The sequence below is a fragment of the Anser brachyrhynchus genome (assembly GCF_964034855.1).
Source record: "Anser brachyrhynchus genome assembly, chromosome: 2".
Classification (NCBI taxonomy): Eukaryota; Metazoa; Chordata; class Aves; order Anseriformes; family Anatidae; genus Anser; species Anser brachyrhynchus.
Genome location: NC_137695.1, coordinates 137,436,039 through 137,507,600, shown reverse-complemented (window position 1 = coordinate 137,507,600; position 71,562 = coordinate 137,436,039). Strand labels below are relative to the sequence as shown.

Sequence of the window (71,562 nt, the reverse complement as noted above, 5' to 3'; positions counted from 1 at the left end):
CTGGAGCACTGAAGACATGAGTGATTTTTGTAACATAATATTTATACCAGCACCAGCCATCATATATCTTGTTTCTGCCACATTCTGGAGAAAGCACTTCACTAGATATTTACTGTTTATACATTTTTATTGATATTATGTATGTTTGGGAAGTCCAGAAGCTTTTATGAACTATACACAGCCCTTGAAATTAAAAAAAAAGAGTTTTTCCAACTGCCCTAAAATAACTTTTTGATGCTATCCTGGGAGTTGCAAGATTCATATCCATTGTTTTTGCATAACTGTAGACAGAAAAATTGTATTCCTAAACTGAGCACCTCAAACAGGCATGCCCAGATCTGGCTGATGAGCCAGAACCCAGTGCCCTGTATCTATTACGGGTCTCTGTTGTAGACTGATGTAATTTGGGGCAGGGGGATAAGAATGGAAACTCCATGTTTATAATGGAAAGAAGGAAACTTCCTGTGACAAGGTTTAGCATAGGCTCAGGGTTGAGCATGAGCTGTTTGAGTGCTGCTCAGAGGTTTGCAGTGCCAGAAGTGGTCCCAGCAGAAATGGATTAGTGGGCAAAGAACAAGTAAGGAGATCAAAAGGTGAAAAATAAACGTAATTTATCGTGTGGCTGTGGTGTTTATGACCTCAATAGAGAAATTAAGGAAATAGCATGGATATCATCACTTTGCATAGGATGACCCTACACACATACAATCTGATCTACTACTCTGGATTAGCTTCTTAAACCTGTGAAAAGGGACAGAGAAATAGACCTAGCTACTTTGCATCGTCTGGCAGGCTCCTGTTTGGGAATTAAACACATGTCAATATCTTTAACATGATCAGTCTCCACAGTAAAGGGACTGAGAGGAGAATTCATACCCAGACTGGGAAATTTCCATGGCAGTTTTACAGTTCAGAAAATATACATATCACACACACACGCATATGCAGTAAGCATAAAAGATTAGCATTGGAACTGACAACTTGTAAGCCAAGTTTTAGCTTTATGTGATTCGAAACAGCTGAGTGATAAATTAAAATAAAAACAAATGCCAGCAGCTCCTTAGCGCTAGTGGGATTGGTGGGTGCTCCTGTCATGAGAGCCTGGTGAATACATATTGTTATAATTGGCCGGGTGGAGGTGGTAGAACAAACGTGACTCTTCCAAGGCAGTGTTGGCACTGACAATAATTGTTAACAGATTTGGTTTCCTATTCACCTCTTTTTTTCCCCTATAGCTCCTTCTTAACTTATCAGCAGATTTTATTTTTGAGTTATTAGAAATTGCATCCTTCTTTTATTGATTCTTGCGAGTTGCCAGCCAGCCACTAATTGCTTCCAGCTCTGGCTTTTCAAAATTACCGATTTCCTTTTAGATACTTTAATCATTCATATATCTTCCTCTCCATTCCTCCACCCCCTTTTGACTTTCTTTGGCTTGAGCTTTTCTCAGAGGAGCAGTCAGCTTAGTTAACCCTAGTAGTTCTAGCCAAGCACTGCTCTCATTCCTATGGCAAAGGGTAGTCAAGAACTGCTGATAAATGTAAATCCTCATCTAACTTAACTCCTAGCTCAAGCAGTCTGAATCCAAATACTTTGAATTTGAGCATCTAGTTCATGTGCTGTGCAGGTGTACACATATATTTTTATATATGCATGCACACATACATACACACATATTTATACTTACATATATGTACTCTCATAAAGTGAGTTTCTGTGTTTCCACGTAAATTTATGTAAATATATATCTTATATAAATATAATATGTAAAAAAATGCATAGCTGTATTTTGTAAAGGAATGGAAGCACTTGTCTTTAAGGTCCAGTATACTTCCCCTCCTGGCCTGATGGCTCTGGGGGCAGAGCAGACCTCATGGCACTGAGGCTGTCAGAGTCACCCAGGAGTCACCAATTAGCAAGTCACCACACATCATCCAAGCAACAGGAACTGCTGACAGATTTGCTGCTAACCCAGGGCAAAGGGAAGGAGAGCTGACAGCTTACAGGAGCTCTCTGAGTGTGAACAAAGATAACTTGAATTAACACACATTCTCCTGGCACTAGAAGTGACTTGCCAAGGTGCAGTATCTGGTGGACGAGCCTGAGCTCTGCAGTCATGGTCTGCACAGCCTGCTTCCCCAGGCTGGAAAACCCCATCACAGCCTCACCAGGTCTTTGTCCTGGGACGCACACCTTGCTACTGCTGTCACCCTATACACACAGCCCTGCACTTTCCATCCACCCTAGAGACATCCCAGCCTGCAAGCCCAGCCTGCTGTGGACCAGCACTTTCCAGGCTATCAGTCCTGTTCAGCTGCTCAGGAGGCTAGCACTTTCCCAGGTGCATGCTCTGAGCTGTCAGCAGCACTTTCAAAAGTGCGTGTCCAATAAAGCAATCAATATAGGACCTGGGGTCACTTGAGGACATTCCTCCTTTCCCTATTGCATAGTCACTTCTTCCCCAGACCTCACCTAAACTACTCCACTGCTTAGCTCAAAGCAACTAATGGCAGCTGCTAAACATATGGTTTAATTTTAGGGATCAGTCACAGTCATGCAAATTAGTTTTCACTTGTGTTAAATGCAAGCAGCAATTAAGAGCCTCTTTGCATAGTGAGAACAGAAGCAATTGGAAGCTGCTGCCCAAAGCAAGATCCTGCCTGAGAAGACCAGTAGTCCTCAGGGTGCAAACAGGAGTGCAGGCACAAAGGTGAAGGGAACGACTGGCTGCAGCTGAGTTCATTAGTAAGGCAAAAGCCTGAAGATGGACGTAGCTTTGGGAGAAAGACGCATTCCTCCATGCCACAATGCTCATTGGAAAGACAAGCTTGTCGAGGGTAAAAAGCAAAGCTTTGTCAGTCTTATTATAGTACTGTTTTGTCCTGTTTAGAACAGACCTCCAAAAATTTGTGACATAGAATATTTTAAAGAGCTAATTTTAAGAAAAACAGGAAGAAAGGCATTATTTCAATAACCAGAATTTGCCATGTCTTTTTCTTCCACAGGTCACTTCCAATCTTATGCATTCTGTTTGGGTTGTAAATGCACTGCAGGAAACATGCTCAGGTTTCTCACTGAGTGGCAGTCAATATCCAGAGATGATGTAGATAACAAGTATCTATATGATGAAATTATGAAATTAGGTGTTTTTTTTTCTTCATTTAAGAGGACTGAATGTTCCTCCTCGTGCAGTAGTTGATGATCTTGTACACAGTTTATAAGACTTTTCGCCAATGAAAAGCATATTTCATTGGCAAAATTTCTGTTTAATAACCAACTTCCATGGTGTTGATGTCAACCAAAATAAAGGTGGGTTCAAAGCTTCATGTTTTCAAACTGTAATGCTGATTGGTCGGTGAGGGTCAACATGACACAACATCACAGTTACAAACCAACTCAGTGCATGTCAATCAGTCTTAAAGCATTGTTTTTCCACTCATATATGCAACAGAGGTTGTGACTCTAGTAGTAAGGGAGAGCTAGCATGTCTCTGTGTGTCCTGAAGTGAAAATAAAATATATATTCTTAAAATAAAATATATATTCACTGCGGGCAAGCCAAATCCTCTATCCAAGCCTGGTCCCTGTTCCAGATGACAGGTTAGAGTATACAGCTTTCCCATTCAGCAAAAACTTCAGTTTTCTGAGAGCTCTAAAAGTCTGCAGCAGAGATAGCAAGTAGCCAAGGAGGGGCAATTCTATTTCCAAATTCACAAACTCACCGTTAAAATTGCAGTCTTGAATTCTTGTCTTATTTCTGTGATAGAACCATGCCCCTTGAGTGATTTCTCATTCAAAAGAACATTTTTAGTCCTTTCTTTGACTTTCTAGAAGCACTACTGTATCACTAACTAGTTGCCTTTTGACAGATAAAGGGGATGTTACAACTGGGAAAAAAAAAAAGGAAAAAGAAAAGACAAAAAAATCCTGACTGTTACAGAAGATTCTTCCTTTTAAATTATGCAGGAGAAATGGTTACCCTGTTGAATCACAGGGGTGCTGTGGCTGGGTAATTTAAAAGATTTGCTGCCTGAGAAAGCACGTTTAAAAATTATATTTTCTTTCTTCAGCTATCAAGATACCACTGGGACTTCACCAGGTCCACAGATCTGCTACATAATGTGTGAATAGCTGTATCTCACCATGGAGTCAAGAGTTGAGCTGTTAGGAATACTATGTAAGTAAGACCAAAATCAGAGTTGATTTGTGTAAGAAGACTTTATAGCTGCATGCAAAAAGCAGGAAGGTCGAGGATGGAGAAATCTGATGAGTAAAATATAAAAAACAGCATATATAAACAAATTGACTAGATGGATTTGCAACATTCAGCATCATCTCAAACAGTTTTATCAAACCCTACTAATCATTTGAAAATAGCAGTTCACTTATGTCAACTCGCAGTTATTGAAGGGAGAGGTAGCACAGTTTTCTCAAGCTTACCAGACACCTGTACGATCTAGCAGCATTTCATACCCCTCCTGCAAATGCATCACCTTTTATTTTTTCATGCTCTTACTATGTTAGTGCATGGTGATCATTCTGGAACTGATTCATCATCCTTGCCTGATGTTATACCCATTTCATGAGCTTCCAGTTTTAACATGCTACTTATGTTCATCCTTGAATATCTGACTGTGCTTTTTGTACTAAGGACCTTAGTGTTCTCCTTGTGCCACCTTCTGCATGTTGTTAGTGCTATTTGCACAATATTCTGAGCCTACAGTGTTAAATGGTGCCACCTTCTAGCCAATAGTCTCTAATTATACTTAATTATACTCAAACAATTAATATCTCCTCAGAAGCTACTTTCCCAGCTTGATCACTGTTCTTGTTCTGATCTTTCCCATCTTCTTGAACATGACTGTATCAAATGACACACTGAAGTCCAACTGGATTGTATCTAGACTTTGTCTAAATTACCAGACAAATATCTTAAAGTTGTCTAATGTGTCCTCATGGACTGTATTATGCTTTTTTTCCCTGCATTTCTACACTTATTGTGCAATGTGGGTGAAAATGGGGAAAACTTACCTTAACCCAACAGCTAGAGGAAAATGTTAAATAAAGCTTGTTTTCCACACAATATGATGCCTCTCCAGGGTGGTATGCACATCATATTACAGAAAAGTTACATCACTGCTCAGTTTTTGACATATTTGTAGAAGATGTGAGAGGACTGTTTTTGACCAACAGCTGTACCCACACTAACTCCCAAGGTAACTCCATTCAAAACTCCTCTTCTTCTAGGAAAGCAACCTCCCCTAGCCTTGGCAGATAGTTTGTGCTTCCTTCTCCTGTTTCGTCACTGAGGACAGAACTGGCTCCCAGTAGGCTGGGAAGGAGCCCAGCCCCAACAGCAGGGTAATTCCCAGCCAGGGGTATCTCCTTGGAAGCAGTTCTCTAAATAAACTTTACAGTCTTTTCTGACTGTAAAATTATTGTTCATTGTTTTGATACTCTGTCTGATCAGCATAATAGATTGGCACAGCTTGTCAAATAAAATGGCAAGCAGAAAGTGTCAAAATCCGTCCATTATTTTGCAATGTAAAGTGTAATACCTTGTAGGAATCCAAAGGACTAATGCAATGTTTTCTTCTATGAAATGAAGGATTCATTTCAAATCAAACTGATACTCTGTTCAGCCTACAGAAGATAAGGCTCTGGGATGACGTTATTGCAACCTTTCAGTACTTGAAAGGGACTTATAAAAAAAGACGGGAAGCAACTCTTTGCTTGATTGGATAATGACAGGATGAGGGGGAATGGTTTTAAACTAAAAGAGGGGAGATTTAGATTAGTGGTTAGGAGGACATTCTTCACTCAGAGGGTGGTGAGGCACTGGCACAGGTTGCCCAGAGAAGCTGTGGTTGCCCCATCCCTGGAGGTGTTTAAGACCAGGTTAGATGAGGCCCTGAGCAACCTGATCTCGTGGGTGGCATCCCTGCTCATGGCAGGGGAGTTGGAACAAGATGACCTTTGAGGTCCCTTCCAACCCAAGCCATTCTACAATTCGGGTACAAAGCTGTGATTTCATCACCACATACAAAAATACAAAAAGTATCATTTAAAAGATATTACTTCTGGGCCAGATCATCATATGTCACAAATTCAGATTAATTTAAACAGAGCTGCTTTATTTTTTACCAGTTCTATATCCACTTCTCTTTTCCCCATGGTCTGGAACATTATAAAATATTTCCAAATTTTGGATTTTTTAATATTTTCCAAATGTTGTTAGAATTTTAGGGAAGGGGGGTTATACTTCCCTTTTTCCTGCCTTTTACCGCTGTATCTTTCATAAGGTTTTCTTCTTGATTTGACTGAGGATCTGTTTAATAAAAACAAAAAAATCTGATCTAGCTTTTGCTAGCCAACACTGTAAAATTTCAGACAGGTGGGAAATAGCTAAAGAATTGGACATTAAAATCTGTAAAATACTGGTCTTAGAAAAGCAGATATAAAATAAATGACAGGAAGGAAACTTTCTGCTCAGTACTTTAGAAAGTGGCTACTATTGAAAGCAAAGATCAGAATAAATGCAAGGAAAAGTGAACTGTTGTTAAACTCCTAAGTCTTGATTCATTTTTTTGTTCTCATAATAACAACTTTCTTTAAAAGTCCATTTGGCATGTAGGTTCACTATCTGTTTGGGACCGTGAAAAATAATATTCAGTTACTAAAAATTCATATTATTTCTTCAGTCATACTTTCTTTTAACTCCAATTTTCACTGTAAGGAGTGAACCAGGGACTTGTAAGCCACATCTTGGGGAGAATACAAGGAACAGGATATGAAGAGAAAAGATCAGGAAGGCCAAAGCCCAGCACGAGCTCAACCTGGCCACTATGGTCAAGAATAACAAAAAATGTTTTTATAAATATATTAATGGAAAGAGGAGGACCAAAGCGAATCTCCATTCCTGACTGGACACAGGGGGGAACATGACTACAGAGGACAAGGAAAAAGCTGAGGTACTTAATGCCTTCTTTACATCTGTCTTTACTAGCCAGACCACTTATCCTCGGGGTACTCATCCTCCTGACCTGGAAGTCTGAGACAAGCAGCAGAAGAACTCTCCCACAGTTCAGGTGGAAACAGTTAGAGACCTGCTGCTCCACCTGGACTGTCACAAGTCCATGGGGCCAGATCGTATCCAAGGGTGCTGAGGGAGCTGGCAGATGTGATTGCCAAGCAGCTTTCCATCATCTATCAGAGGTCATAGTCATCCGGAGAGGTCCTGAATAACTGGAGGCTTGTTAATGTGATACCCATCTATAAGAAGGGTCATAAGGAGGAACCAGGGAACTACAGGCCTATCAGCCTGACCTTGGTGCCAGGAAAGGTGATGGAACAGGTCATCTTGAACGTAATCACGCAATGTATGCGGGACCACTGGGAGATCAGGCCCAGACAGCATGGGCTCATGAAAGGCAAGTCCTGCCTGACCAACTTCATCTCCTTCTATGACCAGGTGACGCAGCTGGTGGATGAGGGAAAGCCTGTTGATGTAGTCTACCGTGACTTCAGCAAGGCCGTTGACACAGTCTCCTATAATATTCTCCTGAAGAAGCTAGTGGCCCATGGCTTGGATGGGTACACTCTTTGCTGTGTTAAAAAGTGGCCGGATGGCCGGGCCCAGAGAGTGGTGGTGAACGGAGTGAAATCCAGCTGGCGATCAGTCACCAGTGGTGTTCCCCAGGGGTCGGTGTTGGGGACCATCCTCTTTAATTTATTTATTGATGACTTGGATGAGGGAATTGAGTGCACCCTCAGTAAGTTTGCAGACAACACCAAGTTGGGGGGAAGTGTCGATCTGTCAGAGGGTAGAAAGGCCCTGCAGAGGGACCTAGACAGGATGGGTGGGTGGACAGAGGTCAATGGGATGAGGTTCAAATGGCTAAGTGCCGGGTCCTGCACTTTGGCCACAACCCCATGCAGCACTACAGGCTTGGAGAAGAGTGTCTCAAAAGCTGTGCAGAGAAAAATTATCTGGGGGTGTTAATCGATGCTCACCTGAACATGAGCCAGCAGTGTGCCCAGGTGGCCAAGAAGGCCAACGGCATCCTGGCTTATATCAGGAATAGTGTAGCCAGCAGGAGCAGGGAGGTGATTGTTCCCCTGTACTTGGCTCTGGTGAGGCCTCACCTCGAGGACTGTGCTCAGCTTTGGGCCCCTCAGTACAAGAAGGACATCGAGGCCCTGAAATGTGTCCAGAGAAGGGCTACAAAGCTGGTGAAGGGCGTGGAACACAAGTCCTATGAGGAGTGGCTCAGGGAACTGGGATTGTGCAGTCTGGCGAAGAGGAGGCTCAGGGGAGACCTTATTGCTCTCTATGACTACCTGAAAGGAAGTTCAGGTTTAGGTTAAACATTAGGAGACATTTCTTCTCAGAAAGAGTAGCCAGACATTGGAAGGGGTTGCCCAGGGAGGTGGTGGCATCACCATCCCTGGGAGTATTCAAGGAAAGGTTGGACGTGGTGCGTAGGGACATGGTTTAGTGGGTGACATTGGTAGTAGGGTGATGGTTGAACCAGATGATCTTGAAATTCTTTTCCAACCTTAATGATTCTCTGATTCTATGTTACACTTATCAGAGGCTAGAGCCTGAGCTGGAAAACATCATGTGGAACTAGGTAGATAAGGCTGTAATTTGCAAGGTCCTGCAGTTTTGCCACCTAACCTAACCCATAAAAGTGGTGTAAAAGAAAGCTGGAGAGGGACTCTGTCAGGTAGTGTAGTGATGGAAAAAGGAATAATGGCTTTAAACAAAGGGAAGGGAGATTTAGATTAGATGTGATGTGAGGAAGAAATTCTTCACTCGGAGCACAAAGCACACATGGGAATTAGGACTGAAGATGCACCTTGCTTCTGTTCTTTTCCATAAAGAATAGAATGAAATTACCTAAAAAACAGTGTTAAAAATAAACCCAGGGCACAGGATGGGAGGTGGAGGGCAGACCCTGTGGCTGAGGGGCAGCCTTTCTCTCTAGCAAGCCAAATGGCCTGGGGGACCCAGCCCCCGAAAAGGGGCCCTCAGCCCCCCCAACCCTCCTCCTTCTTCCACGTGAAGGCATCTTCCAGGCTGCTCCCAACACAGCCGCCTTTGGCCACGTGTGGGCCACTCCATCACAGAGCCTTGCTGAGGTCACAGTGGCCACCACTGCCCCGCCTTTGCTCTGGGCCCTATAAAACAGGACCCCTGCAGCTGGCCCACCATTCTCTGAGCTTCTAGGCACTCTGACAGCCATCTTGTGTGGTGGGAAGACGACTAGAAACAGCAAGGTGAGTGGCAGGCCTCCTCGGTGTGAGAGGACAGTTATGCAGTCCAAGGAAGCACCAAGAAGGAACGCACCTAACGAGAAGAAGTGTCGTGGGCAGAGGGAAAGCGCCTGCAGCACAACTGACACCAGTGCTCGAGGGACCTCTGGCGCGCAGCCCACAGACACTTACAGGCAGTACCATTGGCACCACAACGACGCAGGGAACAGGCCGGCCCCTCAAACATACAGCGACAGGGGGCCTGGGCCTAATCATCACCACAATGGTGGCTTGGGGCGAAGGCAGGAGCGCCAGGCAGACAGCCGCATGGAGCGGAGGCATGCCAATCATCCAGAACACAGTGTGGGACCCAGCCATTGCCATGAAACAGACGGCAATGTTGAATCCATGCATGGAAATCAACTGGACAGTGGCATGGAACCTCAGCGTAGAACTGGACGACCCCCTGGTTCGGCACCCTGGCCTGAAAACATTCCCGATGGAAGGCATCCCGTTTGGGCAGTCCCGGGCAAGGACTGGCTTGTCCTTCTGCCAAACACCATGGAGCCCATGGAGATGGATCCACCAGATGTGGAGGAATCAATGAAAGTGGATCCACCTCGTCCAGAGCAGACCTGGAACTACCCCAGCAGGTCTTTGCTACCTGCCATCCGAGCGCTCAAACAGCGTCGCAGCAGTGCCCGGCGAGCTCCCTACTCATCTCGCAGGCTCCATCCCAAGCATTAGCTTGGAGCCACCAAACACCACAGACATCCTGCAGGTTCACCTGCAAGATGTCCCAACAATAAAGAACTCTGTTGCCGATTCTCAGGGGTTGTGTGAGTGCTTCTTTCCCACCCTCCAGCCCCTGTGCGAGAGGTGGCATCCCTTCTGCACAGAGCCTCAAGGAAGAGCACAAGAGAGGACCCAGCTCCCTTCGGGCTGCTGCGCTGGGGTGACAGGAAGAGTCCCCGGTGGCCACCATGTACCTTTAACATCTGTGAAAATAGACTGAGGAGTGAAAATAGTAGTGTGTAAGCGATTATGGCTGGCTAATTTCTTATATTAGGACTGAGTTTCTATATCTGAGTAATTGGTAATGACAGACGTGGAGAAGACTGGGGTACTCAACAACTTTTTTGCCTCTGTCTGCACTGGCAGACAGGCTTCCCAAGTATTTCATTTCCCTGAACCCATAGATGGAGGCTGGAGGAGCAAAGTCCCACCCACTGTAAGTGAAGAGCAGGTTCGAGACCACCTGATGAATCTAAACAGCTACAAGTCTATGGGACCTATCGACATGAATCCCAGTATCCTGAGGGAACTGGCTGATGTAGTTGCCAAGCCTCTCTCCATCAGTTGAAAAGTCCTGGCAGTTGGGCAAAGTCCCTGGTGAGTGGAAAAAGGGAAATATCATGCTCCTTTTTAAAAAGGGATGAGAAAGTCAGGTCATTTAGAAAGTAGAGGAACTCCTACTCAGACTGGGGAGGAAGAAGAAAAGATAGGCTACTCTGAAGTGGCTGGGCCATCAGCGGAACAGGAAGACGAAGAGGAAGATACCATAAGAGCATCAATAAATGCGTGAGGCCTATACCAGTGTGAGCCTAACTGGGAATGAGTGTCAAAAGCACCCTATTGTGACTGGCCCAGATGCTCCGTGCATCCTTGATATAGACTGTCTCAGGAGAGGATTTTTTTCTTCAGAGAGCCAATTTATGAATGGGACAGGGGGAGATGTTTTTCCCACTTGTTCACTCTTTCTTTCTCCTTCACCTCTCTCTTCTCCTCCAGGCTAGTTATGATAGCCCTTCAGGTCTTTGAATATCCTTGGGATGTTCAGACCAGCATGCTCTTATAGTTATGTGTCCTGAGTGCACTTCAGGTTTTGTTCAAGGTTAAACAACTACTTTGGAATGCCATCCAGAGATCTGTCCTGAGGCAGGATAGTTATGAGTGGCAGGGAGTGTGGGAGAACAGGGGCAGGCATCTAGAGCAGTGGGCACCTCCAGTGCTTTGGAAATTCACCCCTGAACAACTGCAAAATCCTAAAAAAATGGTAGAATGCTTGAAAAAGGTGTGTCATCACCCTGACAATTCCAGAGAGACACAAATCACTGCCACGTGCTGCGGTTGGCCTATGCCTATCGAGCTGCAATCGATGCCACTATAACCCCAGTGACGGACCCTGTGGCCACTCCAAGCCCTGTGACAGGCCCAGCAACCACTTCAACCCCTGCAGCCACTCCAACTCCTATGACGGGCCCTGCGGCCACTCTGAGTCCCACGACAAGTCCTGCAGCCACTCTGAGTCTTGTGACAGGCCCTGCAGATACTCCAAGCCCTGTGACAGGCCCTACGGCCACTCCAAACCCAGCAGCAACTCCAAGCCGGACCATCACCTGTCCTGCTTCTGTCCCCTCCCATCTCCTGCTGCACCCCCAGCCTCCTCGCTGGCAGGACAATGTGAGAAGCCGAAAAGTTCTTGACTCAGTGTAAGCACTACTCTTCAACAGTTAAAATAATTCAGAGACATTTCTTCTCAGAAAGATTGGTCAGGCATTGGAACGGGTTGCCCAGGGAAGCGGTGGAGTCACCATCCCTGGGGGTGTTCAAGGAGAGGTTGGACCTGGTGCATAAGGACATGGTTTAGTGGGTGACATTGGTAGTAGGGTGATGATTGGACCAGATGATCTTGGACGTCTTTTCCAACCGTAATGTTTCTATGATCTCTGGTAGCTAGACCAAAGCATGCACTGTGGGCAAAGACATCTCTCTTGGGCACTGCTCAGCTCAACTTCTTGCCAGGCTGGACCTCTGCTTTCTACTGGGGACATTATTTCACCACAGAGAGAAGACAATGACTAATTAGTGTTCAGAGCATTGGCAAGGGGCACACCAGGACCTGTGAAACATGTGGGGATTCATCTCAAAATTCCATCAAAACCCAGAGCAGTGATATCTCCTGACCATCTCTCTCTGAAACTCTCCTGTTTTCTGTTGATGTTAACTGTGTAAATACATGTGCCCTCACAATATGGCAACGAAGCTGGTGAGGGGTCTGGAGAACAAGTCTTATGAGGACAGGCTGAGGGAGCTGGGATTGTTCAGCCTGGAGAAGAGGAGGCTCAGGGGCGACCTTATCGCTCTCTATAGGTACCTTAAAGGAGGCTGTAGCGAGGTAGGGGTTGGTCTATTCTCCCATGTCCCTGGTGACAGGACGAGGGGGAATGGGCTAAAGTTGCACCAGGGGAGGTTTAGGTTGGATATTAGGAAGAATTTCTTTGCTGAAAGGGTTGTTAGGCATTGGAATGGGCTGCCCAGGGAAGTGGTTGAGTCACCATCCCTGGAGGTCTTTAAGAGACGTTTAGATGTTGAACTTAGTGATATGGTTTAGTGGAGGACTTGTTAGTGTTAGGTCAGAGGTTGGACTAGGTGATCTTGGAGGTCTCTTCCAACCTAGACGATTCTGTGATTCTATGTAATATTTATGGAGAACATGAACAAGTTGAAAATGTCAAGATAACTGTGCTTCTGACCTTTTAGAAGCTGTATGTCCCCCAAATAGCCTGTAAATGGATTATTTAAGAAAACCTTACCCTTTTGACCCAGTTTTCCTCTGAACAGTCTATTTTCAGTACATTCATTAATAACATGAGAAATAACTTTACTGAATGTCTTTGAAAATTCTGCTGTATAATGTCTCTGTTTTTCCATAGTTACTGTGGCAACTATATCTTTGAAAAGTAATCAGTCACTCAATTAAGTATGACCTATACCTCATAAAACCATATTGGCCATCTCTAATGAAGTTACGCTTCTTATTTTGTTCACTTACTGAGTCCTCTTAAAGTCTTTACATTGATATCCTTACCAATAATGCAGAATACACTGGTTTATTGTTGCCTCTTTCTAATCACATATACCACAGCCATATTTTCTAATCCTTGCAAATGTGAATACCTACCTACATTTATCAGTAGAAACATAATTCTTTTTTATGCACGGTTCCTTCTAAACTCAAGGATGAGAGCTAGTCAAAGCTCACTTAATCAAACTCTACCTAACTCAAGGGCTACTAATCTTTCTCAAGCCTCTGAAAAGGTGTTTGTTTAGGATGGAATTCCTCTTCTGGTGCCCTGGAGGACCTCTTGCCAGTGGTGTGTGGCTCTGCTTGCCTAGTCACTGTAAAGTCTAGAGGGAAGAGAATAGCTTGCACAGAGTGACTTCTTAGCTGAGGTTTGCTTCTAATGCTCTTTCACAGATTTTCAATGCTTAGAATTTCCTTCATGCTATTCTGTAATCAAAATGGTTTTCTAAATGACCCACAAGTACTTCTTGGGACCTGACCTACCCATGGGTAGTTTTACTGGGAGTAGCAAGGTAAAAGACTCAGAACTGTAATGGGATGAATTAAGTCAGAATGAGTACAGAAATGATCTGGATGGAGGTAGCTTTTGGAGTATTGTCAATCCCAGTATTGCTCCCAAAGTGAGAAATGCTGGTGCTGCCTAACCTGTGGCTGCAGGAGACTTCCCAGTATGCAGAAGGGAGAGAAGTGTATCCTAGCCAGTCTGGACTAATGGACCAGACCCTCAGTGAGTACCTCTCTGCTGCAGAGTTGCACAGAGACACCATGTGTTCTCATGTGTGAGGAAGAACCATGTGCTCAGAACTACTCAAATTTTAGATAAGTTTTCCTAGAACAACCCACCTCTCTCCATTGGGAACTAAGGTCAACTGCTGAAGCTGAACTCTTAAGTGGGAGACTTCATGCTAGTTGTCTACATTTAGGTGGAATGAATCCAGGCCCTAACACTTACACTAATTCTTCTGGGTAGCTGCAGACACAGCAACAGTCATTATTTCCATGAAAGCACTTGCTAGTCAATCTTTTGTATAAAATATCTAACAGCAGCACAGACAGAATTGTGTGCTTATAATAATAATACAGAGAAAGATTTGAATATATTTTGCAGTAGTTATTCAGGCCTGTTAAACACAATTTGAAATATTTTTAAAATGTTTGTTTCTTTGTTTATGAGGTCTGTATCTATGTTTCTTAAAGGAGATTATTTTTTTTTACATGCCACATATTATGAATACATGTAAAAACCCATCACCGTGTATAGAGTTCCATTGGCATAGACCCTTCTAACGTTAGCCCTACATCTCTGTAACTGGACTTTCTCCTGACATGGCCCTCCAGCCATTTCTAGCTTCATCTCTCCAGAAAGATTACACTACTTGAATTTTGTTTTGGGGCTTAAAGATTTTTCCTGTTCAGGTGGTGATCAGATACTCTACTGATGCCAAGGAATACACATGCCAAGGAATACACACAGACTTAAAACTACTTGGGACTGATAATTTCATTGCTACTTATATTTATTCAACAGAGGTAACCCCATCACAGCCACTGGGTTGTTAATACTGGTGTCTATAAGGTATTGAGAACCATCAAAAGATTTGCTACCAGCAAAAGCCACAACTGACCACAAGTGCACACAAATGTGCAGCAGCTTGACTTCTTGCACAAGTACAGAAATCACTTTACTTGTATGAGCATACATAACTCACTTCAGCCTATCCTGCTAAGAAGAGCTGAGTTCAGGATTCTTTTGTTCTGAACTTTGAAAACCTTTCACAGTGTTACTCCTACCTCCTCCTCCAAATGTTTAAGTCCCTGTACATTTAAATATCAAATCTTATTTTTCATTCTCAACTAGTAAATCTCATCTATTTCTAAATCCCTCTTGAAATATTAGTGCTATTGTGCATGTTCTGTCATAAGTATTACTTTGTGGATTACATTGCCAAAATACTTTTGTGATCTGTCTGAGCTTAGCCATTTTAAATCCAACCATTAATACACATCTGCTCACAGCTGAGCAAAATTCTCTATTGGAACTATAAAAGATGAAGTTATTGCTATATGTATTTTCTGTGTGAGCTTTTTGTTTTATTTACTCCTAGACACTGGGTCCTGTGGATCTGCGGGATGTCCCTGACTGGGATGAGGCACTTGATTTTGGCTTCTTTGGAGCTCCCTGAAGCTGCTTTAGTGGGACAGGGTTCTTTTGCCAGCCTCCCTGCCCTATCAGCCAGGGTGACCAGGTTGATCCCTTCCACAGATGTCCGAGAAACAAGGCCAAAATTTTGCTGTCAAGGGCATAAAGGGCATGTATATCATAGGCCTTTAAACTTTATTATCACACCAGATCCAGTAACTTTGATATGATTAAAAACTCACTTCAGAAGTACCTCTAATGTGATTGAAGGGAACCAGGAGAACAAACACCTGCTTGCACTGCTAGCTTCCCAGACTAGCCAGTCATCCTTCCTGCTGAAAATCTGTGTCTTTATTTCTAATTTTAGCCTGTCTGTCTGCAGCTCTCAGACCTTGGCTCTAATGTCTTGGCTCTAATGTTCCCAGTTTTCTCTCCCCTGAAAGGTGCTTACACAGTGTACACAAGACACTTTTCAACCTTTCTGACTGATCACGGTCCTGGGAGAAGGCCCCAGACTCTCCAAGGCCACTGACTCCAGTCTGCCATCACGGTGGGTGGTGAAATCCTTTTCCTGCACTGACAGACTGGGCAACCCTGCTCTGCAGGTCTCTGGCTGGAAGGAATCCTTCCCGGGGACCTGAGAAATTTCCATGATTTTCTATCCTCACTGGTTTTTAATAACTTCTTTAAAATGTGTTCAGAAAAGCTGGGGATAATATTCCAGCACTGGTCACAGCAAGGATCCTCCTGATGTAGTCAGGACGTTCAACTCCTCCCTTTTACACCTTCCCATTAATATAAAAATAAGGGAAGCCAGGCCTGGAGCAGGACACTGCATTGCAGGTACTGTTTTCCAACATTTTGTTGTGCCTGATCCAGATGGCTGAGGCTGCTCAGATTGTGCTGGGGGAGTGCAGCCGCTTTTCCTCTTTGTGGATTTTCTGTGGACAGGTTACAAATTCTCAGGCTTTATTTTCTGTGCTAAAACAGCCTGAGAGCTGCCACTTCCAAGAGGTGTAAGTGCCAGCGGGGTGTGCTCTTCTTCCCTTGCCTGGGTGCCAAGGAGTCTTGCCAAGTGATGGAGGAAAAGGGAAGGAGTCAGAGGGAGAGGGAAAGGGATCTCCATCACGAGGAGAAAGTGGGGAATGTTTGCCCTACATAGGGATGCTTGGGGAACCTAGCTCAGCTTCTCACACTGCCTGACATTCATCAATCTGTTGTACTTCAGCAATGTTTCTGGAGACTTCTCAAGCTAATAAAATCTTGTGCTTGCAGCAAGTGATCACAAGGATCCTGAGCAAGATGGAATCAGGTTCATCTTTCACCTGAGACAAGTATTGGCGAAAAATCTGTACTACACCTCTTCTGGCTCCTGTCCCCAGTCCTCTTCTCCACACCTTTCTGACTGAATTCAGCAGTCAGCTCATGGATGCCACGTTTAGTCCAAAACCTGCGGACAGGCAGGAGGCATGGGATTCTTGTTTACAGCAGTGGCCTCAGGCTAGGCCAGGCAAAGACAGTGGCCCCTAGGCTTTTTCCTGGGAGGACAACATGGATCCAGAAGGAGTGCTGTGCCCTTCCTTCTGCAGAGGAGTAGCGCACTCAGGACACTACAAATTTGCAAAATGCCATACAAATGCAGAAACCACTGCAGAGGTGACTGATGTGCTGAAGAAGCAGAGTCCAAGGCTGAATGAAGGCTGACTTGCATCAAGACTAAACAAGAAAATTTCTCTTTGTTATTGGGAGAAGTCAAACGTGTCTTCCTGTTATGGGACGAGGAGAAGAGCTGCCATCCCAAGGATGCTCACCCCCAGTCCTTGTCCCATACTTTCTCCATAGAATTTGTGCCATGCAGGAGCAGGGAGTCCAGCCCTTGTATACCCACATGGTGTTCTCAGCATGGGCAACATCTGTCTGATATAATCCCTCCTTGACTTCTACCAGGTGTAGAGCAGAACATCCTGTCTGCTCTTCCACAGGCGGTGATAATGAGTCCTTTACAACAAGTGAATGTTGCACTTACTTCCCTTCTCTCTATTTCTGCAGGCTGCTGGTCCATCTGGTGCCTTTCATGGATAAGACAGAAAACAGCCAGGTTTTGTATCCTCTGTTTTGCTGGTAATATTAGCCCCCAAAGCTCTATACCTATAAGGGCTGCTACACACCTGTGACTTGGATCTGTGAGCTGCTTTGCAGGTCAGTAATAAAGAGAGGTCTCTCCTGATCTTTGTTCTTAAAAAAAAAAATAAATCCTGAAGTGATCCTGCCTAGTGAAGCAGGGTGGTCGGTGCAATGCCATGCCACAGCTGGCAGCTCCAAGGCCCAGGTGCCAGCCCCAGCGAGATGTGCTGATCTTGCCTTCAGGTTCTCCTGTGCTTTGAGCCACTTCCACAGCCCTTGGGAAGAAAGACTGGCCTGGGTGTGACCCCTTGGTTTTCTTACCTTCACCAGAGGCACAGAGACTTCCTCTAGAGCAGGGCTGAAAGGAAACTGTCTTGCCAGTGGCTACTCTGCATGAGCTCTTTGCAGGTGACGGAGCCCTGGCACAGGCTGCCCAGAGGCTGTGGGGTCTCCTCCTTGGAGCCCTTCAGAAGCCACCTGGACGTGGTCCTGGGCACCCTGCTCTGGGTGTCCCTGCTTGGGCACGGGTGGCACCAGGTGGCCTCCAGAGGGCCCTGCTGGACTCAGCCACTCTGGGACTTTGTGAATCAAATCAGCAGACTTGATAACAACAACAAAAAAATAATAATGTGGTTTTTCTTAACCCTCAGGACTACCACCCCTGGGCAGCTGACACACCATGATAGGGACATTGCAGGAATTGCTAATGCAACAGCTGCTACAGCACTGCTTTCCGTGGTGCAGAAAATGGTGTGGCAAACTGTGTGATAAAAGGTGTTTATCACTCCTAGACCTGTACAGTCAACTTAGGACCCATCAACCTTAACTCACCCACCCCGACTGCCTCGCAGCCATCTGTGCCTGCAGGGGCTCACTACATCAGCTGTGATGACAACTGGAACTGGCCCCATCTTTTATGAAAAGCCTGCTCCTCTTCCAAAATGAAGTGGCACACGTCTCATAAACTTTTCTTTCTTGGCTCTGGTGAGAGACATGTGTCAGGGCACAGACAAGAGAAACACATTCAAGCACAGATGTACACCAAAACAGATATGACTACAGGAAAAAAAAAAAAAAAAAAAAAAAAAGGAGAGGGGAGGGAAGTTGGCTAGGGAACAAGTATTTTTAATAGTGTTCCCTTTAACAGAGCCTAAAGAGAAGTAACACTTCATTTTACCTTTTCTATTAAAGCAAAGAGCTCACCAGTGTCAGTTGTGTGCAGGTGCTATGCGCAGTGGGAAACAACCCAAACCAGCATGTGTTCTTTGAAATATTTCTTTTAAACAGACACTAAGTATTTTCAGCTTTCGGAGAATGTGGTTCGAAATAACAAGTAGATAAAATATCACTGTGCTGTGCAAGGGAGGATACGTGCAGTTATCTTCTGCGATTTCACACTAATATTTAGCTATCATATAGCACTCTCCCTGCTGACCCCACTGTATAAACATGCAGTAATTAACCAGCGCCTTTCCAGCTATGCAGCCCGTAGGTTGCTTGTCCCGTCCCCAGGTTACAGGCAAGGAATTTGGAGAGATGATGAAGCTTATCCAGACCCACTCAGGATTTCCAAGGCAAAGCAGAGAGCAGGATCAGTCCCTGCAGGATACTTTCCCCGGCTCTGCCTTTAATGTTACAGCCTGGAGACATGTCAGAGCAGTCCTTGGTGGAGAGGAGTCCACCTGCAAAAACTACTAAAGCCGTTTCACACCCCTGGCAGTGTCTGGAGCAGAAGAGGCGCAGAGGGGAGCCACAGGAGTGCTGTAAATCAGGATGGAGGCAGAGCAGTGTGGGAAAGCTTGCCTGGGCTCTGCTGCTTGCTGGGAGCTTTTCCCAGCGTTTTTGGTGCTTCTTGTTCCTCATGGCTATAAGGTGCATACGGTGTAAAAGCTCCTCATTGACTAATCATCCAGTTTAATTACAGTGTGTGGTTTGGTTGTGGAGGAGGTGTGAAAATGAGAATACAAGCATTGCACTAATTCACTGGAGGTACAGGGCTGCAGGAATGGCTTGTGAGCATCCTACGGCTTGTAGTGCCGTAGCAGGGATGTCATCCCTCACCTGATTCCCAGCGGGGCTGCCCATCTCTTTCATTTCATCCCATTCGCTATCACTGCCATCAGAAGCAGAAAGATGAATAACAAGAGTAGTTCTCAAAATAATAATAATAATAATAAATAAATAAATAAATAAATAAAAATTAGCAGTGTTACACATGAAATTAGCTTCTCACACCTTGCACCTGATTTTGGTTTAAGCTTTGAGTGATGAGGAAGAACATGTCATGGACCACTGAGATTATTTTCACCATAGGAAATGATGTGAAGCAAAAGGCAATCTTTGTGTGGAAATTATAGAATCATAGAACCATTAAGGTTGGAAAAGACCTCCAATTAGTCAAATCATGTTGAAACTTCAATTCACCATAAGGGCTGCATATTTTTCTGCAGCGAGGTCAGTAAACTCGGGGATGTACTAAAAAGTACCGTTCCATTTTTCCCATTTTCTCCTGAAGGAATCTATGGATACAGTTGCATGGACAGTTAGTTGAAAAACAGGCTTAAGGAAAGCAACAACATTTTTCTGGCACAATATTCAGGAAGTTTTGGCTTGGCTATTTAGAAAGGCTGTTAGTTTTTTCACTTTGCTGCACGGAAACTGTGTACGGCTGCTATTTTTCATGGCCCAACACGTTCTTATGCCCTTGCATAAAAGTCTTAAACTGCAGCAACATTGCCACCACTTCTAAAACAGGCAGCATAATGCAGTCCTGACCATAGGAGCTCGTATCTATTACAAAAATCAAACTGCATGTTTTTCCAGGTGCTACCATCTTGGAAACAAGGCACATGGGGACCCAAAAATGTGTTTCAGGACTTAACATGAGGCCTACAATTAGAATTTTTTATTGAATCTCGTTATTGCAAACTGCTTTCAACTGAAGTGTGCATTTGTTTAAACACCTTCAAACCCAAATTTGCTCTGACCATTGAAGTTATATTTTCAGAGTCAGTAGAAGAAAATAGTGCAGTTTAATTGGCAATGTTATTTCTTGTGACTGAAACACTTTATTTAAATCAGTAACATTTTGCAAAGAAGAACGTTTTAAAATACACTGCAAACATTTTAAGTGTGCAGGATAAAGTTTCTTAGTGGAAGCGTGTTGTGCTGTACATGAGCAATGTAACACTTACACCCCAACCCAAGTGCACATGGAAAAGTATGGATGGTGCAATTCAGAGTTCCTGCGTAACTCAGACAAGTTGCCCCAGGTCTGTTTTCCAGCATTATCTAGCACATGTATCTTCAGTTGTCTCCAGATGGATTTAAGTCTGATAGCTGAAGCATCTCGGTAGCTGAAATTTTAAAGGAGTTTGAAGAAATCATGCAGGCTTTTTATAAAACTCTTCTGGCTCCTTTGAAAATGAGCCTTCAGTTCCTAATTTTCCCCTGCAAAATGGGAGCAGTGGCATTTCCTGTTCTCCGAAATTTGCCTACATATTTTGCATGTTAATACAACATTTAACCCACCTTGTCTGTACTCTCCAGGTGTTACTCCAGTTTGCATGGCACAATGCAGACCAGTCTGCACAGGATGGTGCCAAGCTCCCAGCTGTCGTCTCAAGAACCTCATGGTTGCAGAAGAACAGGTTGCAGGAGAACTGGCACTGCAGCTACTCCTGCAATGTCTCTCAGTGTCAGATCAGAGAACTGATGTGTTGCTGTGAGCTGGAGAAAGACTTCTGGCATGTCCAAGGATGTCGGTGAGACACAGTCCAGCCCCAATATTCATGTGGGGACTCCTTTTCCGTTAGATCATGACAGTTTAAGCATTAAGTGCAGAAAGAGAATTAGGTGTTAGGAAATTCTGAATGCTGTCTAGTTCTGGGTTTGACCAGAGCATACAATGCATACATGCGCGCACATGTTGAATTAGTAATTTTATGTATTACAACACTTCTCAGATTAACACCAGGAAATTTCAAAAAATATCAAAACTGGGACTCGTTAAAATGAAGTCAAAATACCTTGTCTTGGATCTTCATAGATTTTCTTGGGAGTTTTATCTAAATCACTCATATTTATCAATTGTCAATTTTTGTACATGTTTTGCAGTCATTATTAGATGAAGAATGGGTTAGAATTGCACAATGATATTAATTTTAGAGATAAAACTTAGTAGCACAATGTGCATCTGATCTGAAATCACAGAATCACATAATGCTTTGTGTTATCATAGAATATCATAGAATATCATAGAATGACTTGGGTTGGAAGGGACCTTAAAGATCATCTAATTCCAACCACCCTGCCATGAGCAGGGACACCTTCCACTAGACCAGGTTGCTCAAAGCCCCATCCAACCTGGCTAATCTGTAGCTTTAGGCTGGAATATGTTGAAATTTGCTAACTCAAGACCTGAGTTCAAATAATATACAACTCTTCACGTAGTCATAGTTATATATACCAAATCTACTGTATCAGCAGTGTATGTTATAAATGTAATATTGACATATTAGGGAGTACAGCAAACAGTAGAATGTCTTTGAGAAAGGCTGAGTATAAAGGAAAGAAGAGATCACCTTTGCCCCGATGGGACGACTCATAACAAATGGCAGATGTGGGGAATGTGGGTTAGTGACAGACAAGAGCCAACAGCCAATGCTGCTTTCTTTCAGCACATCCTCAATATGTCCCTCAAGCCTCCCTCACACTGCCTCCTGGCAGGGTACAATGTAGATATTTGTGGTGTCTCCTTTCTCTTAGGGAGGACAGGTTAGAAACAAAAACAATGTTCCTCTGGGATGCCTCCAAGGGTGTAACGTCTTTCACAGTTTACCAAATTATAAGACTGATGGCCTCTCCTTAAGCGTCATTCCAGGAGACCTCACCACCAGGACTTTTCTCTTTTTCGTCCACTTGTCACTGATCTTCTATGGGTTTCATTGTGATCTTCTCTGCTAGACCCTCCTAAGCAATGTCAAAGGGTTCCATTCCTCCCTGTGTTCAACATGGGGTCAGGGCCAGCCCAAACATCATGGCTAATCCCATGGTATTAGGAGATCCTAGGTAGCACTTATGCAACATTTGCTACTTGCAACCCAGACGCATGGACTAGAGCACAACGTCTGTGATGATTTTGGCAGGAAGAATAAAAATACACAAACCTTTTCTATAATGGTGTTGGCATATCTGTATTTGTTACCTTTGTCCTGCTACAGTAAGGAATTTCCCTCTTTTATTCACTGTTCTTAGCAAATATTGACCAGAGTGATCAATGAGTAGAAATCTCATTCCAGTGTAAATCAGGCATGAACTGGTTCAATGTTTTAAGAAGTCCCCCTGCCTACTCCAGTCCCTCATCCTGAATACTTATGTTCATTGCTTTCACCGTGAAGAAACAGCATGCAGGAGGTCAGGGTAGGTATGAGAGGAGAGAGAAAATTCCTTGGCAGCCAAGGTGCAAAAATGAGTAACTCCATAGTAAGTCCTGCAGGTCTTTAAAGTGGCTTCACATATCCTTTTCTGCCTCTTCCCCCCTCCACCATGTGTAGCGATTGCTTACCAAAATTTAGTTCTCAGAATCCTTCCAGTTTCTCTCTCTATCCTTGACCATGTTGGTGGCTCTCCGGTAGGTTCCACTGACATAGTCCTAAATGCAGTAGGGACTTCACTCTCAAGACAAGGATCCCAGAGCTGCCCTGAGCATCTAATGCCACAGGAAAGCCTCTTGCAGCACCTCCAGAGGGAAAACTATCTCCCTGAGAAATGACAAGATGGCTCTGCACACACGACCCACAAGCACAATTGCGTCTTTGCCCCGAGTAGTTATTGCTAGGTCACATCTGATTTGTTACCTATTATCTTTCCTAAATCTTTATAAACTCAATGGCATCCAAGTATTTCCCTCCTGCTGATTATGCAGTTAGGATGATTTTCCCTGAGATATACTAGTTTGTGTGTTAGTTTTTTTTCTCAGTTGAATCTAATTGTGCTGTTTCCTGCCTGTATTTCCAACCCTGAAAGTCCCTTTGGAGAAAGGATTTCTCTGTCCTCACCGGTGTACACGTGAGGAAGACTAAGCAATCGCCCAGGGCAGAAAAACAGGAAGGAGAAAAGTAATAAAGGTTCTCAGTTCTCAGGTCCCATTGATTTCATATGCACTGAGAGGTCTGCAGTGGGAAATCAGCACCATGCAGGCATGTGAAACACAACTGATCCCTGAGACGGAGAGGGAGACAGGAGAGCTGGTAACATGTTACCAACCTCCAGTAATTTAAGAATCGTTTTGTTAACTACTTCAACATGTTGGGCTTTTATATATAAAAAAAAATTAATTTCCTTTTATAGTGTAAATAAAGTCATTAAATAAAATCAGGATCAGTTATAATCCCTGCAGATTTCTCTCCGACTCAGTATATGGCTGTTTACCATTAGCATTTGTTTCCAATCTTTTATTCAGTTTTCACTCCACATAATAAAGTTCATGTCCAAGTAAGACACTCCAAATGTTAATAACAAAGAATTTACCAAGTGCTCCAATCAAGTGAGTATTAGAGTGAAACCATCCAGACACTGAAGTGACCTGCTTTAACATTTCTTTCACACACACATACATGCACAATTCTTTTTACACAATTCACGTCACTTTGTTGCTCTGGCATTACATTTTTGGCAAGCCAGTGACATATTATTAAAAAAAAATACTCTGACATTTTATCCAATAAGAATGAGTTAAAGAATATTGTTGCTTTTGGTCATGATCAGTGCATCTTATAATTTGCAAGATAATTGTCAATAAAAAGTACATAATTCCTGTAATTTATCAAATTTTGAAAATTTTAATTGGCTGTACCCAAGACAGTGAAAAAGAATTATACAATTGTTCTTCCACAAGAGGTGTTTACAGCTTGTAGTAATTATTCCCTTCCAAGATTCCCAGAACACTTCAGAAGATCATTGAAACCAAGATCATGAAACCAAGTTACTGCATGGTGTTAAGAAATTCAGGAAGCCTTACAGCTATTTAGGGTTCTTTAGGCTACAACTTTGCAAAACATGGTCCAAAATTAGAACATGGTGATAAAGATGTTCTCCCAGACTCCTGAGTCTTTGAGGAGAGCCTGGGTTATTTTCCAGCTGTGCACCAATATACATATGAATTTTCCAGATTAGATCAGCTTCACTTTGAAAAATGAGTAGAGCTCAAGAGCTCTGAATAAGTTTTGTTCTGTGATTTTTGCCGTATTCCGAAGTTTACCGGGTAGAAATGCCCACACATCAAAACCAAGAAAATGTTCCCATGAACTCCTGTGAAGACTGAATTTTTGGCAGCTCTGCTGAAACCTAAAACAAGCGTGAGAGAGCTACAATCGACAAAAATTATTCATCAACATTTTCACTATATATGGATGTGTTTTATTTATATGAATATTTTATATGTGTTATGATCTATGAGCTGTTTGCCTGTTATTCATCATCAAAGAATCTCTGGGCATGCACCAGGATTTTAGTGTCCATTTTCTTGTAGCCTTACTTCAGAAGTGCTTATTTCCTACTGATCTTGCTTTCCTGAAGGCTGTAAGCACTCCCCACCACTGAGCACGAGACCACTGGTCATGAAAAACGCAGAAATAGTGTCGTGCTTGTGGCATGTCTGCTGATCTGAGTAATGTGAATTAAAAAACCCGATACAGTCCTAATGCTACCATGTTAGCTTGAATAAAACCGAATCAGATTATACTAGGCCACCTGAATTCAATTCTGTTATCAATCAGAGGGTGAAATCGTAGATAAAATAGCAGTAGAAGATACTTTGCTTTAGAAAAAAAAATGTTTACAGAGGCTCTATATTCTTTGCAAAACCTGTAAGAAGAGAGAAAGAGATTTAAAGTAACCTAGTAATTATAAATATGTTTGTCCCCATTACACTTATCCACATTTCCATAATTCTGATGAGGTAAGAAAGACTTACAAGAAGCGCCAACGCATGCCAAGGTGGCACGAAGGGGCTAATCGCAAAGGATGGACAAGTCTTTGTTCATCTCATTCGTCTTCACTGTGTCTGTCACCAACCTTCCCTTCAGCTCCTCACCTCTGAGTCTCTTCCCCCTCACCCAAAGAAAGAAAAATGTGCAGATGGGTCTCATAACTCTGTGTGAATGGTGCCTTTGTGAATATTTGGGCTTCGGGAATGAGAGACAAAGTTGATAATGTCCAGCTCCCAAAGTACTCCAGAGGCACCTCTCTGACAGAGTTATTGTTGCCCCAAATGAACCTTCCAAAGATTGTATTAATCAGAGATTTCTATATCCCACCACCACCACCAAGATGGGGGGGAAATGAAGGAATGGCAAAAACTCTTCCAAACGTTTTGCACGTAACTGATGATCCTGTTAGCAAGCTGGAGTACTGTTCTCAGAGTTACCTCTGGAGCATTCCTGGCCTGCAACGTAAACCGAGGTAATCATGTGCAATAACAGTCAGGAGGAAAAAACCAAGTCATTCCCACAAGAGACCATCCATAGCCACAGGAAAATGATACAACACTGTAAGTAAATAACTAACTGGAGGGGGCTGACTGTCTTCTTTTGGCTAACAGGAGGGGATGCACATTTGGATTCAAATTGACAGCCGCTTCTGGGATGGAAGGCCTTTCATTCGTGGCACTGAGTATGATGGATCAGTACCAGCATAAAATTTGCAGATCCAAGGCTACATGCAGTAATAGCTGCTTCTGGGAGGATTTTAGAAATTCAAGAAGAGAAGGAAAAATGTTATCATGTAGGAAGGGAAATTCTGAGAGTGTAAGACATCTGGCTTGTCAGTAGACTATGTCTGGAGAGAGGAAGGAAACTAGCATGTGAGGTGCAAAACATCTCTTAACCATAGAGTTTCAGAGCAATATTCTCCTGGATGTGATGTGCCTCTGTTCCTATGTTTAGGTTTCTTATTTAACCCACAGACTATTTGGCCAGTGCTGTTCCAGTGCTATGTGTAATGCAGAAATATTTGAAATGAAGAGCAATTAGGGTTACCGCAACATTAAGGCTCAAGCATTTAGAAGGCAGGACCCTTTTAAAGTCAGGCTTTGTTAAAACAGCACCTTCTATTTTTCAGTTTTTACGTCTCGGAGCTGGCTGCTCACACTGCTGGCACATGGCGGGGTAATCACAGCAACAGGGAGTGGTATTGCCATATGGGCCAAGTGGAGCTAGGCTGATTTTCCCCACCTGAGAATGTGATCCATAATCTTTCACAGGTGGATTTGGCCAAAACTAGGACGTAGCAAGGTGAGCACAAATAAAAAGTGATGGTAGAAAAGTTACTGTGGCCTCTTCTGCACACAGTGAAAAATCCCTATCAAACCTTTGCAGTTCCTTTCACCTCTTTTATTTTTATTTTTATTTTTATTTTTATTTTTATTTTTATTTTTATTTTTATTTTTATTTTTATTTTTATTTTTATTTTTATTTTTATTATTTTTATTTTTATTTTTATTTTTCCCTCTGCATGTATTTGATGACCGGGTACATTGCTCATTCTTCCTCGCATGGTATCAATGCACCATTTTTGCAGATGTTCAGGCTCCTGACAGCTCAGGGTCCCTGCTGCAGTGGGGACCTCTCTTCCCCTTATTCTGCTGAAGGAAAACCATTCCCTACAACTATTTTCCTCACATATGAAGACCAGACCTGGGGCACCGCTACCCCCAGGCTATCATGTTTAACTAGTTGCAAGTGGGGGAATTTTCCAGTGGTCCAGCCAAGCAAATGCTTATGAGGATGCAGAGCATACACAGGGCCTGTACATGTGCACAGAGGGGATGATCTAAAAGTTTCCTGTTACTGCAGTACAGCTACTAAATGTAAATTGACAGAATGCAAAGAATATTATCATGGAAACATCGGCAAGCAGAGTAGCCTGTGGGAAAACATCACAGGAAAAGGAAAAAAGAGTTCCCCTCCACATTTGGAAATTTGGATGAAGTGCTAAGCTGCAGGGGTTGGATCTTGAACTAAATGTCAGTGCTTTGGGGTCAGTGACCTTACCTCTACAGTACTTTATTGGTAGTGTGATAGATAATTTATAGCTTTAAAAAATGCTGGAAGGACATACTCTTTCATGGAACATATGGTTTGGATTTGTACTATGTCCATTACTCTTGTTTCTGACAGTCTGTAATAAGTCTATATAAATTTGTTACTAAATTACTATTCTCTAATAGATATACAGTATTTCCATTATTCGACAATATTATTGTCACAGGGATACATACGTCAAGTCCAAAAGCTCTTATGAAATGTGTGACTATGTGCCAGGATTTCACTTTGACATGCAAGCTTTAATTTTAAATATAGTCATATAAGCAATAAAGGTTCAACAATTCTGCTTGAATTCCTTCTAATAATAGCCTTTTTTATTTCCTTCTTTTAAATAAAATTGACACTGACAGCATATTGGCAGGGTTAAAACAATCCTGTTATTACAAGCCTTTAATCACAATAAAAAGGAAATAATGTATTTTTTTGAAAATATTCCTTTGAAGCATTACTGTCTGATTACCTCATAATTTCTTTATCTCTCAGCTAGTCCTTGCCAAGCCTGTGTTTCATTCCTCTATCCGTGAAGAATGACATTTTTTCCCCAAATAGAAGCAGAATTTCTTTCAGTGGCTGATAATTTCCTTCCTATTTCTGATATTCCAGCAAGAATCACCAAGAGTGATTTATCAAGGGAAATAAGTTTTAATTATTTTGATAACTTTCTTCAATATTAAAACAATCTGTAAGTTTCTGCCTGTTGTTCAGCAGAATGTGACTGTTTGTATAAGCAATAACTAGCCATTTCTTTCATGTTGGCAATACTGAGTTCCTGTGGCCAGAGAATTTAGTGCCTGAGTCAGCTCCCAGCTAAGTCAACAGAGTTTTGCCATCAGCTTCCAAGAGAAAAGGTTCAGGTTCCAGGTAAGGAACAGCTGAAAGGTCTGTTGGTCTGTTTTTTGCACTTTTTTTTTTTTTAACTGAAAGCTAATTCTTTCATGAGATTCAGGGAAAATCATGCAAAAGCTTTTGTTTCTTTCATTATTCTGTCCTAGCAGCAAAGGGTCACTGCTGAGATGTTATGTCTAGTAGAGACTGCCAAGGTTTGTCATTAAGCACGATCACTTGGGAATGTTCCAAACACTAACACTTTTATATTCAAGATAATGATATTTTCAGTCAAGTGATATGCACTTTTTGCCAAACCCAAGCAATGCAAATGCAACTTCTCTTTGGTCATATTGGCGGGGCCTGTATTGCGTGGCAGGTGTCCTCCACAGCTTTGGTCCCCTGAGAGGTTGCTCTGGGGCCCTCCTGGAGCATTTTGAGGCTCCCTCTTGACTTTGAGCCTGGGTTTCCTCTGCAAAGCTAGCCAGGATTGCCTGGAAATGGTGCACATCTGAGTCTTGTCCCAGCAGGAGAAACACTCCTGGATCCCACATTGCAGAGGAAGAATTTATCATTGCCTATTCCCATTATTCTGTCTCTCTGTTCATCTTATGACAAACCACAACAACAGAACTAGCAAATGTTCTGTTTGCCATTTTTTGTTCTACACCTTTCAAACATAGTTTGCTATTTTCATTTTTCAAAAATCAAGGCCTATTATGTGTCTGTTCTATTTCCAAGCCAAGTGTTAACTCCAAATTTACCTGTGCAAAAGAGGCATTACAAACATAATCACTCATCCTATTGCCATTGGAGATGGGCAATCTCTCATCAGCACACAAAGAAAACAAGAGTATTCTGTTCCAATGTTTGACAGAACTGTATCTTCTATTAGTAATAAAAATACATCGCACATATAAATTGCATTTTATGCAAAGGTCCCTGTGTGCATTACAAAGGTTGAATTATCATTATCCTTGTTTTACAAATCGCCTGCCAGTGTCACAGTGAAAACCATTATATCATTATTCCTTCAGCTAGATCTTTTTAATCACTAGTGGCCTGGGCTGAGCTCAAAATCCAACTCCCACGCAAGTATCAAACTAGTATTTAACCCTCCTCATTGTCCCCTGGTGACACTTCCATGGAAGTAATGGTGATGAGCTTGAACATGTTGCTGAGTGCTGCATATTTGTGAGAGAAGAGCTCTAAGAGCATTGTACGCTCCAGTCTGCCATCCCCATGAGCCACTCCTGGAGTAAACAGGACTTACCTACCAGTACATTGCCAGTAAGTTGTGAAAGAACTGCAGATATCAAGATAGATTGGCTTCAGGAGAGGAGAGGTGGCTCCAGATCATGTATGATTAGGGATCAGGCAACACTTCCTTTAAGAGATAAAGTGCTGCAGAGATCCTGTAAGTCTTTCCCTTTTGCATGTGCATCAAAACGTCTCATGACCCTTGCATCGCCACAAGAGCAAGCAGTTAGTAAGAAACTCATCCTAGACCAGACTCAAAGAAGGCTCTCTCTTAACCCTGTTCCCGTGAAGGAGAAAAAAACTATTGAATGGTGTTGTTGTGGAAACACTTTACCCAACCATCTGTGGGGCATCCCAGCCCTAGGACTCTGCATGCTTCATATGGACACGAACCTCCTGCAAGATGGATCTGCTTGTGCTGTAAGGCACTCATCTAAGGCAGTGTGAATCCCAAGGTAGGATTTCCTTACCGCCTCACTGTCCTCCAGAAAGTGAGTGCATATTTGCTGGAACATGTTGGAAAGAAAGTACTGCTGTGTCAGAAGTGGTGGCTCGGCCTGCTCCTCCTACCCAAGCCTGCTCTCCCACCCAAGCCTGCTCTCCCTTCCCACCTGCGTGTGGAGGCCATTTTCCACACATGTCCATGAGGACAACCCAGCCCTATGTAACTCCATGCTCCCCACAAAGCCAACGTCAGTGTACTTTGTATTATACCTTCTGTGGAATCTGACTTTATGCAAGAGAGGAACCAAAACCCCTGATACAGACCTCACAGGAGTTCAGAGACAAAAGCAATTATTAGATCGACAAGTCTGACTTCTGCTAGTTCATAAGATAGAGGATGTCACAAATCCTTTTCCATTCTTTGGGAACAAAGACTGAATAAACTAAGTCATTTCAGACTTCAGGTAGCTTAACCATATGCTGCTACAAGCAAAGAACAGGAGAGGATGAGATGCCCAGGATCTGGAAACTCAAGAGATGAGAGATGCCAAAACAGCTCCAGCTTTCATCATTTTGCCTGATGAAAAGCAAGGTAGAAAACCATTGTGAAAAGCTCCTCGTGAAACAGGCCAAGCCTCCTGCTCACTTCAGAGAAGACCTGGCAGTGCTAGGGCCAGCTTCATCAGAGTACACCAAAACCATGTGGATGTTTACAGTATTTGCAGTGGTACTGAGCAAAAGAGAAAGTTGCAGAAAAGACAGAACATTTTCTTTTGAACCTTGCTAAACTCCTGTGCTAAGACCCCCATTCGAGCCATTCAGGCATGCTCAGGTACTTGTTGGAACAGGTTATATGTTTTTTACCTTTTCTTAGTGTTTCTACATATTTCTGGAGAAATATGTTCTCAGTATTAGCTGAGTTTCCAGTTCACTGGGAATATAGAAATAGCCTCATCTCAAATGGGTGGATCTTGCAGTTCTGAGAGAGACACTCCCCTTCTTTCTTCCTTAAAATGCATAGACATTTCTTTTTTCATATGCATTTAAATTACAGCACTAAAAGCATCAATTAGCATTATTATTTATTTTCTTTTTTAGGAAAAATCCATATTTTTCACCAGCATGCCTGGTGCATGCCCCCTGCCCAGGGATACGTGTATAATAGTTTTGTCTCCTATGGAATTTACTTCAGCTCTGATGAGTTTGAGAAATCACGTATATGAACTCTAGTAGAAAAGTCCAATATCTGGTCTTATCAATTTTAATCTCAAGAGGAGTAGCCAATAAGTAAGCACTAGAAATAAATATAATAATAATAACGTATTTTGAGAATTTCAGTGGGATAACATGTTTGAAGAAAGTATGTAAGAGCTGCTATCTTTAGGTGTTAAAAATACTTTGCAATGTCTTTTGTGGGGTGATCGTTTCATGCTACTTGGCTTTTCAATAGTTAGCTTTTTCACAGCTCTATGTGTTTTCCTAGTAAGAGGTTTATCCCCTTATAAATCCCAACTCCAGTCATTTAGAATCTTAGCACTCAACTTACAGAAGCTTGACCCAGCTGTTGACTGCCTTTGCTCAAGAGGAGCCAGGTAACAGCACTTGGGGAAGGATGCAAAGCCCCAGACTGAGCTCCTGTGTCTTTACACAGACCTGCAGTTGCCTTCATTGCACCTACCTGAAAGGAAGGGCAGGTGAGAGGCAAAACTGCTTATAGGAGGGCAGGAGCTGAGGCATAGGATGCATTCATACATCCTTTGGTGGTGAGGGAAAAGGAATCAGAAGGCCTGGATTTGTCCCACCTCTGGCTATATCACCCCTCCTTTCACTCCGGGAGCACAGACAATGACAAACAAATCCTTTTCTCCCTCCTCTTCCCTGCCAGTGTACACCACATCATTTTGCTAAGCACCTGCCTCTGTGACTGCAGCCGTGCTTATTTTGGGGACACCTCCACACAGACCACAGCAGCAGCAACATCACTTTCACCTGTGTCATGGCCAGTCCTCAGAGGCTGCAAGCCATACATAGTGGCCAGTTTGTTTTTCCTAAAGGTTTTCACCCTATTCCTACTTTGAATTCACCTAGTATCAACTTTCAGGCTTTATACTCTGCTATGCCTTCATCTGCAAGGCATTCCACTGCCAGCTTTACTGGCGCTCCCCTGGGAATTGAGTGTTTGCCCCTTTCCAGGGTCCCCAGCAGCTGTTGGACAAGTGATAAAAGGGAAGTAAAATATTGGCCAACAATGTAAGTATATAAAAGAATAACCAAAACACCTTGGAAATCTGGGTAGAATTATTTCATACACATAAAGGATCTTATTTTGATATTTCTGTTTTAGATGTATTTATTTTTTAAGAACACCTGTGATTTCCACATCTGGAGTTTAGCAGGATGAGAGGTTTGGGTCCCTCTCTGTAAAATCAACTGAAGTTGCAAAACAGATCCAGATACCAGTGGCTGTGTGACTCAAGGACTGATAACTAGAGGCATTGGATTTACATTGAAGGCCTTCCTTGAAGCCTGTTTCTGTCCAGAAATGAGCTAATGCCGTTGTTGTATGATGGCTCACAGGCACGCCGTCTCTGGAGTGCAGGGAAAAATAAATGGTGACGTTCGTTCGGTTTTTGAAGAACTGCTCACGGTCACTATCTAACACCTTTTCAATAGCTTCATTGGAGAGAACAAGTATGGAATGAAAATGTTTTTATTCCTCCAGACCAGAGCCGATTATAGCAATAAGTCAGCACAAGGACAATTGCTTTGTGTTGCCTAGGCAAACAAACGTAGAGTAATATTTATTTTGTGTTCGTAGACCAGTTTGCATAATCACTGACTAAAACTGTGGATTATATGTAGGACGTGTTGATAGACCAGATTCAGGCTAACAAGCTATGGCAAAGACAGTAGCTTGATTTATCTACTACCTGAAATCCTTTTCATTAAAAAGTATGAATAACAAAATGTGTCTCTCCATGAACACATGTTCAAGTAAGGTTATTAAGGAAATTTGGATGGACACGATTTCCACGGAAATAAATGAAGGTCTGCCCAAACAGAAAGATTTCTTAGAACCATTTCAGCTCTCTTGAAACTATTGTTAAGAATTAAAAGAAGAAATTGTGATGAGAATGCTGAAAAAGACAGTTTTGATATTTTCTGAATTAATCCTTTCTGACATTTAATTTTAAAACATTTTCCAAATTCAAAATGAAACAAAACTTAGTTCTATAAATCAAAATCTTGCAATTAGACCGCTTTTTTTTTGTCTGTTTGTATGTGGTTTTTTTGTTGTTTGGTTTTTTTTTTTTGATTTTTTCCTTACAAACTGAAGGCAAATTTTAAAATCCTAAAACAGCTCTGGGAGATGACATTTTATTCTGAGCATAAATCTAGCACACATGGTTTAGTGACTGTATTTTAGTTACATTCACTCATTTCTGCTTGTGTGTTGCAAAGAGTTTAGTGCTCAGGTTTTCACAGAAAAATATTTTAGGAAAGAAAATTTCAAAGTCACATATCTCAGTGTTTCTGAAGTAAATAACCCTGATGTGATGAATGACAAATCACAAACAGGGAATCTGATTTAACACTTGAATTCATTTCTGATTTAGAGAGTAAAGCAAACTATTTAAACAAGTTAATGGGAGAAATGAATTCACGAGAAGTCCGAGGTAATGGAATTTCCCTTTGTGTGTTCCTTGAGCATGTTTTTCTTTGTGACTTATTTGCTTGTATCCATTCATGAAATAATATTCCATATCTAAATAATTGAGGCAGTCTTTTCCTGAGTATTTCTCAGGCACTTAGAATATATATAGCCTATAATTATAGCAAAATGCCAAGAATTTAACAAGATTAGAAGATGCAATCAGATAATTACACAGATATTAGGTATCTTTACTTGTGTGCTGCAATATTTTTTTAAATCTTCACACTTCAAACTTAGAAAATGCCTCAAGGGGAGAAACACATTTTTCAATCAATATTTAACAACATACATAGGGACATTTCAGTTGTCTGAAACATCTTGGGAAGTAGTGTGCTCTACGCAAAGACTTAAATGAGGAGAGGGAATGAATGAGATGCCACATTTATTCATCATTTTTCTTCACTCCTGTAAAATCCTAAGCACAAGGTAACAGAAAAGAAATGCATCTCATGATTTTCCTTAAAAACAAATTGCTTTGTTTTCCACTAATAGTAACTTTGTCATAACTTCCCACAGAACGATCCAGACTGCCAAAGGCAGTCATAAGTCAGTACAACTTCTACAAGCTGAGGACCTGTCCTGCCTTGATGCTCCAGCCCCTCTCCAGCCCTGTCTAGATGGGCAGATCACCTACACGGTCAGCAGAGAAAGCAGAATGCTTCCCTGTGAAAAAAATAATAATAAAAATATTTTTTAAAAAATGAACCTGCAGCTTGGATAGTTGCAGTAGAGACCAAATTGATTGTTCTCTCCAATTGTGTGGGAGATCACATCTGTAACTGACATTTTGCCAAAATTCTCCCTTCCTTCAAAGAGATCTGCAGTGCCAGCAAAGAACTTGACAATATCCCATCACCCAAAACCAGGACTCGCTCGGTGTCCTGTGTCTATATTAATTACCTTCAAGCTGCTTTGTTGCTTCAACCAAAGCAGGCTAGTGTGCCAGGACACTGTTTCTGGTGAACCTGATAAGTGCACAGCAGGAGCACTCTTCCAAATGCCTGCAAGAGACCTTGGTTAGATAGTGCCCAGCTACAGTGACAACAGCCACAAAATGTTCCTATATGGCTATTTTTACTCTTCCACCTGGCAGGACTTCCTATGCGGCCCTCAAACCCGCCCTTTTCTTTTTGAGATGTTCTGTTTTCTGTCTCTAAAGGAACCATTTGCATGGGGCATTTCAAAACAAAGTGTGAACCATTCCAAGTTACATTTCAAAAATTTTGCATATTATCTGTGTTTTGAAAAATAGCCAGTGATAGAGCTCAGTTTGCTAGGTAGGTGCCAGGTACCAAGGACTCAATTTGCAGAGAAAGTGCTTTAACATCTTTTCCACAGATTTCAGCCTGAATTAGAGGAGGATGATGCAACTTCTTAAAACATCTTAAATCAGCCAGTAAAAATAGACAGATGCTTAGTAATCAAGTTTGAAAACTTTTAACACCTCTGCTTTGTCCCATCGTATCTGAAAATAAGAATAAGAGTAAGAAAATAAGAATAAGAATTCATCCAGAATACAAGATATTAATTTACTTAACATCTATACGACATTTAAAAGAACAAATAATGGCAAGTTTAAACCATAACAGCCTTTGCAAATGAAGGTTTGGGGGCTTTCCTTTCTTTTTTGTTCTTATTTTGTGCACTTATTTACTGTCATGTACAGTCATTATATAGTGATGCTTACACAGAGAGGAACCAAGCAGAGCATTTTGAAGGGTTCACAAGGTTTGAGAATTTAAAAGAGAATTACTGTCATATTTCAAAAGGTCTTATCCCTCCTTTCAGTTAAATTGATGTTTATAAGGTCACATGTAGAGGTTACATGGTCACAGGTAGGCTCAAATTAAGTCTTGTATGGCTTAAGGAAGAATGATCTGCCAGGACCTTACAATACTTTTGATATAAGCTATATATTTGATATAATTGATATAAGCATTACCTTTTGATGTGAGCTGTGAGTTTCTCTCTGCGCTGACCCACAAAACAAACTTGGATCAAACTAAAATACTGACTGTGATGCTGAGACCAAGGCTGTCCTAGATATCAGTTGGCCATCAACTTGCACTGGCACATCTTCCTCAGCAAGCCAAAGTCCCAGAAGCATGCCTGTAGCCTCTGATAACAAAATTGTGATTTTGCTAAGTTGTGTGTTTTCATCTGCTGACTAGGAAAGTGAGAAGAATGCCCAGCAGGGAGCAAGAAGAGGCTGGGAGCTGCTAGAACAGAATAGAGTGGAGTGGAATGGAATGGAATGGAATGGAATGGAATAGTTCAATTGGAAGGGACCTGCAAAGATCATCAAGTCCAACTGCCTGGCCGCCTTAGGACTTAAAGCGTATTGATGAGGACATTGTCCAAATGCCTCTTGAACACCGACAAGCATTGGACATCCACCACCTCGCTAGGAAGCCTGTTCCAGTGCTCGTCCACCCTCACGGTAAGGAAATTTTTACTAATATCTAAGCTGTTATGTTTTAGGTCATGCAGTTGCATTCCCAGGTGTTTGTCCATTAAGCTCCAATTGTGCTGACCCTTCTGCTGTGCCTGCCTGCATGCACGTGGAGGGGATAGTATGCATCCTGTCTGCATGAGCAGCATCCCCTGCCAAACCATGGTAGATGTCCTTTCTTCTTCTGTGGAAACAAATGCTCCCAGAGGGGCCGTGAGACACACACACACCCCTGAGATACTCTTAAAGAAAAAAAGTGTACACTACAGGGCCTGACTCTGGGAAAGCCACAGGGGAAATCCCAGCAGGGGTTTCTGTCAGTCCCATCAGACGTGTGCAGCCATGGACGTGCCCTGAAAATATCCATACAGACACACAGTGCACTTCTGCTTCTCTTCACGCTCAGAGCAGGCATAGCAGCTTTTGCAGTTTTTCAGCCAATGTTTTTTCCCTTCCAGGTGATGTTTGGCTCAATACAGAGACAAAGGAGAGGGAGGGAAAAGAGAGTGCACTGGGGCTCTCTTTCTGCTATTAAATAAACCAGACTGGTGAGGTTTCTGTGGCTGATGGGCAAGTACCTGTGTGAGCTCCCATGTGGCTGCTCCACGTCCCCTCCTTGGCAGCACAGCCATGCCCAGAGCCTCTCTCAGCAGAGGTCACTGGCATATGTTAATATTGAAGCATGCCCTGGAGATAGATGTCTATGGATGGACAGAACAGGTCAAAAATTATGCTAAGATACGTATAAAAAATTAAACAACCCATGTCTCTGGGAGCCTGTACCCCGGTCCTTAATTATTTATTGTAATAGATGCAGCTGCCCTCTCCTGCTGCCACAATCTGTGCTTAAACTGCCCTCACACCCTGTTGGAAGTAATTTAAAGCCCTGGAGACATCTCCACGGATGCTGTGGCAATGGGGCAAGATGCTCTGGCATGTGGGACCCTCCTTAGGGGCCACAGGAACCCCCTGCAGACACAATCCTTCCCACAGACCCTTTCCCCCTACCATCTCTGTGCACCCTGCAGCTGGTAGGACACTCCAGACCTTGCTGGAGCCCTGTGCCCATCCATGGCTTTCTTCTGTCTGGATCACTCATAGGGCTGCTTTACTTCTTTTGGACTTGGTGTGCCTGCTGCAGGAAAAAAAGTCATGCTGCGAGACTGCATGAAGGAATTTGGACTATTTCTGCCTTGTATTTGGGCACTGAGATTATATTTGCCTGTAATCAGAAACATTACCTTCTCCTCCCCCCAATAAAATGATTCTTCTAATATTTAAGTTCCAAGACCATACACTGTGTTTATAAGCCTCAGGCCCTGAAGTAAAATAAGATTGAGTTTCCCTCAGGTAAGTACTTCCAGACACTTTATCTGCTATATCATTACAACTATACTCTATTTGTTACTGTACTATGTAACACAATACTTGCATTATATTCCACATGAAAAGCTGTTTCTGCAGCATCTTGTCATCATTTCACAAACGCGGCTTTGAAGCCGTTTTGAATTCTGAATTCGGTGCATAACAGCTAAGGCTCAAGTGCACAACATCGTATTATTTACTCAGATGGGGTTAATTGCTGAATAAAAGAATGGTTCCTTTCAGTTTACCTTTTTACAGCCTCACTCGCACTGGATATGGAAGACAGGAAAGTCTGTGATAAATATCAAACTTTCTAATCAGAAACTAGCCCAGTCGTATTTGAAATCTTGAACTTAATCCAGAATCAGGAAATGCAGCCACTTGTGTTACTGTTGCTGAAAGAAGAAAATGACCTTTTTATTGTAGCTTACATTCACTATTGTACTTGTGAACCACGGGGAATGGAGCAGGAGAAATGCAAGGGCTTAAGGAGACCTTCTTTTAACAAGAAAACTGAAATTGGGTGTAATAAAAATATATAGCTGATATAAGGGCTGTGTTTCTCCAGGGGATATTGGTGACTTTGACACGGATTCAATCCTAACTTTCCTGCTTCTTAGCTATTGTTAAATGTTTTCTGTCAGATACATTGCTTTAAATTTTACCAGAAGAAGACCATTTGAGAAAAATTAATAAGCCACACCTTTAACAGGAACACAAAAGTGAAATAATGCTCTAAATTTTGAAGTGAAGATTGACATTCAGCAAATACTTTTATTTCCCAGTGATGTTACAGGGTGAATGCCTGCAGGATTATTTCAATATAATGACCCTCTGCCGATGACTAATTTATAGCTGAAGTGGAAGCAACACTAGTACCAAAGGGCTATAACTCAACAGCATGCTCCTGGACTGCACACAGTGGTAGGTGACGTTGGACCAGATGAGATCACAAACATAAAATTATTCACCCAAACCAAGCTTTTTTTATTTTATTTTATGTTTTTATTTTCTAATGAGTGCTTCATTGTGGTACCCGCTGAGGTTCTGAAGAACTGGAGAATCAGATGCAAAGGGTATTGACAGCACAGGTGGAGCTAGATTTGCCAAGCAGTCATAATACTTAAATGAAGTGGACAGATTTTAGAACAGTTTTAATGTATTTTTAAATATTTTAGAAATTCTAAGAGCGTTATATATTCCTCAGGGCTGGCCATTCTCTTTGGAAACTTGTAGTCTTAATTCTCTGGAGAAATCAGATCCTAGTTATAAGTGAAAGTTTAAGTTGATGGGTCAGACAGTGGAAAGCTGTAAAAGCTTCCTGTGCATTTTTATACAGTTTTCAGTATCTGGTAAAAGAGAATTGGTCTCGATTTCTGATTCCTAGATCTCAGTTTTCACTCTGCTGGATTCTGGCATTAAGATTTTCATTTCCTTGTCACTGTTTAAGATACAAAATTCGCCAGAAGATATTCAAAATGGGATCAAAACAAAATCACACACCAACACAAAATAAAAATTCACAGGAATTTCCTTAAGCTTGCCTGTTACTCAGTGAAACATTGGTGTTGACTGAAAGGATAATCTTTTACTTTTCTGGAAAAAGGACGTGTGGATTATTTTATCAGATCAACAGCTCTTATAGGGCATAATGAAAATTTTGCCATGAGTTTCAGCTGGAAACTTTAGGCCTTACCCAGATGGTTCATTGGCTGTGATATGCAAGGACTGTCTAAGTCCAGCACCGGCCACTTGTACCAAAGGACGAGAGAGTGAGTGATTAAATCCTACCACCAGCAGCCACCAGCAGCGCTGTGTGCGATTCCCCAGGGTCCAACCTCAGCACTGGCAATTACATGGTGCTCCCCAAGGAATTAAACTGCACTGACATGTCACGTTAGCAGGTGGAGTTGCAGCAGATGGGATGTCAGTAAGCACACCTTGAGCCCAGCAGCAATTCTCAGGCTGGAGTTGGACAGGAAGCAGTTTTATAGTCCCACCTTTACTGCTGTGGATATTTTAATTTTTCACTATGCTTCCATGAGAAGAGGGAAATCAAGACCTTCTGAAATGAAAAGAAAGAACAACAAAAATCAAGAAAATAACTACATTGTAAAAGCCAGTTCTGTAGTTAGGTCATTGGCTTGAAATCTGGGAAAGCAACCTCCATGTCACTGCTCTAAGTCATTTAGAATAAGAGCTCATTTAGCATAAGAGATGATTGAAAGGGACATAGCTAGTCAGAAAGGCTGCTGTAATAAGCATCCACCACACACAATTATTTTTGCAAACACATCAATTTGTGTGTGTCTAACCTGAGTGCTGATTGAAAGACATTTGTTGAAATACAAAACTAGACCAGCCATCTGCCTTTTATACTCTGCTTGGATGTCTGTTTCAGAATATCCCTGTTACAGAGAAATTTCTTCTCATTTCCACCCAATACTTATATGTATATAGCGTATTCCCACCTGTTCCTACATGAACAGTTTCCTCTAACACAAACTGTTTTTCCCACTCTGATGTTTCTGTGATGTATTTTTACAGATTAGTTAAATCCCTTCTCACTCTTCTTTCTGCTGAGCTAATGAGGTTTAACTGCCCACATCACAGAATCACAGAATCACAGAATCATCTAGGTTGGAAGAGACCTCCAAGATCATCTAGTCCAACCTCTGACTAACAAGTCCTCCACTAAACCATATCACTAAGCTCTAAATCTAAATGTCTTTTAAAGACCTCCAGGGATGGTGACTCAACCACTTCCCTGGGCAGCCCATTCCATTGCCTAACAACCCTTTCAGTAAAGAAGTTCTTCCTAATATCCAACCTAAACCTCCCCGGCACAACTTTAGCCCATTCCCCCTCGTCCTGTCACCAGGGACGTGGGAGAATAGACCAACCCCTACCTTGCTACAGCCTCCTTTAAGGTACCTATAGAGTGTGATAAGGTTGCCCCTGAGCCTCCTCTTCTCCAGGCTGAACAATCCCAGCTCCCTCAGCCTGTCCTCATAAGACTTGTTCTCCAGACCCCTCATCAGCTTTGTTGCCCTATCTCACCTCATACAAGAAGAAACCCTCCTCCAGCCATCCCTGCCACTGTGGCAGCAGAGGACTCGCACACAGTCTTTGTAGGAGGCTTCGCCACCAGCATCGATCCTTCCATCCCATTACTGAAAATTCTGGGTGTAAATCTCTTTCATTTGGACCATGCTGAGGGCTCACAGATGCTCTGTAGTTGACTAGCACCCCCTGGTCTTCCTTTTCTTCTATTGTTTCATAGTTATGAAGTCTTAAAACAGCAGAAAACTCTTGTAGTTTGAAAATAAAAGTGTGACTTTGCCATAAAACCTGTGTTATTTTAACCTCTTACTCTTATTTCAGACCTCCTCTGAGCTGATGATGCTTCCCAGTTTGTTATCAGCCAGTGCCATCAATACATTTATGTCTCTGAGTTAAAGTCACTAATGTAAAAATTTTTGTAAGATGAGTTTAAAAGTATCTTCCATATACTTTGTCAATAACATCTTCCCAACAGTTTTAATATAACTAGTGATTACATGGTCTGCTTAGCCGGTTTTTAGAGTTTTAGCATAAAAATTATACAAAATGTGTTCATACAAAAGAGAATCTCCATCCTAGCAGTTTTGTAGCAAGCAACAAAGGTATCATGTATGTTTTCCTTGTTCCAGATATACATCACGTCACAGAAGAAAGTATTGCCTTAAGTCTGGTTGATCCACTTTTGTTATATCCCTTATGTCTTTTATTCTACTTTCTGTTTACTTGTATTGTTTCTTTCCAAGGTTTTCTCTAAAACCTTACACGCTGTTGGAGGACACCTAAGAAACCTGAGGTTTTCAGAATTACTTTTTCCCTCCATTTTAAACTCCTTTCTCTTCCACCTGTTAGACCTTTGCTGACAACACAAAACACCAGAAATCCAGGATGGGGGTTGTTCAACAACCCGGTTTAAATTAGGAAACTTCTAATCTCAGCCTCCCATATGAGCTTGGAGTGCTCAGAATCATTTGGCCCTACTTCCCTGACGGTGCTGAATTCACTGCTACAGTAACTCCTCAGCAAACAAGCAAGGAAGATTGATAATCAGTTGCCTCACTTGCTGATGTGACATTCAGAAACAAAGCATGCCATATTTATTTAGTCTATCTCCAGTTGTGCTTTAATGATGGCTTTGTGACGGCACAAGAAAGAGTTAACAACAAAAAACAAGTCCTGCTTCAAGTATTTTTATAACTTCATGCTACAGAGCTGTGGAGAAAAACAACATTTTAAGTGTTGCTCTTTTTTTCCATTAGGTTGTCTGCTTTTACAGGTGGTGAGTCAATATAAGATCTGAAAATCTCCACACATGAAAATGTGATGGAGAGATGGTCTGCAACTGAAACACTCAACCTGTCTGACCCGTTGCTTGAGGGTGTATAACACAGTCACTCAGTGACTAACAGTAACAGTCTGGTGTGTGAACACCTAAATCTATGAAAGCCAGAGATACAGCTGTCTCCCTAGCAGCTGGTTCTCCTTGTCCTGGAGCAGTGGATATAGACTCAATTCCAAATCCCCTGACAAAAGAGTCTAACAGTCACAGCATTCACCCAACAACCAAGTGAAGAATTTCACCTGTAATCTATTTAATAAAAGACAGACCCCCACTGATTCTTTCCTACCACTTTCATTGTTTTTAAGATTTGCATGGCTGTTTATCATCTTCAAAAGTGAATTATTTGTGTACCACTATTCTGCCAGAAAGCTGGATCAAGATGAACATTTGGAGTCAGAGGGAACAGAGCTGACAGCTTTGGCTTTACATCTTCTCACAGTCAACTGATACCACCAGACTGCTACCACAATCAGAACACTACTGGATAATTCAGGTGTAAAGGGACCTCAGGGGGCTGCTAGCCCAACCTGCTGCTCCAGGCAGGGTCTGCTTTCTGGTCAGCTCAAGTTGCTCAGGTCAGGTCTTGATAACCTCCAGGGATGGGCACTGCACATCTTCCCTGAGCAGTTGGTTCCCCTGCTTGATTGCCCTCATGGGAAAAGAGTTTCTCCTTGTATCCAGTTGGAAATTCAGTTGTTTTAATTTAATTGAAAACAAAATTGTCTGTTGTCTGTTGTCCTGCTACCATGCAACTCATCTGGTCTCATGGACTTGTAGAGGTTGGGTCCTTGCAAATAGTTCCTCACTGGATCCTCAGCCAGAGCTGGCTATTCTTATCACCCTTGAACCCATTAAATAAACACAGATGTCTGGGAGGCCTTGCCGATGAAGAGGCAAAGCAGGCAGCAAGTACCTAAGCTCCGTTTTGTCTGCTGGCAGTAGATCACCTTCCCCTTTCAGCAACAGAACCTTGTTTTCTCTGCTTAGCCTTTTCCTGAGCTAATGGTAGAAGTTCTTGTTGCCTTTGACATCTTTTGCAACCATCAACTATAGGTGAGCCTTGGTTTTCATAGCACTTCCCTTGTATGCCTGGGCGTGGGTTCCATATCCCTTTGTGGCCTCTATCTGCTTTCACTTCCTGTGTGCTGTTTTTCCCTGCAGGAGCTTGTACTTGTGTTCTCTGTTTAGCAAAGTCAGCCTCCTGATACACCTACCTAATTTCCTGGGTGTTGGGAGGGATTGTATTTGAGTCTGGAGAAGGTTGTCCCTAGCACCTGCCAGATTTCCCAAGATCTTTACCTTCAGAGCTCTTCCCATGGGATCCCATCTGTCCATTTCCCAACTTAGCCAACCTCTGGCTGCCCCTATTCAGCTATTCTTCCTCCTCACACCCCTCAGGATCTTCAATTTAGTGGGCACTAAAATAGTGGTTGCCACTGATTATCACATTCCCAACCAATTCTTTCTTGTTTGTAATAGCAGATCTAATTGTGCATAACCCATGGTTGACCCATCCAGTACCTCTACCAAGAAATGACCCTGCCCTCCATGAACCTCTTAGACTGCTTGTGTCCACAGTGCTGCTCTTCCAGAAGATGCCATGAGGTTGAAATCCTACATAAGAAATAGCATCTCTCATCCAAGGACTTTCTTGAGTTGTTTAAAGAAATCTTTTCCCACTTATTCACCTTGTTTGGGTGGTCTGTAACACCATCACACCACATTGCCATTCTCACTGAGCTCTCCTCTGATCATGATGCACAAACTCTCACCCAGCCCATCAACCATCCCATTCAAGCACTTCATATATTAGATCTGCTTCTTCACATAGAGGATAAGCTACCGTTGTTTTTTCTGTGTCTCCCGAAGAGCTGATATCCACCATAGCAGTGCAGTCATCTGAACTTTCCCCTGCTCATCCAAGTTATTCCAACAATGTTATAGCTCTGTAACCACATGCAGAGCTCTAGTTCCTCCTGCTTGTTTCCCACTCTCTGTGTTTTTTTGCACTTGTACTTGAGTCAGGCTTCCCTTCACACTTTTTTATCATTCCTGAGGAATTTATTTTTCTTATCCCCCCCAAAATTTTCTTTCCACCCATGACCATGGTTTCTTCTCTTAGAGGTGGTTTGCAGTCTCCTTTCCCGAATGGTTCAAGTTTAAAGAACTTTCAATACCTAAAATACTCGATATCTTTCAATATTCAGTACTTTCCAATATCCAGTAATGTTCAAAACTTTGCTTTTCATTCTTCCTGCTGTGGGTGTTTTGTTATTTATTTTGAAACACGTTAAATGTATTCATATCAGATTTTTCATGCTGTGTCACCACGACATGTTTTCTTAAAGCATCATGAGATGTTTTCTTGAAAGGGGCACTATGTGGATTTTCCAGGGTGCTTAATGATCAAAAGTAGCAGCCTGCTTTTAGCTGCCATCATTGGGAATCACCACACAGAAAGATACTTTGGAGTAAATGTATCAAGGGCAGTGATGGCAGGAGAGTCTGGTGCCCTTAAGTGTCATTTATTTTTTTTATTCAAAGGCAACCTTTTCTAACGAGTTCACCGAACGCATAATAATACTGTCTTAAAGTGTCTGCCACACAGAATAAGGTCATGCACCACCACAGAGGAGGCGCAAGGGAATGAAAGGTGGACAAAAAATATTGCAAAATATTAATTCGTATCATTTTTTTTTCTGATCTCTGAGAGGACATGAATCTGTGAGGAGGAATGTGAATGAACCAGAAGGAAGAAGATAACATATGTCCTTCAGAGAATGAATGAAAATTGAGTTTGTTGCCTGTTCTGTTCCTATCAACATGCTATTTTTGGAATTTGATGTAAAACTCCTGTATATTTCTAATATCAGTGAAGCTGACCACAATATGAAACAGCCACTGGAAGATGTCCACAGATGACCAAGGGGGTTTTGGAATTAGACTGACTGATACATATCGCCAGACAGTACAACATGGGCAGTCTAATGGAATAAGACTTTCAACATTGTAAAAATGCTTGAGGCATAAGCAGAATTATTCTGAACTTCAAGTTAGAAACTTTGGGTCAATTGGACAAAAATTCTTTTAACTTTGGGAGTTGATCAGGTTTGACTTGTTCCTTTATGAGACTGTCCAATAATTTAGGAAATAGGTTTATCTGTTTATTTGCTTTCCTTCTCTTTCTTGTCTATGCTGAATCTTTCTATACCAAGAAACACGAAGAAGTCAAAGGCCATTCAAGACTTGCTGCACTCTTTCCGAGACAGAGTCTTCAGACAGCCAGAACTGCTTTTTATGCAATTTATTGGCAGCGAAAAGGAATGGAAGAGAGGTGAAGAGATGGCCCATAAAAAAGGTTGTTCTAGGTTGGTGTCTGATCTGGAATTTCACATCTGGAGAGGTGGAAAGTCAAAAGGCTCAGTTTTGCCCTTTAGGTGTGGAAAAGTGAGTATGTTTTATAAATAACATGTCCTTTCACTTGAGCAAAAAATAATAGCATGCTGTACATGACATTCCTTCTCTGAGTAGGTGAGAGTGAGATGAGGGCAGTAACATCTGAACTGAAGAGGGAGGTGAATCAAATTCTACCACTTCTTACCTATCACAAAAATTGCAACTTGATAGGAACAAATCAATCTGGACATAATAATGACCCAAACATAAGCATCTCCATACCAGTGATTTAAAGATGAAAAAAGGAATTTCAAACTTGTATTGATTTCTTGTTTCTTTCCATTTTATTTGAAAATGAATGTTGGAAAATTTTATTTTAGCTTGGTTCAGATTTTTAATATATATATTTAAAATTAGATATTAGATAGATAATTAAAATCAGATATTCATATTCCAACCAGGCTGAAAGATACTTTGACTGGTGGACTAGTAGAGTGGTGACACCATTGAAGAATTTGTTGAGACAGGTATTTTAAGGTAACTAAAATGACTTTTAGAGTTTATTACTCCCATTTAACTTCAATATTTAGCATTGAAAAGAGAAGGCTTCCTTGAAAAACTAAGAGTCAAACCATTTTAAGTATTATGATTCACAGTAAACACTTCTTTTACCTTCCAGTAATTCTTTGAAAAGACAGACAATGCCAAAATTTTACTCATAATTTTAATAATATAAAGGGGTAAAAGAAGAAAAACTCTTCAGATACAACTTCCAGGTTGTTCTGCTGTGAGGCAAGGGCAAGGCAAGGCAAGGCAAGGCAAGGCAAGGCAAGGCAAGGCAAGGCAAGGCAAGGCAAGGCAAGGCAAGGCAAGGCAAGGCAAGGCAAGGCAAGGCAAGGCAAGGCAAGGCAAGGCAAGGCAAGGCAAGGCAAGGCAAGGCAAGGCAAGGCAAGGCAAGGCAAGGCAAGGCAAGGCAAGGCAAGGCAAGGCAAGGCAAGGCAAGGCAAGGCAAGGCAAGGCAAGGCAAGGCAAGGCAAGGCAAGGCAAGGCAAGGCAAGGCAAGGCAAGGCAAGGCAAGGCAAGGCAAGGCAAGGCAAGGCAAGGCAAGGCAAGGCAAGGCAAGGCAAGGCAAGGCAAGGCAAGGCAAGGCAAGGCAAGGCAAGGCAAGGCAAGGCAAGGCAAGGCAAGGCAAGGCAAGGCAAGGCAAGGCAAGGCAAGGCAAGGCAAGGCAAGGCAAGGCAAGGCAAGGCAAGGCAAGGCAAGGCAAGGCAAGGCAAGGCAAGGCAAGGCAAGGCAAGGCAAGGCAAGGCAAGGCAAGGCAAGGCAAGGCAAGGCAAGGCAAGGCAAGGCAAGGCAAGGCAAGGCAAGGCAAGGCAAGGCAAGGCAAGGCAAGGCAAGGCAAGGCAAGGCAAGGCAAGGCAAGGCAAGGCAAGGCAAGGCAAGGCAAGGCAAGGCAAGGCAAGGCAAGGCAAGGCAAGGCAAGGCAAGGCAAGGCAAGGCAAGGCAAGGCAAGGCAAGGCAAGGCAAGGCAAGGCAAGGCAAGGCAAGGCAAGGCAAGGCAAGGCAAGGCAAGGCAAGGCAAGGCAAGGCAAGGCAAGGCAAGGCAAGGCAAGGCAAGGCAAGGCAAGGCAAGGCAAGGCAAGGCAAGGCAAGGCAAGGCAAGGCAAGGCAAGGCAAGGCAAGGCAAGGCAAGGCAAGGCAAGGCAAGGCAAGGCAAGGCAAGGCAAGGCAAGGCAAGGCAAGGCAAGGCAAGGCAAGGCAAGGCAAGGCAAGGCAAGGCAAGGCAAGGCAAGGCAAGGCAAGGCAAGGCAAGGCAAGGCAAGGCAAGGCAAGGCAAGGCAAGGCAAGGCAAGGCAAGGCAAGGCAAGGCAAGGCAAGGCAAGGCAAGGCAAGGCAAGGCAAGGCAAGGCAAGGCAAGGCAAGGCAAGGCAAGGCAAGGCAAGGCAAGGCAAGGCAAGGCAAGGCAAGGCAAGGCAAGGCAAGGCAAGGCAAGGCAAGGCAAGGCAAGGCAAGGCAAGGCAAGGCAAGGCAAGGCAAGGCAAGGCAAGGCAAGGCAAGGCAAGGCAAGGCAAGGCAAGGCAAGGCAAGGCAAGGCAAGGCAAGGCAAGGCAAGGCAAGGCAAGGCAAGGCAAGGCAAGGCAAGGCAAGGCAAGGCAAGGCAAGGCAAGGCAAGGCAAGGCAAGGCAAGGCAAGGCAAGGCAAGGCAAGGCAAGGCAAGGCAAGGCAAGGCAAGGCAAGGCAAGGCAAGGCAAGGCAAGGCAAGGCAAGGCAAGGCAAGGCAAGGCAAGGCAAGGCAAGGCAAGGCAAGGCAAGGCAAGGCAAGGCAAGGCAAGGCAAGGCAAGGCAAGGCAAGGCAAGGCAAGGCAAGGCAAGGCAAGGCAAGGCAAGGCAAGGCAAGGCAAGGCAAGGCAAGGCAAGGCAAGGCAAGGCAAGGCAAGGCAAGGCAAGGCAAGGCAAGGCAAGGCAAGGCAAGGCAAGGCAAGGCAAGGCAAGGCAAGGCAAGGCAAGGCAAGGCAAGGCAAGGCAAGGCAAGGCAAGGCAAGGCAAGGCAAGGCAAGGCAAGGCAAGGCAAGGCAAGGCAAGGCAAGGCAAGGCAAGGCAAGGCAAGGCAAGGCAAGGCAAGGCAAGGCAAGGCAAGGCAAGGCAAGGCAAGGCAAGGCAAGGCAAGGCAAGGCAAGGCAAGGCAAGGCAAGGCAAGGCAAGGCAAGGCAAGGCAAGGCAAGGCAAGGCAAGGCAAGGCAAGGCAAGGCAAGGCAAGGCAAGGCAAGGCAAGGCAAGGCAAGGCAAGGCAAGGCAAGGCAAGGCAAGGCAAGGCAAGGCAAGGCAAGGCAAGGCAAGGCAAGGCAAGGCAAGGCAAGGCAAGGCAAGGCAAGGCAAGGCAAGGCAAGGCAAGGCAAGGCAAGGCAAGGCAAGGCAAGGCAAGGCAAGGCAAGGCAAGGCAAGGCAAGGCAAGGCAAGGCAAGGCAAGGCAAGGCAAGGCAAGGCAAGGCAAGGCAAGGCAAGGCAAGGCAAGGCAAGGCAAGGCAAGGCAAGGCAAGGCAAGGCAAGGCAAGGCAAGGCAAGGCAAGGCAAGGCAAGGCAAGGCAAGGCAAGGCAAGGCAAGGCAAGGCAAGGCAAGGCAAGGCAAGGCAAGGCAAGGCAAGGCAAGGCAAGGCAAGGCAAGGCAAGGCAAGGCAAGGCAAGGCAAGGCAAGGCAAGGCAAGGCAAGGCAAGGCAAGGCAAGGCAAGGCAAGGCAAGGCAAGGCAAGGCAAGGCAAGGCAAGGCAAGGCAAGGCAAGGCAAGGCAAGGCAAGGCAAGGCAAGGCAAGGCAAGGCAAGGCAAGGCAAGGCAAGGCAAGGCAAGGCAAGGCAAGGCAAGGCAAGGCAAGGCAAGGCAAGGCAAGGCAAGGCAAGGCAAGGCAAGGCAAGGCAAGGCAAGGCAAGGCAAGGCAAGGCAAGGCAAGGCAAGGCAAGGCAAGGCAAGGCAAGGCAAGGCAAGGCAAGGCAAGGCAAGGCAAGGCAAGGCAAGGCAAGGCAAGGCAAGGCAAGGCAAGGCAAGGCAAGGCAAGGCAAGGCAAGGCAAGGCAAGGCAAGGCAAGGCAAGGCAAGGCAAGGCAAGGCAAGGCAAGGCAAGGCAAGGCAAGGCAAGGCAAGGCAAGGCAAGGCAAGGCAAGGCAAGGCAAGGCAAGGCAAGGCAAGGCAAGGCAAGGCAAGGCAAGGCAAGGCAAGGCAAGGCAAGGCAAGGCAAGGCAAGGCAAGGCAAGGCAAGGCAAGGCAAGGCAAGGCAAGGCAAGGCAAGGCAAGGCAAGGCAAGGCAAGGCAAGGCAAGGCAAGGCAAGGCAAGGCAAGGCAAGGCAAGGCAAGGCAAGGCAAGGCAAGGCAAGGCAAGGCAAGGCAAGGCAAGGCAAGGCAAGGCAAGGCAAGGCAAGGCAAGGCAAGGCAAGGCAAGGCAAGGCAAGGCAAGGCAAGGCAAGGCAAGGCAAGGCAAGGCAAGGCAAGGCAAGGCAAGGCAAGGCAAGGCAAGGCAAGGCAAGGCAAGGCAAGGCAAGGCAAGGCAAGGCAAGGCAAGGCAAGGCAAGGCAAGGCAAGGCAAGGCAAGGCAAGGCAAGGCAAGGCAAGGCAAGGCAAGGCAAGGCAAGGCAAGGCAAGGCAAGGCAAGGCAAGGCAAGGCAAGGCAAGGCAAGGCAAGGCAAGGCAAGGCAAGGCAAGGCAAGGCAAGGCAAGGCAAGGCAAGGCAAGGCAAGGCAAGGCAAGGCAAGGCAAGGCAAGGCAAGGCAAGGCAAGGCAAGGCAAGGCAAGGCAAGGCAAGGCAAGGCAAGGCAAGGCAAGGCAAGGCAAGGCAAGGCAAGGCAAGGCAAGGCAAGGCAAGGCAAGGCAAGGCAAGGCAAGGCAAGGCAAGGCAAGGCAAGGCAAGGCAAGGCAAGGCAAGGCAAGGCAAGGCAAGGCAAGGCAAGGCAAGGCAAGGCAAGGCAAGGCAAGGCAAGGCAAGGCAAGGCAAGGCAAGGCAAGGCAAGGCAAGGCAAGGCAAGGCAAGGCAAGGCAAGGCAAGGCAAGGCAAGGCAAGGCAAGGCAAGGCAAGGCAAGGCAAGGCAAGGCAAGGCAAGGCAAGGCAAGGCAAGGCAAGGCAAGGCAAGGCAAGGCAAGGCAAGGCAAGGCAAGGCAAGGCAAGGCAAGGCAAGGCAAGGCAAGGCAAGGCAAGGCAAGGCAAGGCAAGGCAAGGCAAGGCAAGGCAAGGCAAGGCAAGGCAAGGCAAGGCAAGGCAAGGCAAGGCAAGGCAAGGCAAGGCAAGGCAAGGCAAGGCAAGGCAAGGCAAGGCAAGGCAAGGCAAGGCAAGGCAAGGCAAGGCAAGGCAAGGCAAGGCAAGGCAAGGCAAGGCAAGGCAAGGCAAGGCAAGGCAAGGCAAGGCAAGGCAAGGCAAGGCAAGGCAAGGCAAGGCAAGGCAAGGCAAGGCAAGGCAAGGCAAGGCAAGGCAAGGCAAGGCAAGGCAAGGCAAGGCAAGGCAAGGCAAGGCAAGGCAAGGCAAGGCAAGGCAAGGCAAGGCAAGGCAAGGCAAGGCAAGGCAAGGCAAGGCAAGGCAAGGCAAGGCAAGGCAAGGCAAGGCAAGGCAAGGCAAGGCAAGGCAAGGCAAGGCAAGGCAAGGCAAGGCAAGGCAAGGCAAGGCAAGGCAAGGCAAGGCAAGGCAAGGCAAGGCAAGGCAAGGCAAGGCAAGGCAAGGCAAGGCAAGGCAAGGCAAGGCAAGGCAAGGCAAGGCAAGGCAAGGCAAGGCAAGGCAAGGCAAGGCAAGGCAAGGCAAGGCAAGGCAAGGCAAGGCAAGGCAAGGCAAGGCAAGGCAAGGCAAGGCAAGGCAAGGCAAGGCAAGGCAAGGCAAGGCAAGGCAAGGCAAGGCAAGGCAAGGCAAGGCAAGGCAAGGCAAGGCAAGGCAAGGCAAGGCAAGGCAAGGCAAGGCAAGGCAAGGCAAGGCAAGGCAAGGCAAGGCAAGGCAAGGCAAGGCAAGGCAAGGCAAGGCAAGGCAAGGCAAGGCAAGGCAAGGCAAGGCAAGGCAAGGCAAGGCAAGGCAAGGCAAGGCAAGGCAAGGCAAGGCAAGGCAAGGCAAGGCAAGGCAAGGCAAGGCAAGGCAAGGCAAGGCAAGGCAAGGCAAGGCAAGGCAAGGCAAGGCAAGGCAAGGCAAGGCAAGGCAAGGCAAGGCAAGGCAAGGCAAGGCAAGGCAAGGCAAGGCAAGGCAAGGCAAGGCAAGGCAAGGCAAGGCAAGGCAAGGCAAGGCAAGGCAAGGCAAGGCAAGGCAAGGCAAGGCAAGGCAAGGCAAGGCAAGGCAAGGCAAGGCAAGGCAAGGCAAGGCAAGGCAAGGCAAGGCAAGGCAAGGCAAGGCAAGGCAAGGCAAGGCAAGGCAAGGCAAGGCAAGGCAAGGCAAGGCAAGGCAAGGCAAGGCAAGGCAAGGCAAGGCAAGGCAAGGCAAGGCAAGGCAAGGCAAGGCAAGGCAAGGCAAGGCAAGGCAAGGCAAGGCAAGGCAAGGCAAGGCAAGGCAAGGCAAGGCAAGGCAAGGCAAGGCAAGGCAAGGCAAGGCAAGGCAAGGCAAGGCAAGGCAAGGCAAGGCAAGGCAAGGCAAGGCAAGGCAAGGCAAGGCAAGGCAAGGCAAGGCAAGGCAAGGCAAGGCAAGGCAAGGCAAGGCAAGGCAAGGCAAGGCAAGGCAAGGCAAGGCAAGGCAAGGCAAGGCAAGGCAAGGCAAGGCAAGGCAAGGCAAGGCAAGGCAAGGCAAGGCAAGGCAAGGCAAGGCAAGGCAAGGCAAGGCAAGGCAAGGCAAGGCAAGGCAAGGCAAGGCAAGGCAAGGCAAGGCAAGGCAAGGCAAGGCAAGGCAAGGCAAGGCAAGGCAAGGCAAGGCAAGGCAAGGCAAGGCAAGGCAAGGCAAGGCAAGGCAAGGCAAGGCAAGGCAAGGCAAGGCAAGGCAAGGCAAGGCAAGGCAAGGCAAGGCAAGGCAAGGCAAGGCAAGGCAAGGCAAGGCAAGGCAAGGCAAGGCAAGGCAAGGCAAGGCAAGGCAAGGCAAGGCAAGGCAAGGCAAGGCAAGGCAAGGCAAGGCAAGGCAAGGCAAGGCAAGGCAAGGCAAGGCAAGGCAAGGCAAGGCAAGGCAAGGCAAGGCAAGGCAAGGCAAGGCAAGGCAAGGCAAGGCAAGGCAAGGCAAGGCAAGGCAAGGCAAGGCAAGGCAAGGCAAGGCAAGGCAAGGCAAGGCAAGGCAAGGCAAGGCAAGGCAAGGCAAGGCAAGGCAAGGCAAGGCAAGGCAAGGCAAGGCAAGGCAAGGCAAGGCAAGGCAAGGCAAGGCAAGGCAAGGCAAGGCAAGGCAAGGCAAGGCAAGGCAAGGCAAGGCAAGGCAAGGCAAGGCAAGGCAAGGCAAGGCAAGGCAAGGCAAGGCAAGGCAAGGCAAGGCAAGGCAAGGCAAGGCAAGGCAAGGCAAGGCAAGGCAAGGCAAGGCAAGGCAAGGCAAGGCAAGGCAAGGCAAGGCAAGGCAAGGCAAGGCAAGGCAAGGCAAGGCAAGGCAAGGCAAGGCAAGGCAAGGCAAGGCAAGGCAAGGCAAGGCAAGGCAAGGCAAGGCAAGGCAAGGCAAGGCAAGGCAAGGCAAGGCAAGGCAAGGCAAGGCAAGGCAAGGCAAGGCAAGGCAAGGCAAGGCAAGGCAAGGCAAGGCAAGGCAAGGCAAGGCAAGGCAAGGCAAGGCAAGGCAAGGCAAGGCAAGGCAAGGCAAGGCAAGGCAAGGCAAGGCAAGGCAAGGCAAGGCAAGGCAAGGCAAGGCAAGGCAAGGCAAGGCAAGGCAAGGCAAGGCAAGGCAAGGCAAGGCAAGGCAAGGCAAGGCAAGGCAAGGCAAGGCAAGGCAAGGCAAGGCAAGGCAAGGCAAGGCAAGGCAAGGCAAGGCAAGGCAAGGCAAGGCAAGGCAAGGCAAGGCAAGGCAAGGCAAGGCAAGGCAAGGCAAGGCAAGGCAAGGCAAGGCAAGGCAAGGCAAGGCAAGGCAAGGCAAGGCAAGGCAAGGCAAGGCAAGGCAAGGCAAGGCAAGGCAAGGCAAGGCAAGGCAAGGCAAGGCAAGGCAAGGCAAGGCAAGGCAAGGCAAGGCAAGGCAAGGCAAGGCAAGGCAAGGCAAGGCAAGGCAAGGCAAGGCAAGGCAAGGCAAGGCAAGGCAAGGCAAGGCAAGGCAAGGCAAGGCAAGGCAAGGCAAGGCAAGGCAAGGCAAGGCAAGGCAAGGCAAGGCAAGGCAAGGCAAGGCAAGGCAAGGCAAGGCAAGGCAAGGCAAGGCAAGGCAAGGCAAGGCAAGGCAAGGCAAGGCAAGGCAAGGCAAGGCAAGGCAAGGCAAGGCAAGGCAAGGCAAGGCAAGGCAAGGCAAGGCAAGGCAAGGCAAGGCAAGGCAAGGCAAGGCAAGGCAAGGCAAGGCAAGGCAAGGCAAGGCAAGGCAAGGCAAGGCAAGGCAAGGCAAGGCAAGGCAAGGCAAGGCAAGGCAAGGCAAGGCAAGGCAAGGCAAGGCAAGGCAAGGCAAGGCAAGGCAAGGCAAGGCAAGGCAAGGCAAGGCAAGGCAAGGCAAGGCAAGGCAAGGCAAGGCAAGGCAAGGCAAGGCAAGGCAAGGCAAGGCAAGGCAAGGCAAGGCAAGGCAAGGCAAGGCAAGGCAAGGCAAGGCAAGGCAAGGCAAGGCAAGGCAAGGCAAGGCAAGGCAAGGCAAGGCAAGGCAAGGCAAGGCAAGGCAAGGCAAGGCAAGGCAAGGCAAGGCAAGGCAAGGCAAGGCAAGGCAAGGCAAGGCAAGGCAAGGCAAGGCAAGGCAAGGCAAGGCAAGGCAAGGCAAGGCAAGGCAAGGCAAGGCAAGGCAAGGCAAGGCAAGGCAAGGCAAGGCAAGGCAAGGCAAGGCAAGGCAAGGCAAGGCAAGGCAAGGCAAGGCAAGGCAAGGCAAGGCAAGGCAAGGCAAGGCAAGGCAAGGCAAGGCAAGGCAAGGCAAGGCAAGGCAAGGCAAGGCAAGGCAAGGCAAGGCAAGGCAAGGCAAGGCAAGGCAAGGCAAGGCAAGGCAAGGCAAGGCAAGGCAAGGCAAGGCAAGGCAAGGCAAGGCAAGGCAAGGCAAGGCAAGGCAAGGCAAGGCAAGGCAAGGCAAGGCAAGGCAAGGCAAGGCAAGGCAAGGCAAGGCAAGGCAAGGCAAGGCAAGGCAAGGCAAGGCAAGGCAAGGCAAGGCAAGGCAAGGCAAGGCAAGGCAAGGCAAGGCAAGGCAAGGCAAGGCAAGGCAAGGCAAGGCAAGGCAAGGCAAGGCAAGGCAAGGCAAGGCAAGGCAAGGCAAGGCAAGGCAAGGCAAGGCAAGGCAAGGCAAGGCAAGGCAAGGCAAGGCAAGGCAAGGCAAGGCAAGGCAAGGCAAGGCAAGGCAAGGCAAGGCAAGGCAAGGCAAGGCAAGGCAAGGCAAGGCAAGGCAAGGCAAGGCAAGGCAAGGCAAGGCAAGGCAAGGCAAGGCAAGGCAAGGCAAGGCAAGGCAAGGCAAGGCAAGGCAAGGCAAGGCAAGGCAAGGCAAGGCAAGGCAAGGCAAGGCAAGGCAAGGCAAGGCAAGGCAAGGCAAGGCAAGGCAAGGCAAGGCAAGGCAAGGCAAGGCAAGGCAAGGCAAGGCAAGGCAAGGCAAGGCAAGGCAAGGCAAGGCAAGGCAAGGCAAGGCAAGGCAAGGCAAGGCAAGGCAAGGCAAGGCAAGGCAAGGCAAGGCAAGGCAAGGCAAGGCAAGGCAAGGCAAGGCAAGGCAAGGCAAGGCAAGGCAAGGCAAGGCAAGGCAAGGCAAGGCAAGGCAAGGCAAGGCAAGGCAAGGCAAGGCAAGGCAAGGCAAGGCAAGGCAAGGCAAGGCAAGGCAAGGCAAGGCAAGGCAAGGCAAGGCAAGGCAAGGCAAGGCAAGGCAAGGCAAGGCAAGGCAAGGCAAGGCAAGGCAAGGCAAGGCAAGGCAAGGCAAGGCAAGGCAAGGCAAGGCAAGGCAAGGCAAGGCAAGGCAAGGCAAGGCAAGGCAAGGCAAGGCAAGGCAAGGCAAGGCAAGGCAAGGCAAGGCAAGGCAAGGCAAGGCAAGGCAAGGCAAGGCAAGGCAAGGCAAGGCAAGGCAAGGCAAGGCAAGGCAAGGCAAGGCAAGGCAAGGCAAGGCAAGGCAAGGCAAGGCAAGGCAAGGCAAGGCAAGGCAAGGCAAGGCAAGGCAAGGCAAGGCAAGGCAAGGCAAGGCAAGGCAAGGCAAGGCAAGGCAAGGCAAGGCAAGGCAAGGCAAGGCAAGGCAAGGCAAGGCAAGGCAAGGCAAGGCAAGGCAAGGCAAGGCAAGGCAAGGCAAGGCAAGGCAAGGCAAGGCAAGGCAAGGCAAGGCAAGGCAAGGCAAGGCAAGGCAAGGCAAGGCAAGGCAAGGCAAGGCAAGGCAAGGCAAGGCAAGGCAAGGCAAGGCAAGGCAAGGCAAGGCAAGGCAAGGCAAGGCAAGGCAAGGCAAGGCAAGGCAAGGCAAGGCAAGGCAAGGCAAGGCAAGGCAAGGCAAGGCAAGGCAAGGCAAGGCAAGGCAAGGCAAGGCAAGGCAAGGCAAGGCAAGGCAAGGCAAGGCAAGGCAAGGCAAGGCAAGGCAAGGCAAGGCAAGGCAAGGCAAGGCAAGGCAAGGCAAGGCAAGGCAAGGCAAGGCAAGGCAAGGCAAGGCAAGGCAAGGCAAGGCAAGGCAAGGCAAGGCAAGGCAAGGCAAGGCAAGGCAAGGCAAGGCAAGGCAAGGCAAGGCAAGGCAAGGCAAGGCAAGGCAAGGCAAGGCAAGGCAAGGCAAGGCAAGGCAAGGCAAGGCAAGGCAAGGCAAGGCAAGGCAAGGCAAGGCAAGGCAAGGCAAGGCAAGGCAAGGCAAGGCAAGGCAAGGCAAGGCAAGGCAAGGCAAGGCAAGGCAAGGCAAGGCAAGGCAAGGCAAGGCAAGGCAAGGCAAGGCAAGGCAAGGCAAGGCAAGGCAAGGCAAGGCAAGGCAAGGCAAGGCAAGGCAAGGCAAGGCAAGGCAAGGCAAGGCAAGGCAAGGCAAGGCAAGGCAAGGCAAGGCAAGGCAAGGCAAGGCAAGGCAAGGCAAGGCAAGGCAAGGCAAGGCAAGGCAAGGCAAGGCAAGGCAAGGCAAGGCAAGGCAAGGCAAGGCAAGGCAAGGCAAGGCAAGGCAAGGCAAGGCAAGGCAAGGCAAGGCAAGGCAAGGCAAGGCAAGGCAAGGCAAGGCAAGGCAAGGCAAGGCAAGGCAAGGCAAGGCAAGGCAAGGCAAGGCAAGGCAAGGCAAGGCAAGGCAAGGCAAGGCAAGGCAAGGCAAGGCAAGGCAAGGCAAGGCAAGGCAAGGCAAGGCAAGGCAAGGCAAGGCAAGGCAAGGCAAGGCAAGGCAAGGCAAGGCAAGGCAAGGCAAGGCAAGGCAAGGCAAGGCAAGGCAAGGCAAGGCAAGGCAAGGCAAGGCAAGGCAAGGCAAGGCAAGGCAAGGCAAGGCAAGGCAAGGCAAGGCAAGGCAAGGCAAGGCAAGGCAAGGCAAGGCAAGGCAAGGCAAGGCAAGGCAAGGCAAGGCAAGGCAAGGCAAGGCAAGGCAAGGCAAGGCAAGGCAAGGCAAGGCAAGGCAAGGCAAGGCAAGGCAAGGCAAGGCAAGGCAAGGCAAGGCAAGGCAAGGCAAGGCAAGGCAAGGCAAGGCAAGGCAAGGAAAGGAAAATATTTTTAACACAGACATGACTTTAAGGAAAATAAATTTCTAGAGTGAAGCCCTAAGTCCTTTTGAAAATAATAATGACAACAGTCAAGTTCTGCATGATTGATTCTTAACTTCTAGTGTAGAAATCCAGATAATTTCAGTGGTTTACTGAATGTGACTAAAATATTTTTTTTAATACTTCGTTATTTACCAGAAACAGAAATTCAACCTGACAGTTTTTTGCTCTTTAAAAGTTTTTGTATTTTTGTTTGGTTGGTTGGTTGTTTTCGCTTGGTTAGTTTTGTTTGTTTGTTTGTTTTGTAAATTACCTTTCTATATCACAAAAGAGGATTTTATTTTTCAGAGATTTCTGATCCGACTCTCTAGGTCAGAAGAGCATTGGTGGCAGCCATCAAAGGGCATCTGGTATACCATGCAGCTCTGCCCACCCCACTGCCTTTTTTGCTGATGATGTCAAGGACTGAAGGTTAACCCAGAGCAAAGATAGCACACATGAGGGTTCCAAGAGCCAAACAGCTCCTCAAATGCTTTGCCACGACTTGGTATTTAAAGCATGGGCTGCCATGACTGAAATCTAACACCTAATCGCTCAGCCTTCAAAAGGCTGGACAACCTCATGGCAAAGCCATTAGATTCTGGAGGTCTCCCTTAGTGGCATATATACAATAAAAGAAGTCTGTAATGTCATATTTCAGTGAACCAAAATCTCATATTTTCTTAACTGTTCGTTACTGCTTTTTGTTTTTTCTAAGTCTGAGAGAGAAATGTAAGTAGATTTCCCAGTGATGTTGGTGATGTGACTATCACAGCAATTAACTGATTGCATCTGGGATAACAGCTATCAGCAATATTACTTATGGGTTATTTTTAGCTGTACACATTGCATGGAAAAATGAGATGCCCAATAAAGGAGACTTGCTGCATCTTTCATACCTCAAATGGGAAAAAGGAGGGCAGACATGTTTTGTCTGTTCTGTTTTTGTCAAACAAACTGAGCTCTGATCTTATGGATGAGTCTGGAAGGCTGTGAGTGTCACTATCTCATTATACAGGGCACTTTGGTTACTTCCACGGATGATTCAGCAGAATGTGCAGAAGTAGAGAAGTGACACATTTGTGATTTCTGAGGCCTTCTTCCAGCAGAGATTTACAGTAACTGATGATGAGACATATTTTTAACTATTCCTAATGTATACAAAAAGCCCAAACTTGAACTATTACGTGTCCTCTGCATGCATCAGTCTCTCACATGTTTTAGCCATCTTGACAATTCAAGACTTTGCTGTTTTTAAGAGTTTACAATGTAAAAAAGAATTGCACTTTGGTTTAGTTAAGGTTTCTGGATTAATGTACGTGGATGTTTCTGTTGTTGATAAGCATCAGAGTGTCTGTTCAATAGTGAGAATAAATATACGTGCATCTCAGAAATGAGGAAGAATGGAGAAATTTCCCTACAATTAAGATTTCAAAAGGCTATTCTTCTAGGTCCATAAGAAGAAACTTTCTGAAGTCCCACCACCAGCATGCTTTTTGTCTTTTTATTTTACATGCAATACACTATGTAAGTGAGGTACGAAAAACACATTTTCTTTGGTATTGTGTCTACTGAAATGAGGTTTTGCTAAGGCAAAATCATGGGGTTTAACAATCTAAGGTTAAGGTCCAGCCTCCTAAACCATTATGTGTGTCTCCTTCTCTGGAGATTGGGAGCCAAGACATCTATCTGTATGATATCTACTATTGAGGCACACATATAATTTATTTGATTAACTTCGGGAATGAATCCCATGACAAATCAACTCCTGGCATAAAGCTTGCTTAGGTCTCTGCCTGCTGATGTGAGGGAGCTATTAGAAAACATTTTGTGAGATGAAAACAGAAGTGCCATGAAAATGTCTCAGATATGAGGTGGCAGCAGACTTGAATATCTGAAGGTACCCACAATTACCAGGAGACTTCTCCTTATAATGGATGTAATGAGTTGTATCAGGTTTTGGAGTTACACAGGCTAATAGGTGGATTGAACTGGCACAGAATGAGTTTAAAAGGTTCAGGGATGTGCATATGATTCAAGGAGCAGTACCAGGAAATATCCCTGGCCAGGATGCCCCAGGAAATCACATTTGGTTTTGCTCCATTAAATGTCTCCTGCCAGCTGCCTGGCTGCTGTGTCAGCTCTTCAAGCCTGTCATGGCGCTGCCTACTGGCAGCTCTTACGACATTGCAAGGAAACCTCTAACAAAACTTGCTGCTCCTGCAGTCGCCTCTTCTCCCCCTCTCCAGGAGTGCAGAAGAGATTGCTGAGGACACCAGGACATCTTCTGACATGGCCTGTGCAGCCAGGACATGGAGGTGTTTGGAGCACAGTGTGCTGCAGATCCAGGGTAGGTATTGCTGTCTATCCGACAGATTTCAGCTCAGGTTTCGGATTTGAGCTCTGAGAGCTACTTCGAGCTGGTATGGTGGACCAGTGTGTGCTGCTGAGCAGGGGTCATTCTGACACAGAGGAGAGCTTGCAGTGGTTCCTGTTCCCATGCATGACACACAGCAACCCAAATGGCCCAGAGAGAGAGGCTCCTAGAGAGAGGCCACAGCAGTGTGCTGCAAATGGGCCTGGCACAGACCCACCTCCGGGGACAGAGATGGGAGCCAGAGGGGTGAATCTTGCTCTGCCCGTAGAGAACCTGGCCAGGTAAGCAAAGGCAGCTCCAAGTACTGCTTGCCCAGAGGTGCAAGCACACCCAGCAGCCCAAGCACTGCACTGCAGATCGCAGGTCCCATCTGCTGCACAGCTCTTGCACCTTGGCCCAAAAACTGGGGTGAGGACTGAAGAAGGGATATGAAAATGCCAAAAGAGCAGACTGTGAACTTCTGACCAGGACCCAGATTAAACTTTCCTGGCACTTAAGGATGCTCTCCACAGAGCACACACGGCAGGACCCAGAGTGCCTGTGGTCTCCTCCATGGCCGCGACTTGGGTGGCTCTGGATTCCTCCACACAAGCATCTCCGCCTGGAGCCGCAGCCAGCTGTGCCAGCAGCACGGAGACCGGAGCTGGTTCGATATCTCTGCTAAGTGACTCATTGCAGGAATCCAACTTCTGGTGCCGTCACGGGGATCCTACTCTCACTGCAGTGCCGTCGCCCCGAGCGAGCGAGGAAGGAGCGGGCTCTGGAGCCAAGCCTGCAGCCTCCGCTGTTGCTCTCAGCATGGGCTCACATTCCTCCAGCACAGCTGCATCACGTCGCACAGGGCTTTGCATTGCTGGAGGACAGTGCCACTGGCAGGCCTGAGCACTCCTATCTGCTTTGTCAGGAAAACAACTGTTAGGGCCAGCTTCGGTCCCGTAGTCACGATTCCCCCATCCACACAAGGCTGCATGGGGAAGGTGGGGGTGCCTCAGGGCAGGAGCTGACTCCCTGCCACCAGCTCTGCTGCTGAAGTAATGCTGTGAGATACAGCATAGCCTTGTCTGCAGGGGGAGAGCCCTGAATTACAATCTGAATTAGCTTTAAGTGGATTAGTTACACCCTATCAAACTCTGTGCATGTTGCTATTCAGAATTACAGTGACCTGATTTCAGCACAACTTAATTCCACTCATAATGTGGTTAACCTAAATCTTAAGATGAATGCTTTATTACAGCTGGTAAATCTGCTTTGCACCTCTGCTTAATTTGGATTAACTTCCCAGAGGGACCATCCGTGCTTGAGCCCTGCTGGTGGCCAACTCGGGTTAAAGCCTCTGCTGCTGTCCCTGCCACTGTCACTGCCAGGAGGTGGAGTGCTCCCTGCCACAAGCTGAAGGAGCAGAAGAGGGTCAGTTACTGTGGACTACTGCCATAAGTCAACACTCAAAGCCCTTCTCTCTCTAGCTTTATCACCACCTGCCTCCTTAGGCAGGTACCACAGAGTCTCAGGGCCAGGACAGTGATGTGGGAGAAGGAGGTGCCACCACCCTGGGATGGGACAATCTAACACTGTTGCTATGGAGAAACAAGGAGGTTCCCAGCTGAGGGGAGGAAAACTGTCCTGGCAGCACCCCCTTTTCCCAGGCAGAGGAGGGAGGTACACCACGGGTCCTCTTTAGCCTTCAAGGTAATCCCTGCAGTGGAATTCCCCACTCACATGGATGCTTCTGTAGACTGCTACTTCCCAAACCCTTGCACAGGCAAGTCAATATTTCCTAAACGTGATGAGTCCAATGGTCAAGACGACCCAGAAGGGTATCTGGGCATCACCACTAACCAAGGAACAACATTGCAATCTTTGATTGCAGAGCTCTCCTACAACCACAGGGCATTTCTGCCCCTCTGGTGTGTGCACTTGGATGTGTTTCTTACCACTCTGAAATGATCAGCAAGAATCTGGTTCTGCCTGAATCTGAGCATTTTTCACTTTATGAATATTTGTCTAAGATGTCTGATTATTAAGGCCAAATGAAGCCTTCACTTCCTCTATAAATATTTGTGCAATGACCTATAACTACTGGCCAACATGCCTGCCAGCACTCCATTAGATGACATCCCATTTTACAATTAACTATTATCATTTGATAACCTCTTGAGGTTAAGAATACAGATGTAAGATCTCCAAGATTTCTGATGGGAATACTTCATATCAGAAGTATGTTTCCCTTGAGGATGACATCACCACAGGGACACATTTTTCAAATAGTTTGGCCATCATATTTTGAAAGCTTCTTTAGAAATACAAAAATTATTTTTGAGCCCTAAAAGAACTTTTCTATCGGTTTCAAGTAAACATACTACCATTTAACTCTTTTGAAAGCCCTGCACAATAACAACAAAAAGTGTCATGGGAAACAAAGACAAGTATTGTTGTGTAGCCAAAGAAAGAAGTATGTCCAATATACAGTGTATATATTACCTGACAAAAAAGTTCTTTGCTGAATGCTATCCTAGCTTTTTGTGTGTGTGTGTGATGAAATAGTTCAAGTGGTGCCTAAGTCACAGTTTCAGATCAGGACCCTGACAGATTGTGGAGCTGGACTCCAGGTTCAAATCTAAGAAATCTCTGTGCACTATGAAGCATTAGCTAACCTAAAGCCCTAAGCCTGAACCCCTCCCAGACATCAAACTCTGGTAAAAGTTGGATGTAAATTTAGTCTTGCCTCTGATTATAGACAGGACTTTTACCAGTGCCTGGGTACTGAAGGTAAATCAGGCAGAACCCTGCTCAGTTTGGGTCCTCTTCTGCTGGCTGCTGCAAAGAGCCCTGCTGGCTGCTGCAAAGAGCCAACCATGTATGACTGACAAGGCCACGGGCTCTTGGGTCTTTATTGTAGGACAGCACTAAATAAATGAACATTCATTACCTCTTTTTTTTTTTTCCTTGTAGCTGATGAGCAGGTCTATAATTGCTCTGAGATGTTCTCTTACTTCCATTTATCATGCTAGATTAAAAATCTCATGTAACCTCAGTAAAATCTCATGAAGTATTACTCCATCATTCAAAAGGTAGCCATGATCTAATTAGTATTATCTTTATAAAACCTCATTTACTTATAATGTTATTTTGATAATATAGTATGCAAAATCATCCAAATGAGACTTTAAATTTACCCTAAAGACAATATTCAAACTAAGAATGTGCACTTGAACTTCATTAAATAAGACTAGTTTAAGTGCCAAACCCCATTAATGCTTCTTGAATGCAGCACTAAAGTCACTTCCATTCTCAAAGGCTTCATAGAATTTCTAATAGTTTGATAGACAATCTCTAAAGATGTGTCTAACAGGAATGACGAACATAACAAAGCATAATTTAAGCAATTAATTAGGTCTGAAATCTTAGTGTAGAATTAACATTGTGTGTCTAAGTTTCATAGTTTGAAAACCCATGGTATATTTTAAAATGTGAGTAGTTTATCTGAGCTTTAAGAAGGAAAACAAAGTCAGTGTTGCTTTCAGAAAGCTGTATTAATACCTATGTGTCTTGATGGGTGTATTTATATTGTGAGACATATTAACTAATAAAAGAATGGTACCTTAAGGTAAACTGTTCTTCACTTCCACCAGTTTAGACAGCCAACAGTTTGGGTGTGTTGATAATAGAGGAAAACAATGGCTCCCATTGGCAAGGGCACCCACTCCTCTGTTGCATGTGCTCAGAGACTTTGCACCACTGGAAGGGAGACCCTGAAAAGCAAATTGCGGCATGTCCACATAACAGCAAAATACAGGCTGTTTTAAAAAACATCAGTGAAAGAGTGTTAGACTACTGCTGAGAAAGTGGTCCATCCATTTTCCAGCCTATGCAGAAATCTTGTGATAAGCTTCATCTTAGTCTTTTCAGAATACATACAAAATTCAGTTGTGCTATGTGGGTTGGAAAACTGAGCGAAAGAAAAATATGTATCTATATACAGACTTTTTTATGTTTTATATTGCAGTATAACTGTCACTCTGGTCATCTTTCTTATCCTGCAAGGAAATGATCTTCTTTTATAGGGATAACAGCTTGCAAGTCTGTTTTCCGTGAGACACCTCCCAAAATAAATTAAGTGTATACAAAGTGGGACAAGTATTCCTTCTTTTTCTTTCTCTCCCACTTCACTTTTATTGTACTTAGGCATTTATACCACACATACTAATAAATTGAATTTTCCACTACATCATACTGATGTAGATTGTGAAAAAGGAAAATAGAGTATAATCAGATTCTGTTAGGTAATATGGCTCTCGCCTCTACCTTTCTATCATATTAAAAACGGTCAACAGTCTTGGGATTACATCAAATCTATTGCTCAGAAAAATACTTTAACTACACATAAACTAACAGTATAGTTAAAACATAAAGAACATACTTAAAGACCAAGCAACGTGATACAGAAATGCGATGATGCCTTTTTGATATGAACACTGGTCTAAGAATAGAAAGAGAAAAAGAAATTCACAGGAATTGTGGTTTAAGTTGATAAACACATGAAAGTGCATGAAATATGCATTTACTGCTCTAACAGTCCATGAGAAATTGTCACTCCAAGAAGAAATATTTGCAAAGCATAGAGAAGTTCTTAGAGTAACACCAAATTAAATAGATTTCGTTGTCAGTTTTTGACATTACTAGACAAAAGACCACAAATCAGTAATACAGACTAATTCTAATGTGACCTAAAATTATAGAAACATAAGAGAAGGAATGAAAAAACTTTCAAATTTAGTTTAAAAGTACAGATGTCTTTGTTTTTTCATTGGCAACTTCAGCACTATTGCCTTTGGACATTTTATTTTTAAGAAACATCTGTCCAATTTGGATCTGTCATACTGCAACTGTGATTAGTTAGAGATGTTACAGAAAGCAAAATTATTTATGCAAGTAAAGTCTATAGAGATAGTATCTCATGAATACAAAGTAATAAACTTCGTGAGAATGACAATTTGAATTTTTCTATTGTCTTTTACCCATGGAGCCTAAACCACCTGAAAAGCATTATTTAATTGTATATTGCATAACCTAGAGAGATAGACAGGATGCATAACTAAAGCTCTGTAAGACTCCACTGAGACGGAAAACAGCACATATTCAGAAGTAGGAGTGCAATACCACAACTTCAGAGGACACGAGGGTGGAAGTCAATGAAAATTCAAGAACACGTAAGCAGGTAGCCTGTAATTATTTATGTTATGGTTGGCTGAGCTATCACCTTTAACATCAAAGCACTTGGGGTCCCTACTCCGTGATGCTTACAACCACAAGTGGACGGTCATTCTTCCCCTCCAAATATGGCAGTGGTAACTGCTCTGTTTTAAATCGTTTTTGTGAGAACTTTGAGATAAATTTTAGAGCTGGACAAAAAAATTTTAGACAAATAGTTTACTCGCCAAAAAATGCAGGATGACTGAAGTTATTTGGGAGCTTGGATTGAATTCAGCAAATTGTTTCAGCCAAACAATGTGGGGGAGGAAAGTAGAATTCTGAAAATGTGAAACATTTTGTTCTGACATTATCAAAATTACAAAATTCTTCCTTTATTTTCTTCTTTTTAGTTCAAGCATTAGAAAAAGTGGGCAGTGTAATCAAAAGAGAAGAAAAGAGGAGAATGACACACCACAAGAAAAACCTGGAGTGTGTCACACTTGGAAGCTTTTCAGTCCGACCATTTCCAGTTTGTGCAAGAAAGTCTCCAAATGAGAATGAGCTGTACCACAGAGAATAAGGATACGTGCACATTCCAGCTGAGAACATATTTCTCCTGTGAGTTAGAGCAAAGATGCACCAGTTGAAAGCTGGAAAATGCCGTTACTGAAGTCTACCAGTTTGATCTATTTGCTTGTCTTACATAACATGTTTGATGAGAAGTGATTTAGATGGCTTCTCATCTGCCTTGACTGAACTATTTTTGCACGGGTCATCCTCTGCCTTTTAGTGGTTACAAATATCAAGTAGACAAAACTATCAGTACTCTGGAATTGACCACACATCTTAGTCAAATGCTTCTCTTAGCAGACTACAGTTGCCTAGAGCTGACAAGTGCAGAACAAAGTTAAAGCTGTCTTACCTGCTCACCAGAGGACTGTTTTGTGGCTGAGGAGACATCACCTGGCGACTGAGGAACCAGCTAAAAGCAATTATTTTCCCACTCACCAGCAGAGCAGCATGCAACTTTTCTTGAACTCTGGAAAACCCATTGAATATAATCCACGTGACTTAAAATGATTGTCCTATGGCATACATTGGGCTAGTACAGTTATACAAATGGCCACAGCCAACTAGCTCAAGATCAAGGAATCCAAGAAAAATAAATCAACCTTTGCACATTCTCTTGTCCCAAGCTCCCCAGCAAGATCTTCAGCTGCAGCTGAAGGTCAAGACCAGTGACTGTATTAGTTTCTGAGCCCTAAAATACTGCCTTAAAGAACAAAAAAAAAGAAAAAAAATAAATGTATCTAAGCCTTTGTGCTAGAAACCAATTCTAACCGTGGCTCTCATCTCAGCAGTCAGAGGTAAGAGCAGCTCTCGTGGCACTGCTGTGTACATTCAGAGAATGTCTGGCAGAGATGGCACTCTGATAGGACCAAACAGTTGTTCTAGCAGACTGAGCTGCTCAGGCTGCAGATTTGGAACTGACTATTTAAAGTGTTTGGGAGACCCTATGACTCAAGCCCTAGCATTGAACTCCTGCTTGATAACAGACAGAGGGAGAGTGCTTACTCATAAACATGAGTGATGTTCAAATGTCTGAAATATCATTCCTTCCACTGTAGGAAACTGGCAGGGAAGCAAAAGATTAGAGGACCTACAAAGATGCATAGCTCAGGGACGTGCGGGAGGCTCTGACCCATTTCTGGCTGGGTGTGTGAGCCTTCTCTCAGGGGCATGTTGACCAATCATCCGCAATACAAACCTTCAAGCCCTGGCAATTCACCTTGAACCTCAGAGACTCTGGAGTCTGACCCCAATCTGTTGTTGCTCATGCAGTCTGGATGGATTGGGCAGCCCTCAACAAACTACAGCTTCCACTGCTGGCAGAAATCCCAAGCTCAGCTGTACTGAGGCTCGATGGCTTCTCTTGCCCTTTGAGAGCTCATATAAGCTCCCTTGCAAGGCAAGAATCTGGCATCCAGAGCTGCAGCTACTAAACTCCATTTACAGTCATCTGCATATGATTTGCCATATGGAGCTGAGGCACCACACTGTTGTGAAGGGAGAAGAGAGATGTGGAGGAGTGAAAAACACTCCTATAGGATCCAAATCTTGTTTCAATATTTTCGTAGGTTCATTCACTTTTGCGGTGCACAAGGAATGGGAACAGAGGAACTTTTGAGTATGTGTATGGCAGACTCACACACGATGCACTGGGCTGTTGATGTGAATTTGGCTGAGCTTTACAATGGCCATATATTGACTCATGTTAGGAAGCAGCTCATCCCAGCTGTGTTTGTTCTGATGCTGATTTCTGGTTAGGGGTCTTCTCAGGGCCCAGAAGTTGTTATCCACAGTGGTGTGTGGGAAAATGCAGTTCACTTCCACAGGGAAAACCTTCTGCTACCAAGATAACAGAGAACAGGTGTTGAAATCACCAAAAAGAGTGCTATGCTGCTAGCTGACTAGAGCCACAACAGGGTATGAAACAGAAACTTGTTCTGGACTTGAGTTTGACTGATTTTGGTGTGAATGACCTCTATCCTATTGACCACAGTGGTCTATTTTCCTGTTTGCTTCTTCAGAAGCTACCTGACTACCATTTATTTCAGCATACTTTTCCCTCCCCAGCTCACATTTGTGAAATATATGTATATATATTCTCAGGCTCCAAGCCTGTTGGAGTTCAAGTCTGCCAGCTGATCTGCTCTTGAGAGCACCACCTCATCTGATTCATCCTCATTAGCAAACAGTAAAGTATTTTACATAGCTTTTCTATTTGAACGGGTTCAAAAACACACCAGAGCAGCCCCACCAGCAAACCCAATGGTCAGTAATATCTGCAGGAAGGAAGCAATGAGAAGGCAGAACTGGGAAGGGGTGGATACTCTACACAGCAAGTTGAAATGACTTGTCACAGACCGCAGTGCAGAACAGAACACATACCTGATTTCCATGTTGGCCTAAACTTCAAACTGATATTTATTCTGACATTTAAAAGCAACAGAAAAAGGTAAAACTGTTGGTCTTGTTTGTTTGTTTTCAGAGTAACTAGTTCTTTCATATATAATTAGAGGAGAACATGAGGAGAAGGAATAAAAAAGAATCAGAAGAGGAAAAGGAGTAATTATTTATGAATTTCACCATTTTTTACTGAAAGGGAAAAAAGCAGACCTGATGTTTACCAAGGAAAAGAATATTTTTCCCTGATCTTTGGTAGACATAATGATTATAGCAAAGAAAAAGTAATAGAGAATTTGTTGTGTTTGCTATTTGCAAAGCATTGTTCAAACTCAATCACCAAGTCACAGCAGTTGTGTAATCGCACCTAAACATGATCGGGTTATCTTCCCTCTTTCTCTCCTCACGTACATTCAATTTTATAAAGTGCTGAGGAAAAGGAAATTGAGATTACACTACTTACAGATGTCCTGAGAATGCTGGAAATTGTTGATGGAATAAACTACCCTGAGAGATCACCTTTCCTTCATTTCAAAGTCTGCATTCCGTAATTTGGCTGATGCTGAGAGATGTTTTCTTCATGGGGCCTTCTGTCTCTTCCACTTTGGCAAGCAATGGGAGAGGATGATATAAGAAAAACTGGTCCAAGTTCAAGAACATACAACCTTGACTTTAATTCATGTTTGGAGGGGAAAGTTGTTTCTGCTACATAAATAAATCACACCCTTTACAAAAACCTTTATATGGCTGTCTGACAGTAATATTCAATGTAAAGTGATATTTTTATCATGTACAACCTGTGAAAACTGTCCTTTTGTCATGAGAAAGGATTAAGGCTGTGCTATTTTCATTCTTGGCACATTTCCTTAACTAAATTGTAATGGCTTCATTTCCTTTTCTTTTCAGTGTGAATTTAGTGCTGATGAAAGGTACCAGCTTAGCAGCTCAGGAAGCTGAAGCATGTTATTCATCCAGAGAGTGAGAACAACACAGGTAATCATACTGTAGAGTACCACCAAAGCCAATCAAATTTGATGTGGATGGGAAAATAATTTCAGCCAGACAATATGTTCCTCCCTTCCCAAGGTATGTACAGTTCTTAGTCTCTCCAGGGACTTGGCCAACATTGAGCCCACTAGTGTTCCTGAAAAATGGTTGCCTAAAAAATTTAAGAACTTTTTCATCAGGACTGTTAAGTCAAAATGTGAACAAAGCAAATGTGACTATAACTATTTCACTGACAAATCAGTTGGTGAAGCTTTCCAAGTAGCTATTTTTTTAATGTCAAATATCCCCCAAAGAAGTTGTTCTTAAGATGATGTCCAGATTTCATTTTCAGACTGTAATCTCATGCATCTGCAGTTATGCTCCACAAAATGGCCATTCAAAGCTGGCTCAGGTGCAGCATGCAAGCATCTAGTATGCCTCACATGCCTGATTTCAGTCTAAATGTGCCTCCATGCTGGAGAGTCAAACAGCAAAGTCACCTTCTTAGTGACTCTATATTCAGGCTCAAATTCACTTCTCAATGGAAAAAAGTAAAAAATAAAGAATGTGTTCTGGTGGTGAATTTTTTTCTGGGTTTGGGTGCCCCTTAAAATCCAAACAATTCAAAAGATGCACTGCTTCACAATGTGCTAACCTACATATTTGATAAGTCAGTGGAACACATTCTATGGAGATATTGTGTACTGTAGAAGACTAACCGTGGTACATGCTGCATACAATGCAGAGTGTTTGAAACTAGATATGTCATACCTAAACTAAAGGACAACTGCAGTCTATGCAGGATGTTTCCAAATCCCCCTCAAATGCTACCATCAACAAACAGCTCAAATATTTGCAATAAGGCTTTAATACTGAAGTCCTTGTTATTTCAAAGTCCTACAGAGCAGTTTCTGTCATGCATGCTGTGAATCCTCTACCTGCTAAACAGTACGTAGACTGAAACTCTTCTCTCTACTTATAACAGTGTTGTTGCACAGATGTGAAGACAAAGCAAATATGACTCAGAGTATATGATAATGGTCATTTGGTTATTTAAATCTAAACATCCAAGGTGCCCTAAAGTTTAGCCACTGTTAGATAGGAACGGGGTTATATTCTTGATTACATATTCTAAGTTTTTAGCTGTAAACGTGTTCTTCAATAGCTCTCTCTTTTCTTCTGAAGTGATAAATAGCTGTCTTCAGGGTATCAGTGGTATGATGATAATTAAATTTATGATAATATCGTTGATAATGTGAACAGTGTTGATAATTACAACATTGTCGATAATGATGTGTATGTTAACATACATATATTACCACGGCACACAGAAATGATTACTCTTGGACTAAGTCCTGGGCCCTGAGACCCTGGGGTGTACAACCCATGCCCATCCTGGCTTGGGTGGTGGGAGGAGACTGCATGATGAGCTCTCCTCTGCCACTCCAGGTAGGCTGGGAGCTTTGGTATTTGTCAGCACAGGACCCGGGTCCCAAAAATACATCAGAAAGTTCCCTGGCTCCACATTTTAGAATTAGTCTTAGAATACTTTTAGGAGTAAATGCAAATATCTTAGGCCAGACAATACTCACTCACCAGTGTTAAGGAGCAGCTGAGCCAGGAAGCCTCAAAATTTTGACTTATGCTCTCTTATTAGCTGATCTTCTTACTCTGCTCCTCTCCCTCCCATTAGGTGGGGGGTTAACTAACCTAAGACTTCCTTAAATTCCTTAAATGCAGCTTTGGATGTCCAGGTTCAGAGCTCGTGTGAGAAGCCAAGGGATTTATACTGTGGCTGGTGGATGTGAGCCTGAGTGCATCTCAGTGAACATAAATGAAAACTCAGTCTGAGGGAAGCTGGGTCAGTGTAATGCACTCCTGGGAGGAGGGGAGGCGGAAGAAGGTGTAAAATACACCAACACAGACTCCCTCCAGAATTGCAGAACTCAGATTCACATCTGAATTTGGCTTCCATTGCCTGACTCAGAAAAATGAACTCTTTCCAAGTCTGGAGACACCAGTACATTCTGTGCAAAATCCTTAAAGGGATACTTTTAAGCTCGTCTAGCCCACAAATTAACTTAGCCTGACATATCTTAGGTTTTACTCTGGAGGCACAGACTCTGTTCAAAGAATCTCCGCGCAGCAGAAATGAGGAAAACAGAATGTGCTGCTCATAACCTGCCACTGTAGCCTGCAGCCTGTGGCCCTGGTGCCATGGGTATTTATGCTGGGGTTGCATGGGCGTTTTATATTTTAGATGGAGGAAGAGGAAAGAGAATGAGATGATTTGTTGTGGCACAAATACATTGCAGAGAAGTTTCCTAGATCCTTATAGCAAGACATACTGTGAGAACTGCATGTCAAAGTAGTGGCTGGTTGGCTTTTATATGTGACACAGCTACATAAGCGACATGCACAGGTGAGGACCCTGTCCTACCATCTTCATAACAGGAAGTCATTTGACAAAGTCAAATGACGAAGCAAGAGTATTAATGCTGGCATCTGCCCTGGAAAGGAGTGGTGACCTTCAGAGACTGCTGCCTCCTTCTCTTCCATGATCTCTGTGAAAAGCGATAGTATAAATTGTGTTTGTAGTAATTCACGTGGCAATATATAGTGGTGACTAACACCCATGACTTGAGGAGATCATGGGTCACAGTTTAATTAAGAGGGTGTCATCATTAGCATTTAGTTAAGAGGGGGTCTTATCTGCACATCTGAGAAAGTCTGGGGAAAGCACTGTGATTTCTCTTCTACCACCAAAATTTGGCTTTACAATGGAAAAGTTACAAAACTAAAAGTAGATAAAATTGGGGAATGGCAATTTTAAAAAATTTTGGGAAGAACTTATGATTTTGCTAATGTAAACTCTCAGATCAAGGAAATGTAGTGTTGGTTACTTTTTAATTCTATTCTTTCCCCACCACTGAACTTAGGGTAAATGTCTGAAGTGCCATACCTTTCCCTCATCTTTCCCTCCTTTCTCCCCAGTGGTAAAGAGATTTTGATAGAATCTGAAGGGCTGTTTACTTTTTGAAGAATTAATGGGTTTTACTATAGCAGTAAACTTCTTAAGGGTTTGGGTTTTTTTTGTTTTAATCTAGAATTGTTAATGCTGGGAACAAATTGCTCAAATTATGACTCATTTCTTATCAAGATCACAATGGATTTCCATATAAAAACAAATTATATCACAGAAGGGCTGTCTCAGAAATTGGCTGAGTGCAGGAGCCCTGCAATCTGTGCTGCTGACACCATGAAGAAGGGCAGGAGAAAAAGCAGAAGGACAACTGCATTTTGGTCCAGCAAGGGAACGCAAGGTAGAAATGCAATGAGGAGGCGAGCAGTGTCAGCAGCCTAAGGCAGCATGAAGTGTCTGTGAGAGAGAGCAGCAGCCCCAGCACAGCTGTGTCCCAGAGACCACATTTGTAATGACTCGGCAGAGCACATGCCAGAAAGCCTGCCTACCCCCGCAACCATCGGAGTTGTGAGTGGATGCTTCGGGCCAAATTAATCCCTGGT

At 44.6% G+C, this 71,562-nt stretch overlaps 2 long non-coding RNA genes across 3 annotated transcripts; one reads left to right on the top strand and one right to left on the bottom strand.

The window, feature by feature from the left end:
• The first annotated feature begins 2,629 nt into the window (after positions 1–2,629).
• On the top strand, positions 2,630–5,620 carry LOC308190578. The gene is made up of 3 exons (XR_013947344.1): positions 2,630–2,837; positions 4,070–4,176; positions 5,247–5,620. It is a non-coding gene; the product is annotated as an uncharacterized lncRNA (long non-coding RNA).
• Positions 5,621–20,597: 14,977 nt separating this feature from the next.
• On the bottom strand, positions 20,598–65,532 carry LOC308189222. 2 transcript variants are annotated; one of them, XR_013946157.1, is made up of 4 exons: positions 65,256–65,532; positions 65,006–65,122; positions 62,492–62,642; positions 20,598–35,204 (listed from the first exon to the last, which is right to left on the bottom strand). It is a non-coding gene; the product is annotated as an uncharacterized lncRNA (long non-coding RNA). The 2 variants fall into 2 exon arrangements; XR_013946156.1 differs by having other exon boundaries at positions 65,006–65,532.
• Positions 65,533–71,562: the final 6,030 nt, after the last annotated feature.